This window comes from Lepus europaeus, chromosome 3, assembly GCF_033115175.1.
Source record: "Lepus europaeus isolate LE1 chromosome 3, mLepTim1.pri, whole genome shotgun sequence".
NCBI classification, from domain to species: domain Eukaryota; kingdom Metazoa; phylum Chordata; class Mammalia; order Lagomorpha; family Leporidae; genus Lepus; species Lepus europaeus.
In genome coordinates, this window is record NC_084829.1 from 76,519,330 (window position 1) to 76,591,418 (window position 72,089).

General features: G+C 39.2%; 1 protein-coding gene across 1 annotated transcript; it reads right to left on the reverse strand.

Moving 5' to 3' along the window:
- Positions 1-17,386: 17,386 nt before the first annotated feature.
- On the reverse strand, positions 17,387-57,901 carry LCA5 (lebercilin LCA5). The gene is made up of 9 exons (XM_062186402.1): positions 57,766-57,901; positions 56,332-56,653; positions 51,092-51,621; positions 30,420-30,557; positions 28,172-28,268; positions 27,325-27,467; positions 22,725-22,857; positions 18,915-19,802; positions 17,387-17,852 (listed from the first exon to the last, which is right to left on the reverse strand). Exons 2-8 carry the CDS (start codon positions 56,528-56,530, stop codon positions 18,943-18,945), a joined length of 2,100 nt encoding a protein of 699 aa, XP_062042386.1. The 5' UTR covers positions 56,531-56,653; positions 57,766-57,901; the 3' UTR covers positions 17,387-17,852; positions 18,915-18,942.
- Positions 57,902-72,089: the final 14,188 nt, after the last annotated feature.

Genomic DNA, 72,089 nt, shown 5'->3' on the forward strand with positions numbered 1-72,089 from the left:
TGACCCCAAATATAACTTCCAGCTGCTGCAGGAGTTGCAGGAGCCAGACTTTGGGCTCCAGTGCCCAGCACTTGTGGGGATGATGGCTTTCTAACTCAGGCTTTTGGTTCCCTGAATGGTAGCTGTGATGACTCACTCCTAAGGGCAGGCAGCCTCCTGATGGTGGCAGAGGAAGTAGTTCCCCTAGTGGTTCAATCAGCAGCCAGTGTTCTGGGAATTATTCCTTGAGCCCATTTATAGGCATATCTAGACTAGGGTCTGTTTCATACACTAATCTCTGGCTACACATAGAGTATCAGGAAAAATGAAAGAGACCTATCTAAACATATCCTAAAAGAGATCATATCTAAACATATTTTTATTTGGGTTATTAAGAAATAAAACCTAGGCAAAGAAGTTACTAAGGGGAGGAAATCTGAATTAGAGTAATAATTCTTCTCTGTAACTCTAATACCAAGAGAACGGGAGTGGTATCAAATTGGGAAATGATGCGCATCTCTGCGGTTCATAATCTGTATTTGCGATATGAAAACTCAGAAGCTGGTAATAAAGCACACTTAATTTTCTTTACTCTATTGTTTCCAAAATTCACTTCAGAATGACAGTCACTATTTGGGAAATGCTAGTTTACTAAATTTGAGGGACAAGGTAGTATCAAAAATAAATTATTAAGGAAACATTTGAGACATCAAAAACAAAAGATTCAAATTTTAGGAAGTGAAGACATGATACTAAGAAGAAATCAGTAAGCAGTAAAACCAATACAGCGAAGTCTAAACATTAATACAATTATTAAATTTAGTATGCATTTAAGTAAAAGTCTTGAAAGGAAAGAAAAGCTAAGTAGTACTCTGACTTTAAAATCTTATAGGGGCCAGCATTGTGGCATAGTGGGTTAAGCTGACCCCTGCAACCAGAATCCCATATGGGCCAGCTTCCCATATGGGTGCTGGCTGAAATCCCAGTGGCTCAACTTCTCATCCAGCTCCCTGTTAATGGCCTAGGAAAAAACAGTGGAGGATGAACCAAGTACTTGGGCCCCTGTAACCACATGAGAGACCTGAAGAAGCTCCCAGCTGCTGGCTTCAGCCTGACCCAACCCTGGCCATTGTAGCCATTTGGAGGTAAACCAGCAAATGGAAGATCTCTCTGACTCAAATAAATAAATCTTTTTAAAAAATAAATCTTGGGGCCAGCGCTGTGGTGTAGTGGATGAAGCCATCGCCTATATTGCCAGCATCCCATATGGGCACTGGTTCACATCCTGGCTGCTCCACTGCCAATCCAGCTCTCTGCTATGAACTGGGAAAGCAGCAGAAGATGGCCCAAGTGCTTGGACCCCTGCACCCCCATCGGAGACCTGGAGGAAGCTCCTGGCTTTGGATCAGCCCAGCTCCGCCATTGTGGAGTTCACTTGGGGAGTGAACCAACGGATGGAAGATCGCTCTCTCTCGCTCTCGCTCTCAGAGGCTCCCCCGCCCCGCCTCTGCCTCTCTGTAACTGTGACTTTCAGATAAATAAATAAATAAATCTTTAAAAATAATAAAATAAAATAAATCTTGTAGGGGCTGGTGCTGTGGCACAGTAGGTTAAGCCTCCGCCTGTGGCGACACCATCCTATATGGGCACTGGTGCAAGTCCCGGCTGCTCCACCTTCCCTCCAGTTCCTTGCTGAAGGTCTGGGAAAACAGTGGAACATAGCCCAAGTGCTTGGGCTCCTGTACCCATGTGGGAGACCTGGAAGAAGCTCCTGCCTCCTGGCTTTGGATTGACCCAGCTCCAGATGTTGCGCCCATTTGGGGAGTGAACCAGCAGATGGAAGACCTCTCTCTGTGTCTCTCCCTCTCTCTTTGTAACTCTGCCTCTCAAATAAATAAATAAATCTTAAAAAAAAAAGTGCTGGAACCAAATACAATGGAAGTGAGAGAACTCCCATGTGGGACTCCAGTGACTATTGGTCAGTAAAAAAAAAAAAAAAAAAAAAAAAAAGCCAACATTTTAAAAATTTTATCATATTTCAATAAAAATTAAGAATTAGGAAAGAGATTGAAGAAATTATGCTAATTTTTATCTTACACTGATATGATTAATAGCTTTTAGTTTATCCATGAGCCTAATAGAGAAATATAGAAAATAAATGAATGAATAAAGAAATAAGTATTTAATGCTAAGGTAGTATAAAAGTGGTAGATTAATCTTTCAAATCAGTAGAGAGAAAGAAAAAGAAAACTCAATAGAGGAGAAAAATTCAGAAATTCTAATGTTAAATACCTAATGTTAAACAAAGCCCACTTGTGACAACTCTAAGTGTAAAGGGCAGAAACAATTCTATGGCTTTGACAGAAGCTCAACTATGGACTCTGCTTAAGCAACCCACGAAAAACAAAACCAAACAGAAAGCATAAAATACATCATTGAGAATGACAAAAAAATACAAGAAATAGAAACTAAAGAGAAAAAGGTGATCTTGATATCAACATCAAAATACAATTCAAGAGAAAAGAAATGGTGTGCAGAGTTTTATGTGGCTAAAATGCACGCAGCAGTAACAAAGGTGGGTGCATCTTCTCCCTCCCTGAAGGCCCATCCCTGGACGTGCCTCCCCTAGCCTCTCACTTGTTCCCACCACAGGGATGACTTTTTGATCAGTGAAATCAGATCCTCTCTCTGGCATACTTAGAGCTACCCACTTGAAGACAGCATAAGCTCCATGTGCAAACCTCCCTGGATGACAGAGTAGTAAACTTAACATCCGGCCTTGGAGGGAGTCAGCCCCTCCCCCACAGGCCACTCAATAATGAGCAGGCAAAGGGTGAGCTAGTCGTGCAGAGACACACTCCCTGATCATGTTCTTCCTACCACGTTGCTGCCACGCAGACATTCTGGGGCTGCTGCCTTTTCCATTTATGACTGAAGAGACCAAGTGTGTGGCCAGCCGACTGTCTACTTTAACTGGAGCTCCAAGTTAAATCCTCTGATTCAGTTTAGCATGTAACAAAGCTCACGTTTCATCCCCCTCTGATTTCTGAATATCTTTCTCAATTAGTTTATAAACTGGAGAGGAGAGCACTGTGGGCAATTAACACCCTCAAACCTTCCAAAATGGGGCCATTAGCTTTAATGAAAATACATTAAAGCAATATATAAGAAGAAGTCATCAAAATCACATTTGAACAGGGAGACTCAAACACTCTCTCTCTATCCTTGACTGGGCAAAGGGACAAAGAGGAGAAGAGAAAGAAGATTTGAACAAATACTAGAATCTGAATGAAAAACATCAAAATTTGTGTCTCACAAACAGAGAATACTAATTCTTTTTCATGTATTCATGTAAAAATCTGAACAAGTTGATCATATACTAAGATATAAACAGAATCTTAATTCCAAAAAGGAACAATTCTACCTGCCAAATTCTCTGACTGGAAAACAAAATAAAAAATCAGCAATATAAAACAATACTAAGATAAAACTTAAAATGAATTAGAAATAATCAAATACTTCTTTTTTAAAAAATAAACTTTTTTTATTTTGTTCATTGAAAGGCAGAGAGAGAAAGAGGTAGAGAAAGCTCCCATTCTCTGGTTTACTCCCCAGATGCCTGCAATGGCTGAAGCTGGATTAGGGCAAAGCCTGGAGCCAGAAGTTCAATCCAAAGCAAAGAATGGAAGCAACACAAATGTATATCAACCAAGGACTGGCAAATTAACTCTGGTATATCCATAAAAATGGATACCATAAAGTTATTTTTAAAAGTGAAGCTTTTAAAAAGCTATGCAATTATATGAAAAGATCACTGCAATAGGTTCTCTGTGTCTGCAGGTTCTGCATCAACCAACTACATATCAAAAATATTTTTAGGGACTGGTATTATGGAGTAGCGGGTAAAGCCGCCACCTGTGATGGCTGGATTAGGGCAAAGCCTGGAGCCAGAAGTTCAATCCAAAGCAAAGAATGGAAGCAACACAAATGTATATCAACCAAGGACTGGCAAATTAACTCTGGTATATCCATAAAAATGGATACCATAAAGTTATTTTTAAAAGTGAAGCTTTTAAAAAGCTATGCAATTATATGAAAAGATCACTGCAATAGGTTCTCTGTGTCTGCAGGTTCTGCATCAACCAACTACATATCAAAAATATTTTTAGGGACTGGTATTATGGAGTAGCGGGTAAAGCCGCCACCTGTGATGCTGGCATCCCAAAAGGGTGCCAATTTGTGTCCTGGCTGCTCCACTTCCCATCCAGCTCCTTGCTAATAACTTGGGAATGACAGCAGAAGATGGCCCAAGTGCTTGGGCCCCTGTCACCCACATAAGAGACCCAGATGAAGCTCCAGGCTCCTGGCTTCAGCCTGGCCCAATCCAGGCTGTTGCTGCCATCTGGGGACAGAACCAAATGGAAGGCCTTTCTCTCTCTCTCTCTCTCTCTCTGTGTGTGTGTGTTTGTGTGTGTGTATCTCCCTCTAATTCCAACTTTCAAATAAATATTTTTTAAAAAATTTTATGTATCTGTACTGTACACATACAGACTTTTCCCTTGTCATTATTCTCCAAAAAATACAATGTAATAACTATTTAACATTTGTATTTTATCAGGTATTAAAAGTAAACTGTGATTTAAACAATATAGGAGGATATAGGTTATTTGCAAATACTATGCCATTTTACATAAGGGGCTTGAACATCAGCAGGTGTTGGTATCTGATGGGGGTAGTCCCGAACCAACCTCCATGGATGTTGAGGGATGATGGCATTAGGTTTTCTAGAGCTGCTGTAACAAATTACTACAACATGGGTGGCTTTAAAGCAGTTATTCTTACAGTTCTGGAGACTAAAAGCTTCAAATCAAGCTGTTGGCTGGGCCACTACCCTCTAAAGGCCAAAGGAAGGATCTGTCCCCTGCTCCTCTTCTAGCTTCTGTGGTTGCTAGAAATCCTTGGTATTCTTTGGCTTGGAACATCACTCCAATCTCTGTCTCCCTGTGCACATGGCATTCTCCTCTTGATTAGTGTTTGATTAAATAACTGGGTATAACAACAGGTAGCAAAGCTGACTTATAAACTAACCTTCATAACAAGAACATTAAGTGAAAAATACATCAAGGTACAAAACAATATACAAAATATGCTACATTTTATTTACAAAAGGAGAAGAATGAGAATTCACATAGCTTTTATTTGCATACATTCTGGAAGGATCCTCAAGAAATCAATGAAAAGAGTCTAATTATATATGTGCATCTGTTAGCTTAGGGACAGAGAAAGGAAAAAAATTTACTATAGACTTTTTACTATTTACCTTTTTAGTTGATTTTGAGGACCATGGAATGTATTATCTACTTTTTGAAAAGGAGATAACAATAGTAAAATCTGTGGTATTGGTGCAGGAAAAGGAGGATTATTATAACAAGATGTAAAGTCCAGAAAAAGACACACACACACACACACACACGTACTTCAAAAGTGGCATTCCAAATGACTTTAGAACTATAGGTTAATTTTATGTTCTTTTGCTCATCTGTATTATTTCTTCAATGAACCTGGTTCTTCTATAACAATAGAAAAACAATTTGGGAGGTCTCTAATTCCTTTTGGAAAGCTTGGCAGAGGCAAAGAAACATCAAAGCCATTTGAGAATCAGAATTCCTCTTTGGAAAAATTTTTAAAAACTTTAGCCTCTTCTATTAAAAAAAAAGAGGTAGCCTTTTTTTATTTTGAAGGGTTTGAAGAGAGGCAGCAATGGAGAGAGACTTAGTAAATTCATTAATTGTACAATTCAGGTATTTATGAAACTCAGAATTACAAGTGAGAAATGATCTTATGGAAGCCAAAGTGGCAACTGTTTGACATGAGCACTTCTTTGTATTACTGACTTGTTTGTATTCCTGTTTTTTAGACAATGAGTAACTTTGTGCTGACCCATAGCTACAAATTCTGTAGACGTGTGAATGAGCCCCCAAATCGTATCTCTGGTGTAGTTCTTCCTTCTGCTTGCTGCACGTGACTCTATGAACGTCCCAAAACAAACTCAACACATTTACAATGGAACTACTCATTACCTCCTACCTCCCTTTTCTTTTCTCCCTATCTCAAACAGTCATCTCCTCAGTTGCTGGGGGCTTCTTCCATCTCCCTCTCTTCCATATCCCACTGGTTGGCAAGTACTGGTAGTCCTCTCATAGTTAACTCCATGATTCACTTATAAAGTATGTTCCCACCAACAATCATCCTTATTTTTGAATGATTCAATCCATCTTCCACATTAATTTAGAAGAGGCTGTTGCAAAATGAAAATCTCATGTCATAATGCTATATAAAAGTCCTCTTATGACTTTTAGTAAATTGTTTATATATAATAGGGAACTCCATAAACATTTGCTAAGTGAATGAATAAATGGACAGTTCCATAATGGGTGGTAATTAGGGTCAGAAACGGTTATTTTTATTCTTATTAGCTATAAAACAATCATTAAAGAAATGTCACCTGGTTAAAGCAATTTGCTAGTCTTTAACTCTGAAACAACTGTCCATATCAAATCAAACTACTATACAGGAAGATGTTTTTCTTTGTAAGCTTTTTGACTTTATTTTATTAAATCAACCAGGCACAATGGTTCCAATTTATATGAAACTTTGCAATTGAATACACACATAAATAATAATCAAAATAACCAAAATGGGATCTCTGCAGCACTAGACACAATGGAGACATATTTCCCAGCAGTGATTAGAAATTCAGAATTCTATCAGCTTCAAATCCATATACATTGACCCTCCCAAAGGCATGTTCTCCCAAAACTAAAGATGACTAATTCTCATCCACTAAATCGTTATTCAAAACACATTCTTTGTAAGTATACCTAAACATATTTCTGTAATACTAAAAGCATACAGAGATATATAGCACTCATCTTGCTATAAATTCAAATGTAATCCGGACCTGTATTTTTATGAATGAATAAAAATGTTCTTGGGAAATCTGGATTTTGCAGTTAATCAAGAGAATTGTGTCTTTAAGAGTATCCTAGCAACGCCTTAGCAGCTAAGGGAAAACCCATTGATGATGTACACCAATTTAATTATGCCACTGGCCTCCATCAAACTTTACAGTTAATCAAAAAGATAATTAACAGAGACGGAAATTTAGCTATAGCTAAAAATGAGAACTGCTGCTAAAGGGTAGAAAAGGAAGAATTTCACCACTAAATGTGGACTCTTTACTCTGGAGCATGTTTATGAATAAGCAGAGTCACAAGAAACATAAAATTATGATTCCAGTGGGAGTGTCAGCACCAATATATTAATTACTCTGACCGACTGCTAGTCCCTGGGCCAGAATTTACATTGGGATAATCACAGTATCATAGATATATTAAAAACTTGCAACGCCACACTTTTTCTTTTCCTTTTTATTTCAAAACAAGTACTTGAAAGGCAGAGAGACACACACAGAAAGATCTTCCAATTACTGGTTCACTCCTTGAAAGCCCTCAACAGCTAGAAGCCAGGGACCAGGAACTCAATCCAGGTCTCTTGCACAGGTGGCAGGAACCCAACAATTTGAGCCATCATCAGCTGCTACCTGTTATGTGAACTGGTAGACAGCTGGGATGGACAGCAGAGCCAGGACTGGAACCCAGGCACTCTGCTATGGGACTCAGCAACTAACTGCTTCACCAAATGCCAGCCTCTCCACTGCATTTCCATTGGCCTGTCCAAACATACCTTTTATGGGAGCAGAGCCCTGCAAAAATGTGCTTCTCTGAGGACACATTTGGAAATGCAGCTATTTTCCTTACCACCACCACCGTCCCAACAACAATACCATTTTTTAACAAGACCTGATGCTTAGCACTATATAAACAGACTTCACAGAAATAGGTCTATTCTAAATGAGGGGGGTTTTTGTTGCTTCTTGTTTGATTTGGTAATGGACACAAATCAAGGAAGGCAAAGAAAGCCTTATGAAGACTTTGTATAGCAATCAAAATTCAAATTCATAAAAACATGATCTACTTTGAAAATAAACACTTCCTCTGGATGCGGGCATTTGACCTAATAAGTAAAATGCCATGGGCAGGGCAAATATTGTGGCACAGCCATTTAAGCCATTGCTTGGGATGCCGGCACCACATATCTGAGTGTCTAGGATCAAATCATGCCTCTACTTCCCATCTAACTTCCTGCTAATATGCACTTGGGAGGTAGCAGATGATGGCTCAAGAACTTGGGTCCCTGGCCCCCATGTGGGAGACCTGGATGGAGTTTCTGGCTCCTATCTGATCCAGCCCTTACTGATGTGGGTGTTTGGGGAGTGAACCCGCAAAGGAAGATATCTGCTTCTCTAGCTCTCCCTTTTTCTCTGTCATTCTTTCAAATAAACAAATATTCAATACAAACATTCAAATAAACAAATATGTAAAATATATTTTACAACTAACCGAGCACCAAAAAGGAAACCTGTTGAAGTGAAATGGATGCCATGAGAAACAGTGACTTGATCAGCCCTTGTCCTGACTGTTGATGTACAACTTAATATTTTATCCCTTTTAGTATTTTTTTGTCCTACTTAATACTATTGATTGAACTCGGTAATTAACACACAATTATTCTTAGGTGTTTAAATTTGACTGTAAAGTGGTCTCTATTAAATATAAGAGTGGGAATAAGAGAGGGAGGAGATGTACAATTTGGGACATGCTCAATTGGACTTGCCCCAAACGGTAGAGTTACAAACCTGCCAGGGGATCCAATTCAATCCCATCAAGGTGGCATGTACCAATGCCATCTCACTGGTCCAAGTGATCAATTGCAGTTCACAATTGATCATAATGATAGGACCAAGAGTCAAAAAGATTACATAAACAAGACTAGTGTCTGCTAATACTATGTGATAGAGTTAAGAAGGAGAGAATGATCCAGCATGGGAAGCGGGATACACAGAAGACTCACAGAAGGGCAGATGCCCTAAATAGCACTCTGGCCTCAGAATCAGCCCTTAAGGCATTCAAATCTGGCTGAAGAGCCCATGAGAGTATTTTAGGCATGGAAAGCCAAGACACTCTGGCAAAAAGAAAAAAGAAAAGAAAAGAAAAGAAAAAAAAAAAAAACCTAAATGAAAGATCTCTGTGAGTGAGATCCCAGTAGAAATAACGGGCCATCAAAGAAGGAGGAGTGAACTTCCACTTTGACTATGACCTTGTCTAAATAAGTTCGGAGTTGGTGAACTCAATAGGCTTCCATATCCTTGGCAACTCATGACAAGAGCCTAGGGTAATTACTGACGCCATAAATAAGAGTGTCAATTGTTAAATCAACCACAGGAGTCATTGTGCACTTAGTCCCCATGTAGGATCTCTGTCCTTAATGTGTTGTACAATGTGAATTGATGCTATAACTAGTACTTAAACAGTACTTTACACTTTATATTTCTGTGTGAGTGCAACTGTTGAAATCTTTACTTAATGTATACTAAATTGATCTTCTGTAAATAAAGATAATTGAAAATGATTTTTGATGTGAATGGGATGGGAGATGGAGCAGGAGATGGGAGGGTTGCAGGTGGGAGGGAATTTATGGGGGGGAAGCCATTGTAATCCATAAACTGTACTTTGGAAATTTATATTTATTAAATAAAAGTTAAAAAAAGGGGTTTGCGCTGTGGCGCAGTAGGTTAACACCCTGGCCTGAAGCGCCAGCATCCCATATGTGTGCCAGTTTGAGACCTGGCTGCTCCACTTCCAATCCAGCTCTTTGCTATGGCCTGGGAAAGCAGTAGAAGATGGCCCAAGTCTTTGGGCCCCTGCACCTGCGTTGGAGACCCGGAGGAATCTCCTGGCTCCTGGCTTTGGATCGACAGAGCTCTGGCCATTGAGGCCAATTGGGGAGTGAACCAGCGATTGAAAGACACACACACCCCGCCTCTCCTCTGTGTAACTCTGACTTGCAAATAAATAATCTTCAAAACATAAATAAAAAATAAAATATTTTTTTAAAAAGAGTCCATGCCCCTTATCAGAATGCCTGCATTGGATTCCTGGCTCCAGCTCCCTATTCCAGCTTCCTTCCAATGCAGACCCTGGAAGACAGTGGTGATGACTGAAGCCACTCACATTGGAGACCTGGATTGGTTCCTGGTTCCTGCCTCTGGCCCAGGTACTTGCACTTTGGAAGTGAACCAACACATATGAGTTCTGTCAGCCTCTGCCTCTTGAATAATTTATTTTAAAAAATATAAAACACTTCCCCTTGATGTATATAGGAATCCTTGTTTCTATATACCTGTCTTCACAGATGCTGAAGAATAAACACATGAGAAATCTGAGCACTTAATTCTTATTTTTCTATTTAAAATATTCCTGGGGTCGTTGTTATGGAACAGCAGGTTAAAGCTGTAACCTGTGGCACCCACTTCCCATATGGGTGCTGACTCAAGTCCTGGCTGCTCCACTTCAGATCCAGCTCCCTGATAGTGCACCTGGGAAAACAGCAGAAGATGGCCCAAGTTCTTGGGCCCCTGCACCTGCATGAGAGACCCAGAAAAAGCTCCTGGCTCCTGGCTTCAGACCAGCCCCACTTGGACTATTGCTGCCATTTGAGGAGTGAATCAACAGATCTAAGATCTCTCTCTCTTTCTCTGTTTCTCCTCTCTCTCAAACTCCACCTCTCAAATAAATAAATATTTAAAACAGTGTGATTTATAAAATATTCCCAGTATATAGGAATATTTAATAAAATTAAATCTTAAACCTCAGATAGAAGCTACCTGCCGGGATCACTAAGCATACACTCTCTCTCTCTCTCTCAAACTTTCAAAAACCTGTAATTTAAAGAAGCATTGCTATAACAAAATACACACTCACAAAGAACATCGAATCTAAATCACATTGGTTAATGCTTCTTGAAGGAATGCTATAAGAACATTCTGTGGGCCAGCATTATGGTGTAGTGGTTTAGGCCACGGCCTTTAGCATAGGCGTTCGAGTCCCGGTTACTCCACTTCTGATCCAGTGCCCTGTTATTGTACCTGGGAAAGTAGGAGAGGATGGTCAAAGTGCTTGGGCCCCTGCAACCCACATGGGAGACCCAGAGGAGGCTACTGGCTTTGGCCTGGCCCAGCCATTTTGAGAGGGAACCAGCAGATGAAAGATTTCTGTTCCTCCCTCTCTGTGACTCTGCCTTTCAAATAAATAAAATAAAATTTTTAAAGCATTCTGCAGGTTCATCTAAATGTGGGGATTAAAGGCTATAATGAAAGAATGCCCTATAAAGAAATGCCATATGGACTAACCAATCTTTATTGTGGATTATTCTAAGAGGACTCCTCTTTCCTGACTGGTTCATATTTTCTAATGTACTAACCTCAGAAAATAGACAGCTTCAGACAACTGTTTGCAACCATACAGACAGTATGCAGTATGAGAAGGCAAAGGTGAGTTCGTGTACTGCACATGTACTGTGACAAAAGCCCTAAGTACTACATTTAAACATGCAAAACCCTATAGGTTGCCATTTCTGTATATAAAGGGACACCCTCAAAATAGTGGTTCTCGGACCTGATATGCATCAGCTGCCCCCCCCCCCCGCCCCCACCCCCTGCACAGGGCTTGGTCAAATAGATTACTGGACCCCATGCCCAGGGTTTCTGATTCAGTAGGTCTAGAATGGAGCCTAAGAACTGGCATCTCTGAAAAGTTCCCAGACAGCACTGTTGCAGCTCTGAGGGAGACATACTTTAGGAACTACTACCTAAAGCATAAAGAACATTTGTCTATTTAAACGATGCTGATCTACTTGAAAGGAAATGAGTGGCATCATGCACAGAAACAGCACTACTTCCTATCTGGGACTAGAAACTGCATAGCATTTAGGGTTAGGATCAGACTTCAGAGTTGGGCTGCACTGCTCTGTGTTCTCAGCTCTGGTCATAATGTGTGAAGCAGTAACACTTAACAGGTTATCCTACATTACTTGGTTCTATTGAGTCTAGTTTTTTGTTGAAAATTATTTTAGAAGAATATGTGGGTTCATGTTGACCACTCAAAGGAGCTCTTGTGTAAATGCGTAGGAGTGTAAATATTACAGATATCACATAGATTAGAAGTAAGCAGTGAAGCTAGATTTAGGGTTTGCGGGGGAGAAATTCTTAGAAAAAAAAAAAAAACATACTTCGATAAATCTTAGTTTCCAAGTATACTCAGAGGTTTTCAGTATCCACAATTGCCTATGCGTGTTGATTCCCATGTACTTTATATTAGGATTTTAAAAAAATCAATGGTGTCCTGTATAGATGGTGTGAAAGTATGCCGAGCCAGGGTCAACATCAATCGGAACAGGAAATCTGAAATCTGATATTCAGGTCAGTTAAAGAGAGAAGACAGACAGAGGCCTTTGGCTATGCTATTCAGGGCATCCCCCCCACCGCACCCCCGACCGGTGCTGCGGGCAGGCTCTGGCGCTTCATCCTGAATTCTAATGCCCTGCCTTCAGACCAGTGTGGCCTCTTGATTTGTATCTATTATTCCTCCATGGAAACAGCCAGTGAAGCAAAACCATGTGTGTAAAACCGCTTCTCCCACAGCCTGCTTGTTGACAACAGCAGCAAAGTGCCTGCTCTGAAAAACGGTAACCTCTGCCTGGGTCTGTACACATGAGAGCAGCTTCGATCTAAGATGGCAGAGTATGGGGTAGGAAACATATGATTAGGGTTTAAAATTTCATACTGACAGGCTTCTGCTGTTTAAAAAGAAAACTCAAGGCGTTGATCCCTAGATTTTTTTTAATGTTGAGTAATGCTCTCCCCCACTGACATGGCTCAGTATATTACTTTGCTCCAAAATGCGTGATCTCATTGAACCCTCACAGCAACCTTGTAAAATATGATCAGCCGTGTTTCCCATCTGAAGAGTCTTAAAGAAAACTAAATTACTTCACCAATTCCTGACCCCAACATCTGTGTCTTTCTATCCTGCTATGGCTGTCCATTTTGTATTTTTAGATAGAAACAGGCCATGTTCATTTATTAATGGACATGTATTTCATAACTATAGCACTTAGTATGGGAAAATACATACTCGAGTCTGCAAGCCTTTTCTACAAACTCTAAAGTATCCTGTACACTCATCTGACCTACTGCTGAAATAGCTCACCATTTAATAACCAATGAATTTTGTTGTGCAATTCCACAGTTATATCTTATTACAGAAATGCCTTGTTTCTGTAAGTGTTGAATATGCCTTGTTTCTGGAGTGTTGAATAAGTAACTAATGCTTATCCCATTAAAAGCCTTTTAATGTTTATTCCAATAAGAGATATTAAATTTTAAATTGGAAAATACGGTTGACATGTTTCTTGTATGTCCAAAACTTCTTCATCAGGGAAATTGTGCTCCCTTTTCCACAGGAATCTTGTCCATTCCATAAACAGAGGTAAGAGCAGGAGAGTCCATCTTGCACCTCTACAAGGCTGCCAGCCCCAGTGATAGGTGCATAAACTGGGCCAATCAGATTTCTGGTTATGGAGGTACTGCCAGCTGAGGGATCATGTACGCTTGAGGCTGCCGACTACAACATGACCAAATATAAAATTTATCTGAAAATGAAACTCCAAAGGGAGAAAAGGAAGACAGAGTAAACACTATGATCTGAATCTCCACATCTAACCATACTTCAGCTTTTCAAGTCCAAGCCAGAAGTATTATCTGTGTAAGAGAATTTTGGGTTTCCATCACACACTTAGAAGAGTACTAACGCAAAACTTTTGCTAAAATATCTCTTTAGGGGCCGGCGCTGTGGCACAGCGGGTTAAAGCCCTGGCCTGCAGCGCTGGCATCCCATATAAGTGCCAGTTCAAGTCCTGGCTGCTCCACTTCCAATTCCACTCCCTGCGCCTGGGAAAGTAGCAGAAGATGGCCCAAGTCTTTGGGCCTCTGCACCCACATGGGAGATCCGGAAGAAGCTCCTGGCTCCTGGCTCCAGATTGGCTTTGGCCATTGTGGCCATTGGGGGAGTGAACCAGCGGATGGAAGACCTCTTTCTCTCTCTGTCTCTACCTCTATGTGTAACTCTTTCAAATAAATAAAATAAACCTTTAAAAAAAAAATCTCTTCTGACTTCTTCTGTTGGGACTACTAAATGTAAATACTACCTGTATAACCTAACATGTAATCTACCACTTACATGTTACATTCTATTAGCCTCAACTGTAAAACTGCAACAATAAGGTACCCACTTAGAAAAAGCTTTGTTAGGAAAAATGAGCACATAAAAACACCAGCTTTCACATCTGCCACTCAACAAACAACTGCTCTCCACTTTTCTCCACTTTCAGTCAATAACAGCCAACATTTCAGCACTCTTGCTTCCAAGTATTTCTCATGGATTAACTCGTTCTCGTTCAGTATATGCAACCACCACGAGGTAGGTATCCTCCTTAGCCCCTCCCACAGAGGAGGAAGAAGAGGTGCAGAGAGGTTTTGTAACTTATCAAAGAATACACAGATAGTGTGGGAGAGCTGAGATATGAATGATCACATTACACACAGTCCTGGTTTTTTGGATAGTGTCCTCTGTGCTGACAGGCTAATTCTCAGCTCTCCTTATGTCACTGGACTTGTCTTCAGAAAACCCTTCCAAAGTTTAGTTTTTCTACTCTTATGTGTATTAAGAAACGGGTTTATGAATCTTGCTACAAATGAACTGAATGTTAGGAAAGTGCTAAGGGCAGACCTAGGAAGCACAATATATTTAGTAGAGATGCTGTATGATAGTTTGTAAGTTTAGATGCATTTTCTTGTTAGTCTTATGCAAAACAAAATGTCAATGTACCAAAGTACTTCAAAACCTTCATAGAAGGGGGAGCATTTTGTATAGCAATAAAGATGCACTCAGAATGCCTACATCCTATATTGGAATGCCTGAATCTGAAATTACTGCTTTGATCCTGATTCCAGCTTCCTGCTAATTTGTACCCTGCGAAGCAGCAGGTGATAGCTCCAGAACTTGGCTCCCACATGTGGGAGGCCTGGATTGAGTTCCTGGCTCTTGACTTCCACCTGGCCCAGCCCCAGCTGTTGCAGGCATCTGGGGGTGTGAAACAACAGACCGGAGATCTCTGTAGCTGTCTGTGAGTCTTTCACATTTTTTTAAAAAGTACATTCAAAATTGAATTAAAACATAAGTTTACTTTGGCATAAAAAATCTTAAATCCATGCATGCAAGGGAGTCTTCAAAAAGGCCATGAACAATGCTTATTAATCAAAAATACATGGGATTTCAAGGGGTTTTTTGCACCAAAATAAACATTTTTAAAGATGCATTTATTTATTTGAAAAGCAGAGTTACAGAGAGAGAGGGAGAGACAGAGAGAGATCTTCCATCTGCTGGCTTACTCCCTAAATACCTATAATGACCCGGGCCTGGGCCAGGCCAAACCCAGGAGCCAGGAGATTTTTCCAGGTCACCCATGTATGTGTGCAGGGCCTAAGCATTTGGGCCACCTTCCACTGCTTTCCCAGGCACATCTGCAGGCAGCTGGATCAGAAGTGGAGCAGCCAGGACTTGAACCGGTGCTCATATGGGATGCCTGCATCGCAGGTGGAGGCTTAATCTGCTATGCCACGACATCAGCCCCACCAAAACAAACATCTTTAAATCTCATTTGTCAAAAAATGTTTTGAAGTTCCCTCATATTATAGCTACATATCTATGCTCTATTTTTTTCAGGTGCTTCCTAAAAGGTAACTGGTATCAGACTTGATAATAGCAGCTAATGTTTACTGAGTGTTTTTAATGTGCCAGGTACCCTGCCAAGCATTAAGGTACATATTTCATTTACTCACCACCACAAGAAGTACTAGAAAAGACCAGTGAGGCTACAGGAGTTCACACACACGGAGTGGTGAGGCTGGGATGGAACCCTATGCAGTGGCTCACCAACAAGCTCTTCATCCACTCTGAGAGGACAGGACCCTGTCCAGCTGACTCCCCATGCACTACACTCCTGCCACCTTACATGAGTGCAGAGCACCCAGGAAGTACCCAGATGTTTAAAGAAAAAAAAATGCTCCAGGGGCCAACACTGTGGCGTAGAGGGTAAGGCCACTGCCTGCAGTTCAGGCATCCGATATGGGCTCCAGTTCAAGTTCCAGCTGGTCCACTTCTGATCCAGCTCCCTGCTAATGTGCCTAGGAAAGCAGCAGAAGATGGCCCAAGTCCTTGGGCTCCTGCACTCACATGGGAGACCTGGAAGGAGTTCCTGGATCCTGGCTTTGTATAGGCCCAGCTCCGGCCATTAAGGCCACTTGGGGAGTGAACCAGCGGATGGAAAACATCTTTCTCTCTCTCTGCTTCTGTCTCTCTGTAACTCTACCTCTCAAATAAATAAATCTTAAGAAAAAAAAAGTATAATTATCTGATAAGATTAGAATTCTGTTTAACCTGATTTAAGGCAAATTCATCTACTTTAACTAAAAATATTGGATGAGGGGAAAAAAGGTGAATAATAAAATAAAAATTAACCCTGCAGGTCCTGTTTTCTATCAAATATTTTCTTTTCTTTAAGATTTAGTTCATTTATTTGAAAGGCACAGATACACACAGAGAGAGAAGAGAGACATATCTTCCATCTGCAAGAGAGATCTTCCATCTGCTGGTTTACTTCCCAAATGGCCACAATAGCCAGGAATAGGCCAGACCAAAGCCAGGAGCAAGGAGCTTCTTCAGGGTCTCCAATGTGGGTGGCATGGGCCCAAGCACTTGAGCCATCTTTCACTGCCCTCCCAGACGCATTAGCAGGATGCAGCCAGGACTCAAATCAGCACCCATATGGGATGCCAGCACTGCAGGTGGTGGCTTAACTTTCTCCACCATAGTGTCTGGCCTCATCTAGCACATATTTTCATATATATCATGTATTTTCTAAATGAGCTAAGTTATCATTAAAATAAAGAGTCACAGTGCGTTTTTAAACTTTTATTAATGAAGAGTTCTAAGTACAAATAAATTTAACTTGACATCTAGAAAAAAATTCACTCTAAGCTTTTTTTGGTAAAGAAAAACCTGCTCTATACATTTCAATATAAGTAAGTTTAATGCTTAACATCATAATGCTTTTTAGTCTACAACTTAATTTGAGGTTTAATTTTAATAATTCTTGGCCCATCTGGTTAGAGACCATTAGATAGAAAAAAGCAAGAAACTGATTAAAATTACTTGAATATAAAATTTACTAAAGTTTTTTCTTTTAAAAAAAACCTTTAAATAAGACAAAAGCTAGAATACTTTTGACAGAAAAATGAGCAGCTATGAACAAAAGTAATATTGCACAATATTTTATCAAGAACTTTATTACAAATATTGTGTTTTACACAGAATGATTTGTAGCATAGTAAATGCTTATTTATATCAGACATAAAAATCTCTTTATTAAGAAAATATTTTAATAGTTTAGCACTTTTGAAAGATTATGTTCCAAATAAATAACAGGAACACAACTTAAAGGATAACAGGGTGTACATCTTTCAATTAGAGACCTAACCAGGTGAGTCTTATCAAATAGTCATGAAATGATATTCAATAATAAACATTTGTAAGAACCCAATACACAACAATAACTCTTTCTCATCAGCACATATGCTTGGCCTCAGCAATCATACTATGAGCAATTACATAGTGACTTCTTCAAAAACACAGCTCACTTTGCAGTAAGTGCCAATCTAAATGTTTTATTCTTCCCACAGACTATTTCGGCCACTCTTCATTTTAGGAGTGTTTTCTCCTTGGTTGGTGGTGTATTACTGCTTCTTAAAGATCAATCACACTCAGCATAATCCAAGGTCATCAATTCCTTTGCAGCTGAAGTGAAGGACAAACAGCCATAAGAAGACCAACGCATTTCAACAGAGAACTATGCACCCTACAAATCCCAGAGAAGCCCCTACACATAGATGCCCCATCTCTAAAAAAAAATGTTTAGGCAAGGTTGCTTTAAAATTAGTCTTAGAAACCCAGTAGTATGTATTATTGTTGTCTCCTTGGTTTAAGGGTAAGCTCAAATCTTATAAATTACACATTAAAAATTTTACATTAATATCAGTCTGGGAACATAATTTATGAGTTGAAAATTTTCCTATAAGGATAAAAATTCTTCTATCCCTTGTATTTGGTATGAAATCTTATATCTAGCCAGTGAGATACAAAGAGTGTAGAAAAACAAAGAAGAGGAATTAAACAGTACCCAAGTCAAGGGCAGACATGACAGAGGACTGTCCATGTAGAGAGAAATGTTTTCTTAACTTCACCTAACATGCTAGCAGAGTTGTACCTAAGTGATTTCAGGAGATGGTGTTTGGAAATTGACTCATGTTTAACTGTGGGTACTTTCAGAGGCGTGGGAAACTTCAATGTCATCATTGTTTTATCACTGAAGAGTACTTCAGCCTTGCCATGTAGACAGGGACCTGGGCCTCTACTCATAAAGGGCAGGACTACCAAGTAGCACTGGTTCTCCATCACCTGGGAGTTATATTTCCAATTACAGAGCTTTTCACCCTTAATTATCATTCAACAACCAGTATGAAGACTGTGAGGATATGATCAAAAATCAATCAATAAATAAATATGGATCAAAGTAGGAAATGAATACAACTTCCAGTGAAGTAAGATTCCCCATAGAGCTGACTTAGGTAAAAGCTATCTGTAAGCAAAAAGTCAAAAGGAAGCAAGACATATCTCTAGTTTTCATTTCACTCAAAGGAGCCTCCTTCATTCTTGGCAAACTATGTGGTATAGAGATATCATCTGCTTCTTTTTAACTGTACTGTATTTAGCTATTAAAATAATTCCTTAAATAGGATTTTTAACATTAAGATCTAAATGTTTATAATAAATACTGTATGAAAATATTTTGATATTTACAATTGGAAAAAATGTATACTCTAGTCAGTCATCTCAGTACTACTTCTTCAATTTCATCTTCTACAGAATCAACTGCTTTTACTGCTGGTTTATGGTTTGCATTTTTTAATCGGCGTCTACTTGGATTAACATTTTTTGCCTCATTGAAGAAAAAGTCTTCATCTTCATCATGTTCTCTACCTCGGCTGCTTTTATCCCCAGAGAGAAAACTGAGAGGTTCAAAGTCTCCTGTGCTGCCAGCCAGAGAGTTTGGGTCACTGCTTTTAGAGGAAAGGGTACTGCTGCCACTGGCACCAAACAGCTGTTCCATCAGATTAGCTTTTTTCTCTTTTCGTGTAATTAAATCTAGATTATCCTTACTTGGAGTTTCCATACAGTTTCTTTGGAAATCCAAGAGGCCACTCTTTTGGCCAAATGGGTTTGACTTCCGTGTCGTTTTGGCAAAGGAAGGCACATAGCTACCAAATGCAAACTCATGTGGAGAGGCGGGACTTCCAGGATTTCCTGGATTCTGACCCTCTTTTGGTGTTAAACAACTGATATCTTGCAAATGATGTCCATTAAGAAATCTCTCTGAGGATTCAGGGAACATGTATGATTTACAGCTTCTATCTGGAGAGTACAGTTTTGATTTTAAATCAGGTAACAACGGCAAAGGAGGACATTTTAGATTCCTAGAATCTTGGAGTTCTCTGTTGATTTCATTCAGTTTAGCAAGCAGCATTTCTCTCTTTAATCTTTCTTCTTCCTCTTCTTCCAATGCATCAATATTTTGAACTTGATACATTTCCATTTGGTACCTTCCAGTTTCCAACTCTGGCACTTCTTTTCTCTCCAGTAAAGATGTCTTTGCTTTTTGCTTTTTATCAAGTTCTTCTCTTTCCCATTCTGTATGAAATCAAATTTTAAAAATGGGATTTTATAGCGGTCCATATTTTTAAATAGAAAATTCAACTACCATCTTTTACAAAATAGCCATCTTTATCTAATTTGAGTATTTTAAACACAGTAAGGGTATACGTTATCAATTTCATTTCTATATTTGTTATTCTTGGAGTAGAAAGTAATATATATAGTGTGTATTGCATTTAAGATACAATTTGGGACATGCTCAATCGGACTTTCCCCAAATGGTGGAGTTAGAAACGTGCCAGGGGATTCCAATACAATCCCATCAAGGTTGTATGTACCAATGCCATCTCACTAGTCCAAGTGATCAATTTCAATTCACAATTGATCACACTGATAGGTCTAAGAGTCAAAGGGATCACACAAACAAGACTAGTGTCTGCTAATATTAACTGATAGAATCAAAAAGGGAGAGAACGATCCAACATGGGAAGTGGGATACACAGCAGACTCATAGAATGGCAGATGTCCTAAACAGTACTCTAGCCTCAGAATCAGCCCTTAAGGCATTCAAATCTGGCTGAAGAGCCCATGAGAATATTTTAGGCATGGAAAGCCTAGACACTCTGGCAAAAAAATAAAATAAAATAAAATAAAATAAAATAAAATAAAAAGAAGACCTAAATGAAGGATCTCAGCGAGTGTGATCCCAGTGGAAAGAATGGGGCCATCAAGGTAGGAGGTACCTCTCTCTGAAGGGAGGAGAGAACTTCCACTTTGACTATGACCTTGTCTAAATAAGATCGAAGTCAGCGAACTCAAGAGGCTTCCATAGCCTTGGAAACTCATGACTAGAGCCTAGGGAGATTTCTGACACCCTTAAACAAGAGTGTCAAATTATTAAGTCAACAACAGGAGTCACTGTGTACTTACTCCTTATGTGGGATCTCTGTCCTTAATGGGTTGTCCAATGTGAATTAATGCTATAACTAGTACTCAAACAGTATTTTACACTTTATGTTCTGTGTGGGTGCAAACTGATGAAATCTTTACTTAATATATACTAAATTGATCTTCTGTATATAAAGATAATTGAAAATGAATCTTGATGTGAATGGAATGGGAGAGGGAGCGGGAGATGGGAGGGGTGTGGGTGGGAGGGAAGTTATGGGGGGGGGGGAAGCCATTGTAATCCATAAACTGTACTTTCGAAAATTATATTTACTAAATAAAAGTTTTTAAAAAAGATTCACTTTTATAAAAAAAATTCATTCTTCAAAGTAAGGGTAGAGAAGAAGTTCTCTGCCTTCATATACATACAGTGTAGTACTACAAACCAAATGGTAGGTGGTAGGATGGGTGGAGCAAAAACTTTTAAACTTAAAAATAAATTAAACATTTGGATGCCATATCCTGAGAAGGACATGACATCATTTAATGTGGTATTCTGACAGAAGATGAATTAAACTAAATCTAATTAAAACAAAACTTCAGCCAAGCTCCAAATGAGGAACATTTTGTTTTTAAAAATGGGTCTGTATTCAAAATTATCAAAATCAAAATTATCAAAAATGTTTCGCTCCCTTTTCCCTTCAACCACCTCCCTTCGTCCCTCTCTCTCTCTCTCTCGCACATACACATACACAAACCAAGAAACTGCTCCAGATTAAAGGAGACCAAGAGATGTGAAAAGAAAAGGCCATAAAGAACAATATTGTGCCAACTAACACCACTGTAATATGGATAGTAGCTTAGGTAAACATGTTTTATTCACATGAAACTTCCTGAAGCTGAAAACAACGTTGAAATAGTGTAAGAGAATGTCCTTGTTTTGGGGAAATATTTAAGGGTATAGGATGAGGTATACAATTCACAAATAGTTACTTGACTATTCTTGTCACTTTTTTGATAACTTTGAAATTATCTCCAAATTAAAAACCATTGAAAATATGTAAGAATACTCTAAATCTGGTAACTTGAATAATTACCATGTATTCTTACTGATAAGAGATCATTCCATATAGACTGTAAGAAAAATATCAGTTAAAAGGACAAAATGACAACTTTAACTACTTTTATTCCTATTTTACCTTGACAGTTATCCATAATGCCTAATATTCTATTCTGTTCTTTATTATATGAAAGTAGCCTGTTCTGGGCATTAGCCAACAATATGAACACAACTTCTATTTGAACTGTAAGTGTTTACACAGTATACACGCATATACACACATACTCGTACACACACATACATATGTTAATTGAAGAAATAATTGGGTTGTGAATTTATATCCCACTTTCTTCAGCTCAAGAGAAAAACAGATTTCTCTGTGAGTAGCTACTAAACTGAAGAACACTTCAAAAGATTAGAGACTGAGATCACTCTTGCACCTATCTTTACAGCATTGATATCCAGATGGAAATGAATATGTTCCTAAAGTTCATTTCCAGTTTCTGAAACTTTGTGAAAAGGTTCATCAAATTTCCACACTAATGGCTGAACACATTAAAGATTTACATTACACATTAAAATCAAAGTTATAGGAATATATTCCAGATCACACATCATTGATTTTTATGTGTAAACTAATCTGTGGACTAGAGTCTCAAGACCAAAGCTACAAAGAGTTCTCTCAGTGGCCTCTTCCTCAAGCTTTAATTAATACCCAAAGAAATTTTTTCCTTTACCTGAATTATACTTGATCTGAACTTTCTTAAGATAGTTTGCTGATATTACCTAACCCAAAATAGTGATAACTAACAGTCTGATTTTTTCTTTCCTTAATAACTCCGTACAAATGTGACTCCTTATATATATATATACTCTCCCCATCACTGCACCAAACTTTTCTTGTTCTGTAAAACCAATTCACAGTTCAGCTGGAAGATATTAGGGGATGCTAACCCTTTCCTTCTCAAGGGATGCAGACTTATCAGTTGCTTAAACAAACTTTTTCTTACCATCCTCCAGCTTCTCAATCTCCTGTTTTACAACATGGAGTCCTTGATCTTTAATGAATTTTTCTTCTCTTTCCACAACTGGGCTTAGAATCCCTGTTTCTTCATGCTCATCTTGCACTTGGGATGGCAGGTCCTAATATGTATACATTTTTTTAAAATGCAAAGTTGCATATAGAAAAGGAGGGGAGATTTAAGCATCATAGATTCATCCTTCCATTAGACATGATTACCAACTAAGTTAAAAATAAAACAAATTTTCAAATAATAAATCAGTAAGTTATAAGTAAGATGCCATCGCTTGAAAGATGTTTTAAAAGCTTACTATATTATTTCTTAATTAAAATTTTAAAGAAATATTTATAAAACATATCAGAACCAATATATCATAAGTAAAGACAATACCTTATATAAAATTCTGAAAAGACAAGTTTCAGAAGTTTCTTTACTTTATACACTTTCACAACAAAATTTGATTAATTCAGTTCATCAAAATGGTTATTAACCAACTATGATGGCCAACTGAGATACTGAATAACACAGGTAGCGACAATTGCACTGAATTGCATTTCAGGTTTATACTATGTCCAAAGTCTCCAATTAATAAATTTTATAAAAGTTAAATCAAATAAACTGTTACAAACTTACAAACTGTTGTTTCTTATGGCCCCTTTGAATAAGTGTATGTATAATTGTTGTTTTAGAAAAGTACAACATCTATTATTAAAGACTGTCTGGTAGAGAATTGTGCCATAGTGTCCCTTTCTACATTCTTCCATTTACTAACAGAATCTCCTATCTTTCAGCAGGGCACAGGGTTACTAGCTACGACTACATTTGCTAGCCTCCTTCGCAGCTAGAAAGGAACGACGGAAGGTAGGTAAGTGAAGAATGTGTGCAACTTCTGATTACATCAAAAGAAAAGCTGCTTGCTCTCTATTTCCTTAGTTCTTCTTTCCCACAGTGCTGGTGAGCCAATTCCAACAACACAAAAGAGAACTATGGGCCGGCGCCTTGGCACACTAGGTTAATCCTCCGCCCGTTGCGCCAGCATCCCATACGGGCGCCAGTTCTAGTCCCGGCTGCCCCTCTTCCAGTCCAGCTCTCTGCTGTGGCCTGGGAAAGCAGTGGAAGATGGCCCAAATCCTTGGGCCCCTGCACCCAGGTAGGAGACCCGGAGGAGGCTCCTGGCTCCGGATTGGCAAAGCTCTGGCCATTGTGGCCATTTGGAGAGTGAACCAATGGAAGGAAGACCTTCTCTTTGTCTCTCTCTCTGTCTGTAACTCTGTCAAATAAATAGATAAAATCTTTTTTTTTATTTTTTAATTTTTATTTTTTTTTATTTTTGACAGGCAGAGTGGACAGAGAGAGACAGACAGAGAGAAAGGTTTTCCTTTTGCCGTTGGTTCACCCTCCAATGGCCACCGCGGTCGGCGCGCTGCGGCCAGCGCACCGCGCTGATACGAAGCCAGGAGCCAGGTACTTAACCTGGTCTCCCATGGGGTGCAGGCCCCAAGTACTTGGGCCATCCTCCACTGCACTCCCTGGCCATAGCAGAGAGCTGGCCTGGAAGAGGGGCAACTGGGACAAGTTCCGGCGCCCCGACCGGGACTAGAACCTGGTGTGCCGGCGCCGCTAGGCGGAGGATTAGCCTGTTGAGCCACGGCGCCGGCCCTAGATAAAATCTTAAAAAAAAAAAAGAAAAAAAAGAGAGAGAGAGAGAACTATGCTTCAAAATGGAAGATCAACAAGACAGATAACTACAACAGAACGAGAGTGTCTACCAATCCGGGCTACCTATTCCTAGACTACCTATCATAAGAAAAAGAAACCTTCATTATAATTGACCCACCATATTGAGTCTTTTTCCAGGAGCAACTCAGCCTGTGTTCTAAAGAAGCCACAACTTGCTGAGGCCCTTTACATTAGCAGACTCAGTCTCAAGAGCTTTCTCAACGTTATAATCAGTCATTATCACAACCCTGAAAAGTAAGCCACCCCCATTATATAGATGAAGAAATGGAGGCTCCAACAAGTCACCCATTTATCTAAAGAGCAGAGCTAACTCTTCTCAATAAATCATGCTGCTGCTGCTTCTGTTGAATCTTAAGACCATTTTTATCCTTTTAAGCAGTTATTCTTTGTTATTCCACATTTCATCATTTCTAAGGGAAAAATCAACATGATCTAGTGTCGATGGTAGTACAAATACAAGAAACAAACTCAGCAGATGCAACTAACTTGCCTAAATTGAAAAACAAAACTGAAATAGAAATTAACAAATAAAAAACTAGAGCACACAGAGGCACCAAATTAGTCCACCCTTTCTGCTTTATACTATCAGAGGTTGTCTCTGGGAAGCTTATCAAGTAAAAAATAAACCACTATATATATGACTTATTCTTGATCCCTGGAGCTTTGTTTTCTTTGGAGTTTGAATTGAAAACACTAAAGATAAAACCTTTTGGCGCAGGCATTGTGGCATAGCAGCAGCATCCCATATGGGTGCTGGTTGAGTCCCAGCTGCTCCACTTCTGTTCCAGGTCCCTGCTCATGCACCTGGGAAAGCAGCGGAGGATGGCCCAAATGCTTAGAATCCTGTACCCACATGGGAGACCTGGATGGAGCTCCTGGCCCAGCTTCAGACTGGCCCAGCCCCTGTAGTTGTGGCAATTTGGGGAGTGAACCAGTGGATGGAAGATTTCTCTTTCCCTCTCTGTAACTCTGTCTTTCAAATAAATAAAGACATCTTTAAAAAAAAAAAAAAAGATACAACTTTTTAGAATAAAAGGACTTTCCAGAAACTCAGCAGAGTTTCTTTAAATGAACATAGACTCTGTGATTTCAACTCTGAATTGCTTTAACATTCAGTTAACATGTAAAATTCTTCCAAAAATTAAATCTAGTCAAATTCTTACAAATCATTGAAAAACTACTACAATTTGCTATTAAACATAAAATCTTGGGGCCAGCACTGGCGCAGTGGGGTAACACCCTGGCCTGAAATGCTGGCATCCCATATGTGCACCGGTTTGGGTCCCAGCTGCTCCACTTCCAATCCACCTCTCTGCTATGGCCTGGGAAAGCAGTGGAAGATGGCCCAAGTCCTTGGACCCCTGCACCCATGTGGGAGACCCGGAAGAAGCTCCTGGCTCCTGGCTTCGGATCGGCACAGCTCCAGCCGTTGCGGCCATCTGGGGAGTGAACCAGCGGATGGAGGACCTCTCTGTCTCTACCTTTCTCTGTAACTCTTTCAAATAAATAAAATAAATATTTTTTTTTATTTGACAGGTAGAGTTATAGACAGTGAGAGAGAGACAGAGAGAAAGGTCTTCCTTCCGTTGGTTCACTCCCCAAATGGCCGCTACGGCCGGCGCTGCGTCAATCGGAAGCCAGGAGCTGGGGGCTTCCTCCCGGTCTCCCATGTGGGTGCATGGACCCAAGCACTTGGGCCATCCTCCACGGCCCTCCTGGGTCACAGCAGAGAGCTGGACTGGAAGAGGAGCAACCGGGACCAGAACTCAGGGTGCCGGCGCCACAGGCGGAAGATTAGCCAAGTGAGCCATGGCGCCAGCCAATAAAATAAATCTTTTAAAAAAAAAAACATAAAATCTTTCCAGGCTGTTTTTTGAAACTCTTTAAAAAAATTTTATTTATTTACTTGAAAGGCAGAATAAGACAGAAAGAGAGAGAGAGATCTTTCATCTGCTGGTTCACTCCCCAAATGGCCACAATGGCCCGAGCTGGGTCAATCAAAGCCAGGAGCCAGGAGCTTCTTCCAGGTCTCCCACGTGGGTGCAAAGGCCTCTGGACTTGGGCCATCGTCTGCTGCATTTTCCAATCACATTAGCAGGGAGCTGGATCTGAAGTAGAGCAGCTGGGACTTGAACCGGTGCCCATATAGAATGCTGGTGTTACAGGTGCTACTACTGCATCACAGTGGCAGCCCCAACGTAATCTGCTGTGCCACATCACTGGCTACCACTTTCAGGGTTTTCTAAGACTATCTGGGTAGATTAAAGGTAATAAGCTTAGAAAGCAAATTTTTTCTTTAAGGAGTCTCCACCAGAAGAAATACTCAATCTTTCTGAAGCACCTGAAGAATGCAACTTAAACTGGTGCTAGTACTGTGGCTCAGCACGTTAAGCCACAGCTTAGGACGCCTGCATCCCATACTGGAGTGACTGGGATCAAGTCCCAGCCCCTCTAGTTCTGATAGATTCCTGTTCATGTCCCTGAGAGGCAGCAGATGATGACCAGGCTCATGGGGTTGGGTTCCTGCCAACCACATGGGACAACCAGATGGCATTCTTGGCTCCTGGCTTCAGCCAGCCCCAATGTTGTGGGCATTTGAGAGGTGAAATCAGTGGATAAAAGATCTCTCTCTTTCAAATAAGTAAGTAAACTTATTTAAAAATGCAATGGAAACAAAAAGAGTCAATCCAAAGAATTTAACAAAATGCACAGATGTTCTCTCTAAAATCTAGTTGTACTTTCATACAGATATAGCACTAGCTTCACTGCTGAAATTTTAAAATGCTTGATACTGTGTTTTTAGGAATAACTTCAAACCTACTGCATGTAATCATATTGCTAAACTCACCAAAGGAAGATGTTCTGGCTCCTCCCATTTTTTTTCATAACACATAATTGTTTGTGGTGTTATAGGAAATTCTTCCAGCTTAAAGTCTTCAGTGGTTTGCACTCCTTTTGTACATAGGTCTGTAAAATCACTCTGGCAGGCAGCTATAATGAAAAGCATAAAATAATTTTCCAAATTATTGAACAATGCTAAAATATATACAATTCAACTGGAATATACTCACTAGCTAAATGAGATAATGTGTAAGTTTTGCTTAGCTCAGTGAATATTATTATTGCTGCTAGGATTTTTTTTTTTAATATGTGGGCCATTTTGACTGCAAATGCTAATAAGCTTTTATAAAATTTATGTTTTAACACATTTGCAAATCACAGAAGGAAATTATAATTTTGTTAAAGAACAAAAGTAAAGTTATACATAACAATATTTATGAGTGAAATGAAATGACATGGATTTTTTCTTAAAATATTCTAGGAAAAATAGTTGAAATAAAATTAGTAAAAGTTGCAACTGTTAAAGCTAGGTGATATATAGATGATAAAGTTCACTATAGTATTCTCTATTTTAGGGTATGTTTATGAATGAATCTTCATAAAAGTTTTAAAATTTCAACAAAAAAATTTCAAAACATTAAGTAAAGCACAATTTTAATGAACTCTCTCCTTATGGGAGAAAAACTAAGAAAGTTGGAAAGATTTTTAAAATTTAACCAAAAGAAAGTAAATTATAAAAAATATTTAAATATATTTCAATGAAGTTCTTTCCCTTCCTTTCCTTGAACTTCAGAATTATCTTATTATTAACAATATCTAACCTATCACTTTTTCAACAGTAATAACAACCATACCACTTTTTCTTGATGTAGGTTCTTTTTCTTTCTTTGGAGAGGACTTTGGCAGACGATTAGAATATATGTTTTTTATATCCAGTTCTCTCTCTTTTTCCTAAAAACAAACCCAACAGAATTAAGGAAGCAGAATCTCAGTTTTCTCTGCTTTGAGGTAACTAATATATAGAATACAAAAATATATATGATTTTTATGAGTGAAATTAACATCTTGAGATTTGATTGTTGTTTATAGCTCTTGTCTATACTTCTGAAGAACAGTGGTCTTTTTACTTACTTCTTTTTTTTTTTTTTAATTTTTTTTTTTTTTTTTAATTTTTTGACAGGCAGAGTGGACAGTGAGAGAGAGAGACAGAGAGAAAGGTCTTCCTTTGCTGTTGGTTCACCCTCCAATGGCCGCCGCGGTAGGCGCGCTGCGGCCGGCGCACCGCGCTGATCCGATGGCAGGAGCCAGGTGCTCATCCTGGTCTCCCATGGGGTGCAGGGCCCAAGCACTTGGGCCATCCTCCACTGCACTCCCTGGCCACAGCAGAGAGCTGGCCTGGAAGAGGGGCAACCGGGACAGAATCCGGCGCCCCAACCGGGACTAGAACCCGGTGTGCCGGCGCCGCAAGGCGGAGGATTAGCCTGTTGAGCCACGGCGCCGGCCTTTACTTACTTCTTGTTGAATTCTTTATTTAGTGGAGTATTAAGTTTGTGATTATAAAGCATGCCATTACAAAAATTAAAAGAAAAAAGAAAGGAAGGAGGTGGGCGATGGAAGGAAGGGAATGAGGGAGGATAGGAAGTATCATTATGCTCTTAAAACTGTATATATGAAACTTATTCCCTTTATAGAAATAAATTTATTTTAAAAAACCGTACTTTTTCAGCCTGTATTTTCCTTATGAAATTGAAATATACTTGGTTAAGCTTCTCTTTTAAATATCAAACTAGAGGAAGCAATGTCTCTAGCATCTTTAGGTTAGGGAACAGCAATGATTTTTCCAGTGTCCAACATGGGGGCAAATGTTTAGCCTAGTGGTTAACACATCAGTTGAAATATCCACTTTCCACACCTGAGTGCCTGGGCTCAACTCTTGGCTCCACCTTCCTCCTAATACAGAATCTGAAGGGTAGTGGTGATGACTCAAGTAATTGAGTTCCTGTCACCCATGTAAGAGATGTGAATTGAGTAAGAGACGTGGATTGAGTTTCTGGCTCCCATGGCAGCTGCAGGCATTTGGGGAGTGAACCAGCAATGGATGCTCAGGCAGTTGTGTGTATGTATATGTGTGTGTATACTTTTTTTTCTGAGTTACTGATGAGTTAAAAATGAGACCACTCTTAAACAGAGGTGTTCTTGTTCATCAGAGGACTACAGATTTTTTTTTGAGATGTTAATTAACAAAGAGAAAACTGTGAGAGAATACACAGTTTTGTACTATTATACACAAAATTTCAACCCACCAATGAATGACTTCTAGAAAAAATTATACCTGATTAACAAAAATGAATACTTTGAATTGAGTACATCCTCTAAGCACTGTGAAATGAAAGGTATTATTTGAAACTTTAAAAATATTCAGTCACAGGGTTAGCCTGCAGAAGAACATGTGATTATTTGGACATGCAATATAGAAAATACTAGTTCCCGTAATTTCTTCTAAGATCTTATCATTTATTTCTGTTACATCATTCTTGTGAATGTATTCAGTGCTTTATGGTGTTAGAGAGATTAAATCTACAGGTCTTTTCCAAGTGCCAACTATTAAAATTTTGTAATTATATTATACCAACTTATAAATATGAATACAAATTAATGTTTTAAATATTTTGTTTTCAGAGTCAGTACTGTGGTGCAGTGGCTTAAGTTGCCACCTGCAATGCCACCATCTCATATGAGCGCCAGTTCAAGAACCAGCTGCTTCACTTTTGATCCAGTTCCCTGCTAATGTGCCTGGTAAAGCAGCAGCAGATGCGCCAGGTGCTTAGGCCTCACCACTTACATGGAGGCTCTGGATGGAGTTCCTGACTCATGGCTTCTGTTTGCCTGACCCTGGGTGTTGGGGCTATTTGAGGAGTGAACCAGCAGATGGAAGGGGAATCCCCCTGTGTCTCCCCTCACTGCACCCCACCCCACTGCACCCCACCCCACAATTGCCTTTGGAAGAAAGAAAGAAATCTTAAAAAAACTATACACATACATAATATATATTTGGTTTTCATCTAACAGAGGGAAGAACACAACTGAAAAGAACCCGCTCACCTTTAATTTGTGATACAGTCTTTGTACCTCCTTTTGAAGAACTTTATTTTCATCATGAGCCTCAAATGCCCTTTTCCTTTCAGCAAGCAGCTGTCGCTGGAAACTGTTAGTACTTAGCTCAAGGTTTTTTGATAGTTCCTATGTGTACAAACACATTTTTTTAAAAAAGAGCATTTTTAGAAAAATCCAACAGTAAAACACAGCACTTGGCAGTGTCAAAATGTTATTTTTGGTAGTACTGTACAAGACATACAAATCAGACTGGGCTGAGTGTCCATGAACATAAACTGGGAAATAAAGCTACCAACAATTTAATAAGATACCTTACTATTCCTTTCCTTGTTTTTCATAATGATTGTAAATAAACTCTTTAGCATCTATCAGATACGCACACAGTTGTTTAAGTTACGAGCAAAAGACAGGCAACGGTTCTGAGGGGAAACAGGCTTTTGGCAATGAGGCGAGGCTGGGGTAGGTAACTAGATATCAAGACAGCTAAAATTACACAGCACTACTCCAGGTGCAGAGAATGCCTCCTAAAGCATCTCTAGCTAAAAACAATAGCCATTTTCATGGTCTTCAAATACATTCTATGTAATGTATGAAAGAATTTAAATTAAGATCGTTTCCTTCAGGGTAGGCTTTGTGGCTTAGGACATTGGCATCCCATTTCAGAGTGCCTGGTGTGAGTCTTATCTCTACCTTCTGATCCAGTTGCCTGCTAAAATTCCTGGGAGGCTGCAGGTGATGGCTGAAATACTTAGGTCCCTGCCACCTTTGTGACAGACCAGGATAGAATTGCTGGCTTCTGGCATTGGCCTGGCCCAGTTCTGGCTGTTGTAGATATTTGGGGCATGAGCCAGCAGACAGAAGATCTGTCTCTGTCTCTCTCCTCTGTCACCATGCTTTTCATATAAATAATAACTTTAAAATAAGATAAAATATTTTCTTTTAAAATAGCAAGTTGTCAAGATACCATTCCTAACCTCTGTATGAAAAAAATGTGTTTTTTTTAACTTTTATTTAATGAATATAAATTTCCAATGTACAGCTTATGGATTACAATGGCTTCCCCCTCCCATAACTTCCCTCCCACCCGCAACCCTTCCCTCTCCTGTTCCCTCTCCCCTTCCATTCACATCAAGATTCATTTTCAATTCTCTTTATATAGAGAAGATCAATTTAGTACACATTAAGTAAAGATTTCAACAGTTTGCACCCACATAGAAACACAAAGTGAAATATACTGTTTGAGTACTAGTTATAGCATTAAATGAAAATGTACAGCACATTAAGGACAGAGATCCCACATGAGGAGCAAGTGCACAGTGACTCCTGTTGTTGACCCAACAAATTGACACTCTAGTTTATGGCACCAGTAACCACCCTAGGCTGTCGTCATGAGTTGCCAAGGCTATGGAAGCCTTCTAAGTTCGCCGACTCTGATCATATTTAGACAAGGTCATAAAAGACAGGGTGAGGATAGTAACCAATGATCCTAAGAAAAAATGTTTTTATGAATAAAAATGTATTATAAGTATAATAAATATTCATAAAATTTAAAAAGCAGTTCTAATCTCACTGCCTTGGGATAAGCACTGCCAATATTTCGGCATACCAAAGTGGAGACTTTATATGTTTCCAAATAAATAATATCATAAGTGCTTTTCTAAGCCTATAATATAGTTCTTTATTTTATTTATTTGAAAGAGAGAGAAGAGTGAGAGATCACCCATCCACTGGTTCCCTTCCCGAATAGCCACAACAAGCCAGGGCTGGGCCACACAGAAGTCAGGACCCAGGAAGTCCAACTGGGTCTCCCACATTGGTGCAAGGGCCTAACCATTTGAGACATCTCCTGCTGCTTTCCCCAGTGCATTAGCAACGAGCTGGAAGAGAAGCAGAGCAACCAGGACTGAAGTCAGTGCTCCAGAAAAGGATGCTGGCCTGATCAATATACTTTAATATCACAACCTTTTAAAGCAGAAAAATACTACAGATTATCATAACTCATTTAACCAAACTTGCTGTTCAACATTAAGGTGCTTCCAATTTCTCCTATGGTGAACAACCCAGTATATGTAACATTCAGCATATGTTTATTATTACCCTATGTAATTAAGAAATAAAGTTTCTTGGACATTATCAATATAAGAACTCCTGCTCTCTTAAATAAACTACGAAAAGAATGAAAATATTGATCACAGTCTGGGGAGACTATGTGCAAATCATCTATTTGCTAAAGGACTTACATAAGAAAGAAAAACACAGACACACACACATATACACATCTCCCCTTAAATTCAGTAATAAATCAAACAGCTCAGTAGACAATGGAGGAAATATCTGAACAAATAGTTCACAAGAGACACAGAAACCAATAAGTATAAAGAATGATACTTCAATATTATTAGTCATAAAAGAAAAACGAATAAAGCCACAAGTAAACAATGCTATATACCTATTAGAATGTCTAAAACTAGAAAACCTGAGCATACAAAATGCTAACAAGGATAAGCAGCAACCAGAACTCTCGTGTACTTTTGATGGGAATGAAAATGGCACAATTTTGCAAATAGCTGGACAATAAACATCTATTATAAGAGGATAATTCAAAAAGCTCATGGAAAATAGAATTGAAAGATAAATTTATTTTGGACAAAGATTTCTCATCACACATTTTAACTGTTTAATTGACTTAAAAGGCAGAGAGATAAGAGTCACATAGAAATAGATCTCTCATCTGCTGGTTTACTTCCCAAATGCCTGCAACAGCTAATGCTGAGCCAGGCTGAAGCTAGGAGCCTGGAACTCAATGTGGGTCTTCCATGTGGGTGACAACCATCCCCTGCTGAGCCACAGTGCACATGAGCAGGAAGGTGGAATCAAGAGTAGAGCAGACTGGCGCCGCGGCTCAATAGGCTAATCCTTAGCCTGCGGCGCCAACACCCTGGGTTCTAGTCCCAGTCGGGGCGCCGGATTCTGTCCCAGTTGCTCCTCTTCGAGTCCAGCTCTCTGCTGTGGCCCAGGAGTGCAGTGGAAGATGGCCCAGGTCCTTGGGCCCTGCACCCGCATGAGAGACCAGGAGAACCACCTGGCTCCTGGCTTCATATCAGCGCGGTGTGCAGCCTGCAGCGGCCATTGGAGGGTGAACCAACAGAAAAGGAAGACCTTTCTCTCTGTCTCTCTCTCACTGTCCACTCTGCCTGTCAAAAAAAAAGAGTAGAGCAAAGACTGGAACCTAGGCCCTCCAATATGGAATGTGAGCATCCCAAGCAACACCTTAAGGATGCCAAATGCCCAACCCCATAATACACATTTTTCACAAACTTTTTGAAGGGGTCTTGTATAACACAGTCATTATTACACTTAGGTCTTTACCCACAAGAATGAAAGCCTCTGCCTATATAAAACTTGTAGATAAATGTTCATAGCAGCTTAACTTGTACTAGACAAAAACTGGAAGCAATTCAAATGTCCATCAAAAAGCTTAATGGCTAAACAGAATGTGGTATATATCTATATAATAAGTATATTTACTACTCAACAACAACAAAGAATGAACAATTAATAATGCAACAACCTGTTTAAATCTAAAAATAATTTTGCTGATTGAAAGAAGCCAGGCATAAAAGAATACTATATGACTCAACTTCTATAAAATTCTTAGAAACACACACTAATTTACAGGGACAAAACACAGATCAGCTGAGGACTGACAGGCAGGAACTCACAAGAGGGAGGGAATAAAATGGGTCTGTAGAGACATTTTATACATCAACAAAGGTAGTAAAAATCAAAGTCTGTAAGTTAAAAAAGATGAAGCTTCTAGGATGACAGACATTGTACAATTTTTAGGTTCTTGAAAGCATTGCCAAAAGGCTGTAGCAATTTACATTCTTTTTGAAAGTCTAGGAGGCTTTATTTCACTATACTCATATAATAACTGAATACTGTAATTCTTTATCTGATTGACCAAAAACAAAAAAGCACACCCAGAAAAAAATTGTTTTAATTTTATATTCTTTGGATTACAGAATTATTTCAATTTTATACTCCTTTGCTTATGACTGAATTTAATTTTCATGTTTATTGCCCACACATAATCTCTACAAGCTTATTTTTCATAATGCAAAAGGAATCTAAAAGATATTGAAAAATGGAAGAAAAGCAAACCGAAACACAAAAAGGCTAAGAATTACTCAGTATTGAAGATATGAACAGAAAGACAAAATGAATCAGGGGACTCATGCTATGGCATAGTGGGTAAAGCCGCCACCTGTAGTGCCAGCATCCCATATAGGTGCCAGTTTGAGTCTCGCCTACTCTACTTCCAATCCAGGTCCCTGTTATGGCCTAGGAAAGCAGTAGAAGATGACTCAAGTCCTTGGGTCCCTACACCCACATGGGAGACCAGGATAAAGTTCCTGACTCCTGACACTGGCCTGAACTAGCCCAGCCCTGGCCATTGAGGTCATTCAGGGAGTGAGCCAGTGGATGGAAGACTCTCTCTCTCTCTCTCTCTCTGTCTGCCTCTGCCTCTGCTTCTCTGTAACGTTGACTTTCAAATACATAAATAAATAAATCTTTAAAAAAAAGAATCAGGAAAGAATTATCCATGGATGTGAGGAACCAGTTACTTCACATATCCGGTGCAGAAGGCAGAGATCTCCTTCTCCCCCCTAGTTCTTATGTAGGCTCTTCGCCTCGATCTAGGAGCCAAAGTAACCCAAGAGCTGATGAAGTATAAAGGTTTTAAATGTAAATGTACATGGGGATTTTTCAAATATGACATCTGAGGAAATGACCAAAGCATGATGCTTTTATGCTTTTTTAGACAAAGAACAATTTGTGAAGAAATGACAGAACAAATGGATCTCAGGACCAGGGCAGTAAATTCTAGGGATTTTACCAAGAAATATACAAGCATGGGGAGACGGATGTAAAGTTTTATTCAGATTCACTGCAGCCCCAACTACCAGTCTCTTGTGCTCAACCTTGCTGTGTGAAGGACATCCCTCCCAAAAGAATCTTCGTGGCTTACTGCATGTAGGGAAAGACAAGCCAAATGGTCCTTTCCAAAGTTCTAGCCCCTCCAAAGATTTCAGCTTGGAACAATAAATACACCAATTTGGCATATTTTGTCTTAACTCCTTCACTCCCTATCAACTGCTTATTGATTTGACTGGAAGATAAATACTTCTAATTCTTTAAAAGAGAAGTCTTTAAGAGAAATAAATGATTAATATAATTAAACAATTTTGGTAAACAAATCCAAGTGATAACTGATTTTACCTTTGTTTACACAGCATTTGTTAGTCTATAAATGTCAGTTGTTTTCATCTTTATTCAGTGTTGTTTGTAACCCAATTCAGAAGACTTAGACTGTCGTGTAAGCAAGGGCCCTGACAGTCATCTCATTTGTACAACTTAAAGGCATGCTTCCTACAGCATTCCTACAATACGGAAACTCAGCAACTCTGCACGGACTTCTAGCGGCAGAAAGCCCAGCGATTCAACCAATTTTATCATCAGCCAATTCCAATTACTGAGAAGCTCTTCCTCACGAGTGAACAGAAACCAGTTTTCCAGTAATATCCACCCTCAGGAATATCCAAAAGCCAATCTATTTCTCCTCTTTCATGTAATAGCTCTTTAAATAATGAAATATGTACATCTTCCCTTAATTTTATCCATGGTTCCACATCTTTTTCACTGTTCTTATGTGCTCATTTTTTGATTCTCTGGTTATCCTGTCTGCTCTCTACCTATCATTTCGTTATCTAAAATTTGGTACCTATTAGATGGGATCTGATCAGTAAAGTAAGTTATTGTTACTTCCTAGGACTAGGGCAGCACCAACATATTTGGTTAATTGTCTTTCCCTTCTGTTAATGTTTTTAACAGCAATATGATTACAGGTTGACAAATTAAAACTTAAGACTTAGGGGCCAGCATTGTGGTAGAGTGAGTTAAGTTGCCACCCATGATGCCAGCATCCCATATGAGTGCCAGTTCAAGTACTGGCTGCTCCACTTCCAATCCAGCTCTCTGCTAATGTGCCTGGGAAAGCAGTGAATATGTCCCAAGGATTTGGGCACCTGCCAACTATATGGGAGAACAGGATGGATTTCCAGGCTCCTGGCTTCAGCCTAGACCAGCCCTGGATATTACAGTTTTTGGGGGAGTGAACTAGTAGATGACAGATCTCTCTCTGCTGTTTCTTCTCCCTCTGTAATTCTGTCTTTAATATAAAACAAATAATCCTTAAAAAAAAATAGAATCCTAGATTAAAACTTAAATTTTTATCTTGATCACTTTAAGCCTAGAGAGATCAATTCAATCTTGATCCTATCATCCATCAGATCAGCTGCCTATGTATTTCTGAACCTGTGGTATGCCATAATACATCCATCTATTACTTAAGAAATACTAATTCAGGGGCTAGCACTGTGGTGTAGTGGTAAAGCTGCCTCCTGCAGTGCTGGCATCCCATATGGATGCTGGTTCAAGACCCAGCTGCTCCACTTCCAATCCAGCTCTCTGCTATGGCTTGGGAAAGCAGTAGAAAATGGCCCAAGTCTTGGGCCCCGTACCCAATTGGGAGACCCAGAGAAAGCTCCTGGCTTCATATCGGCACAGCTCTGGCCATTGCAGCCATCTGGGGAGTGAACCAGCGGATAGAAGACCTCTCTCTCTCTCTCTCTCTCTCTCTCTCTCTCTCTGCCTCGCCTTCTCTCTCTGTGTAACTCTTTCAAGTAAATAAATAAATCTTACGAAAAAAAAAAAAAGAAATACTAATTCTGTCCCAGACAGTGTGTCAAATACTACAAATACAAAATCAAGAAAGACTTCTTTGTGCCTTTATGGATTCTGCCCAAATTCACTGATAAACATGCCAAAATGGCTAACATCTAAGATGGCATGTCAAAGTACACACCCATAAAACCTTTCTCTAAATTGACAGCTGTTATACCTTTTGGGTACAGTTACAAATACAACTGTAAAGCTTACTAACATTATTTCCAACTAGTCCACATTTTTCCATTAAGAAACAAATTTGGGGGCTGGCGCCATGGCTTAGTAGGCTAAGCTTCCACCTATGGTGCCAGCATCCCATATGGAGGCCACAGTTCCCAGCTGCTCCTCTTCCGATCCAAGCCTCTCTTAAGACCTGGGAAAGCAGTAGAAGATGGCCCAAGTGCATGGGCCCCTGCACCCACATGGGAGACCTAGAAGCTACCAGCACCTGGCTTCAGATCGGCTCAGCGCCAGCCACTGCGGCCATATGGGGAGTGAAGTAGCAGATTGAAGCCCTTTCTCTCTCTCTCTCTCTCTCTCTCTCTTTCTGTCTCTCTCTAACTCTGTCAAGTAAATAAAATCTTTTTAAAAAATGAGTTAATGTAGGCCAGTGCCGCGGCTCACTAGGCTAATCCTCCGCCTTGTGGCGCCGGCACACCGGGTTCTAGTCCCGGTCGGGGCACCGGATTCTGTCCCAGTTGCCCCTCTTCCAGGCCAGCTCTCTGCTGTGGCCAGGGAGTGCAGTGGAGGATGGCCCAAGTGCTTGGGTCCTGCACCCCATGGGAGACCAGGAGAAGCACCTGGCTCCTGCCATCGGATCAGCGCGGTGCACCGGCCGCAACGCACCAACCGCGGCGGCCATTGGAGGGTGAACCAACGGCAAAAGGAAGACCTCTCTCTCTCTCTCTCTCTCTCTCACTGTCCACTCTGCCTGTCAAAAAAAAAATTAAAAAAATTTTAAAAAAATGAGTTAATGTATTTACTATATCCTATATCAATAAGACTTTTATATCTACCAGATTACAGTATATAGTTATAGAATGCAGATTTATATAGTGTATATATGTGGTCTCATAATAGTATAGAATATAGATGTATATAGAGTATGTAAACAGGAGAATATAGGTAGATAGAATACCAATGCAGTAATATTAACAGGACAAAAAGTAATGATAGGGTGGTCACTTGGCCTAGTGGTTAAGCTGCCAATTGGAACACCTGCATCCCATTTTACAGTGTCTGGGTTTGCATCTTTGCTCTTCATCATATTCCACCTCCCTATGAATGTGTATCCTGAGAGGCAGGAGGTAATGGTCTCTGCTGTTCACATGGGAGACCTGAACTGAGTTTCTGACTTCAATCTTGGGTCTGGTATCACTCCAGCTATTGCAGGCATTTGGGAAATGAACCAGCACACGGGAGTATCCCATCTTTCAAGTAAATAGAATAAATGCTTTTTAAATAATAAATAATTTAAAAAGGATAGTTCTGAATGAGCAAAATTTTCTATAACATATTAAAAAATTGGTAGAGATTGGCATCTAGCTTACTGATTGATAATTTCTAGTAATTTCTGCATATCTTGTCTTTTCCCACTTTCATACTTCTCCAACTCTTCCTAACTCCCTAAGACATACTCTCACGCACACTGACAAAGACTCAGAAGTAACATTTACAGCCGGCGCCGTGGCTCAGTAGGCTAATCCTCCGCCTTGCGGCGCCAGCACACCGGGTTCTAGTCCCGGTCGGGGTGCTGGATTCTATCCCGGTTGCCCCTCTTCCAGGCCAGCTCTCTGCTGTGGCCAGGGAGTGCAGTGGAGGATGGCCCAAGTGCTTGGGTCCTGCACCCCATGGGAGACCAGGAGAAGCACCTGGCTCCTGCCATCGGATCAGCGCGGTGCGCCGGCCGCAGCGCGCCAACCGCGGCGGCCATTGGAGGGTGAACCAACAGCAAAAGGAAGACCTTTCTCTCTGTCTCTCTCTCACTGTCCACTCTGCCTGTCCAAAAAAAAAAAAAAAAAGAAGTAACATTTACAAGGTTCTTCAGTCATCTGAATGTGGAGATTGAGCTTTTAAAGGAATTGTCTAACTCATTTCTTCTTCTGCTTTGGGCTAGACAAGATGGAAGCAAATCTGTAATCCAATAGTTATGCTTCCTTGTGTACAACATAAACTATGCTAAATATTTAGCATCCTTGCTCTATGAAATCTGTTTTCCTTAGAAAAGAAAAAAAATCGTAGGGTAGGACTTTAGTCCCACACTGGAAAATCTGGATTTCATTATCGGCTCCTGGGCCCAGCTTTGTGCCAGTGCAGACCCCGAGAAGCAGCAGTGGTGACTCAAGTAATGGAGTTCTCACTACCCATGTGATAATCTGGATGGTGCTCCCAACTCCCAGCTTTGGCCTCAGCCCAGGCCCAGATGTTATGGGCATTTGAGGAAATTGTTTTTCCTGTATCTGCAAGCTTTTCCTTATTCTAAGCTTTTGTTGCCTTACATAGTTAGATTTTATTCCACAGTATATAATACAATTAGCATAAAAAATAAAACAAGTTTCAGAAGTGCTTCCTGCTCAACAAATCACATATACAGAATTAGCATGATATGAAAGATGTTTTTTAAAACACTATTTGTATGAAGTTTGTAGATTTCATCATCATAAGATGCTAACAGCCATAATACCATAATTCATGTTTTTAAAATTATGAAAAAAAAAACACAAAATATACTGCTATAAGAGGTCTCTATTACTAGGGTTTTAAATATTTGATAAATTTTCACATATTTTACTAAAATGTTAATAGAACAATAGCAAATACAACAGAATGGGAGACAGAAAACTACAATTCTCATGCCAGACATCTGGTTTTATTGGCCTATACAAGTCGATGTGACCTACAAGAAGGCAAATTCCTTCTCTCTGCCTCAGTTAAATCAGTGGGTTAACTGTTCCAGTCAGACTAAACTATAAAGGTTCTCATGGGCAGGGCAGGGTGGGGGGTTTCACAGGCTGCTTGCTTCAGGCTGCTGGGCAGGTGAGCTTCTGACTCACCAGTCACCACTACAGAACAGTTCCCTCTTTATCTGGTTGCCTGTAAAGAACTGTCAACACCTGAAAAACCAGTAAACCAAATCACTGGTTTTACACCTTAAAAGGAAAAAAATAGAAGCCTGAGCTTTATATGAAACCCAATGTACTAAACCATTTCCATAGTCCTTTTCTAATTCTAGAATGCTATAATGCTATGATGTTTTTACTTTAATTAATATACTTTTCTTTTATTCTCTTTTTTAAAAAATTTATATATTCATATGTTAAGTGCCTGATAAGTACCAGGCACAAAGCCAGACTCATAAACTCTATCTCTAAAACTGTTTATTACCACCTGCAAAGTTTCACAGAGTAGAAAGGAAGACTCAGATAATCTAAGGGGTATGTCACATCATAAAGCTAGCATGGTACAGAAGCAGAATTTGAATCTTTTTTGTTTATATAATATGTGTATATATGTATGTGCACATAAAACCTGAGTTCCATTAGGAACTTACTAGATTAAGGAGTATTAGTTAACAACTGAACTATAAACTAAATACATTTTTATTTGGCCTTGAATTCTAAGCCAATAATTTCTGATTCAACTCAGTTGGCAAAGCCTGCTGTATCTACATTAAAGATGCTTTCATAAAAATTTAAATACTTTAACCACAAGGTACTTTATTCTCTCCCAAATAGAAAATTTTCACTACTTTAAAAAAAAAAACTATTATCCAGTAACATTCTTCAGAGATCTTTTAGTAACAAGTAGCCAAAACTCATTTTAAAATGCTTTACTGACCCAGGGGCTTCCTCTTTCAGGAATTTTCTATCAGTAAATTAGTATACTAACAATGCATGTGAATACCTAGTTTGTACAGAGACTTAAGCTTAATGTCATGTATCTCTTATACTATTCCGAAACAAGAAATATGTATATGGGTAGAAAGGAAGGGTTTCATCATATTGTGACACATTTATACAATAGTGTGCAGTCTTTAAAACACATGGGAGTGATTTGAGTGCATGCAAATATGTAATTGTGTGTGTATATAATACATATATACAATATGTAAAGAGCACCAAAATATACTTTTCAGTGAAAAAGTAAATTGAGCAGTGTATATATTACTCCCATCTGTGTTAGGAGGATGAAAAAAGGACATTAATATACAGATAAAAGGTTGCAATATCTTAACAGTGGCTATTTCTCGGGAAGGTACCTATAAGCATAGCATTGTATACTTTGCTATATTATTTGAAATTTTAAGCCATTTGTTACTGTTTCCTATTACTTTTTCAACAAAAATTATTTGAAATATTAAGATAAAATTGCTTTTAAATTGGTAATTTCTAAAAAGTATACTAAATTCATTCTCTTTTGATTCTCAAACTCTACCCTTCAATCACACATTTCATAGTTTCACTGTAAATCTTTTCCTTCCAGAAATGAGAAAATATATATAAATAAAATCTAACCAATACTTCAATTATACAATTAAAAATAAGTAGGAATGGATTATATTTATTTTACAAGCAATTACTTTTTCAACACTAGGAATTTTTCAACTCTCTACCATCCAGTAACAGACATAATAAGGACTTAGTGGAGTGCAAGAGGATGAACATGGAATGCTTAGAAGTATGAGTTTGCATTCATCAGAATTCAGCACTGAAAGGCATCTCAGAAATTATTACATTCAATTCCTCAAATGAAGCAACTGAAATCTCAGGATTAAGAGAACTGTGCAAAGAGTAGAATAGGAACAAAGCTAAACTTAGGGTGTGACCTCCCTTAGCTGTCATAATTAGCTTTAATTGTTAGAAATAACACAGAATAGCTAGGTGAGGCAAAGACAGCGCTTCTGCATCTCAGCTTCTCAGGGATGAAAGGGCAGAAAGACTTGTAGAGCAGAGACCTAGTTACTGGAGTAAAGCATGGCAGGGAAGGGAGAGAGAAAACAGGTGTGTGAGGCCCAGACCAGAGTCCCATTCCAGCTCTGAATAAACCAGAAGAGCAAAATGAAGAGATTGCTGCATCAATTCTTTCCTTTGAAAAGAGTTTGCAGTGAAGAACAATATTATTTTATCAAGACGAAACACTTAAATACCTACTTGAGGGCAGGCCTGGGTCATTAAAATGTGAATATCAGTTTCTTATAGGAAAATCTATCAAAAGAGAAAGAAGTCTATTCAAACTAACTCTACGATATTCAAACCGCTCTCAAAATCTTTAGAAATTTATAAAAAAGGAGATAAATTCTTGACAGTTTCCATTATGTCTAACAAAGCAATTTACTCTGTTCCAATCTGACATTAAAGAGAATTGGATCTTTTATGTACTAAAATTGTATCCTCAAGTTTGCTGAAGTCCTTTTAGTTATGTGTGCACTATTAGATTTATGATCTTTTCATAAATCTTAGAACATAATTTCCCATTTCACTATTACAGGTTCTTATGATAGTAACAATTCATGATATTTGCTTTAGGACACACTGTTAGTAACAGCTATGATTAATCTACTGTATTCTTGGTCAGAAATACAGCCCCAACTGTAAGTCTTAGGAGGGGTTAGGACAGGCTTGGTACATTTGCCTTCAGCCTGTATCTGAGGCCAGTTCAACATTTGGAAAATCTGTACAACTCGATGAACCCGTATTTTTCAACTGACCGATGCATCCACTCAAACAAGAAGAAACACCAATGGGTTTTAGTGTGACTAACTACAGAAAGTTCACTGATACAGTTTCATATTCCACATTATAACTGACCTCTAAGAAACATCAAAGTTTTAATGTACTTAGGAAATTAAACTGGCAAATAAAAGAGCTATCTGCACCTCAATGTTTATTGCAGCTCAATTCCCAATAGCTAAGACATTGAATCAACCTAAAAGTCCATCAACAGAAGAATGGATAAAGAAATTATGGGATATGTACTCTATGGATACTATACAGCAGTAAAAAAAAAAAAAAAATTAAATCCAGTCATTTGCAACAAAATAGAGGAATCTGGAAAACATCATGCTGAGTGAAATAAGCCAGTCCCAAAGGGACAAATTTATGTTCTCCCTGATCTGTGACAACTAAGCCTGTAAAAGGAAACCTGTAGAAGTGGAACGGACACTATGAGAAACAATGACTTGATCAGCCCTTGCCATGGCTGTCGAGGAACAATTTACTATTTTATTCCTTTTAGTATTTTTTTTGTTCTACTTAATACTATTGGTTGAACTCTTTAATTAACACACAATTATTCTTAGGTGTTTAAATTTAACTGAAAAGTGATCCCTATTAAATATAAGAGTGAGAATAAGAGAGGGAGGAGATATACAGTCTGGCACATGCTCACTCGGACTTACCCCAAATGGAGGAGCTAGAAACATGCCAGGGGATTAGAAATCAATCCCATCAAGGTGGCATGTACCAAAGCCATCTTACTAGTCAAAGTGATCAGTTTAAGTTCATAATTGATCATAACGATAGGATTAAGTGTCAAAGGTATCACATAAACAAGACTAGTGTCTGCTAATAATAACTGATAGAATTAAAAAGGAGAGAATGATCCAACATGGGAAGCAGGATACACAGCAAATTCATAGAATGGCAGATGCCCTAAACAGCACTCTGGCCTCAGAATCAGCCCTGAAGGCATTCGGATCTGGCTAAAAAGCCCATGAGAGTTTCTCAGGTATGGAAAGCCAAGACACTGTGGCAAAAAAAAATTTAAAAAAATTAAAAAAATAATGACCTAAATGAAAGATCTCTGTGAGTGAGATCCCAGCGGAAAGAATGGGGCATCAAAGAAGGAGGTACCTTTCTCTGAAGGGAGGAGAGAACTTCCACTTTGACTATGGCCTTGCCTAAATGAGAACAGAGTCTGTGAACTCAAGAAGCTTCCATAGCCTTAGAAGCTCATGAAAAGAGCCTCGGGTGATTACTGACATCATAAACAAGAGTGTCAACTGTTAAATTAACAACGGGAGTCACTGTGCACCTACTCCCTATGTAGGATCTCTGTCCTTGGTGTTTTGTACTATGTGAATTAACGGTAAAACTACTACTCAAACAGTACTTTATACTTTGTGTGTCTGTGTGGGTGCAAACTGTTGAAACCTTTACTTAGTACATACTAGGTTGATCTTCTGTATATAAAGATAATTGAAAATGAATCTTGATGAGAAATGGGATGGGAGGAGTGGGAGATGGTATGGTTGCAGGTAGGAGGGAAGTTATGGGGGAAAAAGCCACTATAATCCAAAAATTGTACTTTCAAAATTTATATTTATTAAAAAGCAGTTTTAATGTACCATCAAATAATAATTATCTGAAAAGGCTATTACAGTACTCCCCATTTTTTAACCAATACAGGCATCTGTGTGAGGCTGAATTTTCTGTATATTTATCAACTACAAAAAAATTATAAGAGACAGAATACAAAAGCAGCTATGAAGACCCAGCTGTCCCTTATAAAGCCACACATTAAAGAAATTTGCAAATATACAAAATGATGCCACTTTTACCCTTTTAGTTTAAAAATTAGGTATTTTTCATTAAGATTTTATAACATGTAATGAGTTTATCAGTTACATGAATTAAGAAATATTTTTAAATCTTCTCAACTTTAATTTCTAATGTAGTAAACACCAACAGATCCACATAAATAAAAGCTTTAGAAGGGAAGGGTTATCAATTATTTTTATGGGGTATAAAAGCATCCTAAGAGCAAAAACTGAAAACTACTGCCTTCTGTGAATACAAAATGAGATTTTTTTTTTGCTATAAAAGTTAGACTTTGCACATGTTGCAGTTTATTTAAATTTCAAATATTAATGTGTTACCACTGTATTAAAATAAATAAAATGGGGCCACTACTTCAATTCTATTTACTTATTTATTTGAGTGACAGAGAAAGAGATCCCATCCACTTGTATACTCCCCAAAGGGCGGCAATGGCAGGGGCTTAGCCTGGGCCAAAACTAGATGCTGGAATGTAACACAGATCTACCACATGGCTGATGGAAACCCAGTTACTTGAAACATCACCACTGCCTCCCCAGGCTTGCATTGGCAGGAAGCTGTAGTCAACAATCAGAGGTGTGAATCTAATCCAAATGATCTACCACTAGGCTATCTGCCTACATTGATGCTACTTTGACATGATGCTACTCAACAAATTTATTACATAAAAGACAAAGTAAAGATATAAATTCAATTCTAAATAAGGGATAAAATATAGTCTAATTAAAATAGTAGTCTAATGTAACTGTCTGCCATTTGTACAGAACTCAGTAAGTTTTACCCCATCAAGCAGTCCTCCAGCCCTATTATACAGCTGAGAATCAGAGCAATCCATATCACACAAGGTAGGCTGATTTCTGAAGGAAGACAGAACTGTTTCAGTGGTTGTCTCTACTGATATTTTCGACTTATTAGTCTTTTTATCACATATCTATTTCTAAACTACTACTCCTAAACTGCTGAAATTCTATGCATTGTCATTTTTGTCAATCAACAAAATAAGCCTGCACCCAACATAGAGTTTTGTGTAGAGGGACAGTTTTCCCCGGCTCAACTAGTTGTAAGCACCCTTAAAGAATGCTTCATTCCCTTAAGAAGGAAGCACAACTAACAAGAGGAAAAAAAAAAAAAGTTGTAGCCTTAATTCCTTCCTGAAATGAGATAAGCTATAAACAAACAAAGCCACCTGTCACAATTCCAGCTAAGGACTTAAAAGGTTAAGCAAAAAGAAAAACCAAAAGCCAACAGCATCAGACAGCTATCTAGAAAGGAACAGCACAAAAGTTAAACACAGCACTACTAGGATATTACTGCTAAGTCAAGGGATATCCAGGTCTTTCTTGGGTTTTAGTTAATTTGCAAAATGGAACACCTCAATCATACTCTTAGCTTTCTTCCTTATCCAGTAAGTCTTACTCACTATAACCCTGAGTTAGAAGAATAAATATTAACTTAATGGTGAATGACATTTGAAAACTTGAATGAGACACAAAAACAAAAGCTAAATTTCATATGAAAATTAGAAATTGGCTAGTGAATATTTCAAATTCTGAAGTTAGGAGGTGAGTGTTTGTCACGGTAGTTAAGGCATCCTTTGAAACATATCCAAGAGCCTGGACTGAGTCTCAGCTCTGTTTCCTATTCTGCTTCTAATGTACGTCTTGGGAGGCAGCAGGTGATGGCTCCAGTACTTGCAATCCCTGCCATGGATGGGGAGCCCAGACTGAGTTCCAGGCTCCTGGCTTCAGCCTTGCCCAGCTCTCTCTGTTCCCAGCATTTAGGGAGTTAATCAGCAATGGAAAAACTGTCTATGTCTCCATCTATGTCTTGTCTGCCTTTCAAATAAATGAAAATATTCTTTCAAAAATTCTATATTGATTACTGAGATTATGAGTTGGATAAAAGCCAAAGGCTTTAAGCAGTATGAAAGGTAAGCTGATGAATGGATAATAATTATCCTCAGCTAGGATACAGGCACTACCCCATTCAAAAGACAGCGAGTATGGCTTGACAGCTCAAGTGACAGTATGGATAAAGACATGGCAGTTCGTAACATATAGTTTGAATCACAGAGGCAATGAAACCATTGAGATCTACCAATCAAAGCACTGAGTTTATAAACTCAAAACTCCTAACAAATGAGTAAATTTCTAAAACCAAATCCTTTCTTTGTGTGTATAACACAGTTCATAATACCTTGTGAAAATAATTTTAAAACAATAAGCTCTAAAACATGAAAATAAAAATTAAAAAGTAATCTTCTAATGCAGCAAGAAATAGAGTCATTTAGAAGCAAAGAAAACGGGGTCGGTGCTTCAGCGTAGCAAGTAAAGCTGCCGCCTACAGTGCTGGCATCCCATATGGGTCAGTTTGAGACCCAGCTGCTCTACTTCCAATCCAGATGTCTACTATGGCCTGGGAAAGCAGTAGATGCAATGACTTTGAACAGCCTTTGTCTGGACTGCTGAACAAGTTGGGTTTTTTTCATACAATTTGTATGTGTATAAAGTTAACTGAAAATAGATCTTAGTAAAAAATAAGAATGGGAATAGGAGAGGGAGGAAGAAGAGGGGTGGGAGTGTGGGTAGGAGGGCAGGTACAGTGGGAGGAATCACTATATTCCTAAAGTTGTATTTATAAAAAGCATGAAGTCTGTATTCCTTAAATAAAATGATTCTGGGGAAAAAAAAGTGCAGGTACAAATACACACATACACACATACACACAAACACACACACAGAGAGACAGAGAGTGAGAGAAATAGAATAACAAATCCTTAAATAAATCCACAAAAAAATATGCCCAAATGACTTTTGACAAAGATGCCAAAGTCATTCAGTGGAGGAAAGACAGCATTTCCAGCAAATGGTGCTGGAACGACTGGGCATTCACAGGCAAAGGAAGGAAGGACTGGGGGGGGGGGGGGGAGGACAGAGAGAGGGAGGAAGGGAAGAAACTCATTCTATGCTTCAAACTCCTTACAAATATCACCTGAAAATGAGTCATGAACATAAAGTATAAAACAGAAAACCATAAAATGTTCACTAAACATCAACTTACAAACCTTTAAATATATAATTTTTATTTGTTGGTTATATCTCAATACAGCCAGGAAAAAAAACTTTTGAAAAGAGCACAGGAGAAAGTATTTGAGGCAAAGGGCAATAAGGATAGGCCAAGAGTTGTTAGACTTGACATAAAAGCAAAATCAATAAAAGAAAAATTTGATAGGCTGGACCATAATGAAATTTAAAATTTTTCCTCTGAAAGAGCCTGAAAGGAGGATGACAAGACAAACTGGAGACTAAGAAAAAATATTTGTAAGCCACATACCTGACAAAAGACTTTAATATCAAGACTATATAAAGAACTCTCAACAAAAAAAAATGCACAAATAAGCCATGCAGAAAATGAAGCATAAAACATGAACAGAATGAACAATTCTACAGATGGTGACTAAGTATATGTTAAGATGCTCAATATCATTAGCCATTGCAAAAATGTGAATTAAAACCACAATGAGGGGCCGGCATTGTGGTGCAGCAGGTAAAGCAGTCGCCCACAGTGCTGGCATCCCATATGGGTGCCAGTTTGAGTCCTGGCTGCTCCATTTCCAATCCAGCTCTCTGCTATAGGTTGAGAAAGCAGTAGATGATAGCTCAACTCCTTGGGCCTCTGTACCCATGTGAGAGACCAGGAAGAAGCTCCTGGTTCCTGGATTTGGATCAGCACAGCTCCATCCATTTCAGTGAACCAGCAGACAGAAGATCTTTCTCTCTCTGCCTCTGCTTCTCTGTAACTGTCTCTCAAATAAATAAATCTTAAAAAACATAGAATTAAAATAGGGGACATATGATCCTTTATGTAACTGTCTTCAAGTTGCATGTCCACCTACAATGAATTCAAAATAAAATTTTTTGAAACCTTTTTAAAGTCTAATGTGTAGGGTCCAGCGCTGTGGCGCAGCAGGTTAACGCCCTGGCCTGAAGCACCAGCATCCCATATGGGCACCGGTTCTAGTCCCGGTTGCTCCTCTTCCAGTCCAGCTCTCTACTGTGGCCTGGGAAAGCAGTAGAAGATGGCCCAAGACCTTGGACCCCTGCACCCGCATGGGAGACCTGGAGGAGGCTCCTGGCTCCTGGCTTCAGATCTGCGCAGCTCTGGCTGTTGCGGCCATCTGGGGAGTGAACCATCAGATGGAAGACCTCTCTCTCTCTGCCTCTCCTCTCTCTGTGTAACTCTTTCAAATAAATAAATAAACCTTTAAAAAAAAAAAAAGTCTAATGTGGAAAAAAAAAAACTGATGATACTATACAATTATGTAAAAGACTTATCATTACAGATGCTCTCAGGAGAGAATTCATATAATTTATCTTGATCTACAACTCTGAATCCACAGAGTTATGAATCCATGCCATGTTTTCTTCATTTTCTTCTTTCCCCCACCATTTGTCAACAGCCTTCACAACTGGCTGTAAGATAGAAATACTGGGGCTGGCACTGTGGCACAGTGGGTTAAGCCACTTGCAATACCAGCAGCCCATATCATTGTGCAGGTTCGAATCCCGGTTGCTCTGCTTCCAATCCTACTCTACTAAAGTGCCTTGGAAAGCAGTGGAAGATGGCCCAAGTACTTGGGCTTTTGCTACCCACGTGGATGACACTGATGGAGTTCCAGGTTCACAGCTTCAGCCTAGCCAGTCCTGGCCTTTGTGGCTATCTGGAAAGTAAATCAGTGGATGGAAGAGCCCTATCTCCCTCTTTCTCTATGTCACTCTGCCTTTCAAATAATTAAAGTAAGCTTTAAAAAAAATATAGAAATATAGTATATAAGTACGTAGATGTGTTTGCTCTTGCAGTTTCATGTTCTTCCTGTTTTACGCATATCCAGTTATATATCATATTGATTAATTAGGAGTCCAAGTCCTGGCTCTTCTGCTTCAGATCTAGCTTCTTACTAATACATACTCTGGAAGGCAGCAGATGATGGCTCAAGTACCTGGGTCTCTGCAACCCACATGAGAATTGGACTGAGACATAGGACTCCAAGCTTTCGCCTGGCCCAGCTCTGGCTGTTGGCAGGCATTTGGGAAGTAAACAAGTGGATGAAGATCTCTGTCTCTGTCTCTCTGCCTTTCAAACAAAGTGAAAATAAATTAAAATTGAAAAAAAAATCCACCTAATTAATATACTGTAGAACCCTAATTTATACATCAGAGTTTCCTTTGCTCAAAGAGTTTTCACTGGAGGCATTACTCTCTTATTTTTTTCCTACCTCTGCTTTCCAAATTACTTGTCAATTCTAAGCAAAAAACTTGATTCAGGGCTTCTGTTTCAAACATATATAGCAGAAGGCATATAATAAACATTCCCTGTATAAACACTTTTCCTCTCTCTCTATACAAGAAATATTTTTAAAAAGATCTGCTGGTGACCAGAACTGAGGCGATGTGGGTAAAGCCACCATCTGCAGTGCCAACATCCCACATGGATGCTGGTTTGAGTTCCAGCTGCTCCACTTCTGATCCAGCTCTCTGCTATGGCCTGGGAAACCAGCAGAAGATGGCCCAAGTCCTTGGGCCCCTGCACCCAAGTGGGAGACAAAGAAGAAGCTCCTGGCTCCTAGCTTCAGATCGGCCCAGCTCCGGCCATTGTAGCCACTTGGGGAGTGAATCAGCAGATGGAAGACACCTCTCTCTCTCTACCTCTGCCTCTCTATAACTCTACCTTTCAAATATATATATAGACCTTAAAAACAAACAAACAAACAAACAAACAAAAAACCAAAAAACAAAAAACAAGATCTGCTGTATTCTCAGACTAGTTACTCAATATTCTCCCATCTACCCTCCCACTGGTTCTTACTTTGAGGAGTAGAGGCACACCCGGCCCCCAAAAGATGTACTATAATTAGTCTTTCACAGAATGTACAAAGAAATAAAATAAGAAAACCTCATTCACATGGCCTTGGCCTCAAAACTTCAATTTTATATACCATGGCTATTATAGTATCATTTTCAACTTTAGAGAAACAAACAGATTAAAAATAGAATATTTTCTCAAAATGACCAAGATCCATTAAGTTAAATACTCATCCATCAACCTGTGGATCTGTAACAGACACAGTCTCTCCCATCTTGCTCTTAAATACATAATCTTAAATATCCCCTAATCTCTTAGGCAGAAAGATAACATTACTAAGTTTCTGTTTCTAAGCAAATGCCAAAGTTCAATAAGTGGCTTAATAAACAAAGCATTTCAAATATCCAATGAGAAACACCCCAACAGCACCAGCAGAAGTTGTACAAATTTTACCTTAATTCTTCTCTCAGTGTCATCTAATTTTAACTCTGCTGAAACTAGTTTCTTTGACAAATCATCCCGTTCAGGTAGATGTCTAGCTTCAGAGATCTTTTTCAGTTTCTCTAAGGAAAATTTTGTCCTAACTAGTTCACCTTCTGTATCTTTCATTCTCTTCTCAGTTGCCCGTTCTTTCTCCTGAGACTTTCTTAAGCGTTCTTTGAGTGATGTAATTTCATTGTTGTGACGAACTATAAGTTGTGAGATTTCATTTTCTGTATCTTCAAACTTATTCAGGGCTTTCTCTTGTCTGTACTGAAGCCTTTTTAAAGTCTTATTTTCTTTCAGCAACTCAGTTAACTTGACCTGAAGCTCAGATATTTCATTCTGCAACTCATTGATTTTTAGCAGTCTGTTAGAAAGTATCCGTTTTGTAACAAGATCGGGATCTTTCCGAACCGGCTCTCTATTGAGGCTCTGAGAACGAAATCCTACTCGGACTCCCTTTCTGTTTGGTACACCCTTAGGGCTTCGTTTCATAGGGGCTGAAAAAGAAATAGTGATAACATAAAATAAAAGCTGTACATAATATAGTATTATTTATGCCAATGCTAGAGGGCTTACAACATTCTTCACTTTTGTCCTTAAAAAAGGATTTTATAATTCTTGAATATTAGGTTTTATTTAATGTTCTTACTTTGAGTTTATTAAGAAAGGGTAGTAATCTGTTAAGAAAAATCAAGAATATTCTGATCCATCAAAAATGATATCCCAACAGTATATAGGGATTATCTTACATTGCTTTAAAAGATAGTAAGATAAGCCGTTAGCCATTTTTAACTTAATAAGATAGCAAGTCAGAATTCATATTTGGTCATCAACGGCATTAGCATGGTGCACAACAAATATGGCACAAAACATTGTAATACTGGAGTCATGTGTGCCAATATATTTTAGAACACTTTTAGAAACATGAAAATGTATATTTCCTTTAAACTAATTACAACTCTTTTCCTTAATTTCAGGAAACACAATGACAGTGTATTGTACTGTGAGAAGATTTGGAACTCAGAATTACAACTTATTATTCCTTGGGCAATTCAACTAAATCTTTCCACACCTATTTTCCCAATCCATAGTACAAGGATAACGCCGCCTACATAACTGGGCTGTTAAGAAAGTTAAATGAATTATGTATGAAAAAGAAAAACTTCTGGCTGGTGCCACAGCTCACTTGGCTACTCCTCTACCTGCAGCGCCGGCACCCTGCGGTTCTAGTCCCGGTTGCTCCTCTTCCAGTCCAGCTCTCTGCTGTGACCCAGGAAGGCAGTGGAGGATGGCCCAAGTGCTTGGGCCCTGCACCCACATGGGAGACCAGGAGGAAGCACCTGGCTCCTGGCTTCAGATCAGCACAGCGTGCCGGCCATAGTGGCCATTTGGGGGGTGAACCAACTGAAGAAAAACCTTTCTCTCTGTCTCTCTCTAACTCTGCCTGTTAAAAGGAAAAAAAAAAAAACTTCTACATGGAAGTTTCTGTTAGTAATAAGAACTCACAACCCATTTATCAGTGACTGAATAGAAAACAGCAGTACAGTTGTGTTTCTACAGACTTTCTCAGGGGATTTCTTTTGTGTAATGTTCAAATAATAAATATCTGATATAAATTGAGAGCAAGATAAAAAAAATCACATCTTTAAATGATAAGCATATGAAATCTTTAAAGTATATATATATTTCTCAAAAAATTTATGTTTTTACTTTTACCAAAAATTCACCAAACTTAAGTTCAATATTCAAACACTCACTCTTTAAAAGCAGCACCTGAAAGACTGCCACAGTTTATAATAATGAATTTTAATTTACAAGGTGTCTGCACTTTTTTAAAGAAGGAAATGCATTCCAGAGTTTAAAAGAAATTATGAGGAAAGGTATCTCACTCGCAGAGATCTTTCATTTAGGATTTAGGTCCTCCTTTTTTTTTTGCCAGAGTGTCTTTGCTTTCCATGCCTAAAATACTCTCATAGGCTCTTCAGCCAGATTCGAATGCTTTAAGGGCTGATTCTGAGGCCAGAGTGCTGTTTAGGACATCTGCCATTCTGTGAGTCTGCTGCGTATCCTGCTTCCCATGTTGGATCGTTCTCTCCCTTTTTTTAACTTCCACTTTGATTATGACCTTGTCTAGATAAGATAGATGTCCGCGAACTCAAAAGGCTTCCATAGCCTTAGCAACTCATGACAAGAGCCTAGGGAGAATACTGATGCCATAAACAAGAGTGCCAATTTGTTAAGTCAACAACAGGAGTCACTGTGCACTTACTCCCCATGTAGGATCTCCGTCCTTGATGTGTTGTTCAATGTGAATTAATGCTATAACTAGTACTCAAACAGTATTTTACACTTTATGTTCTGTGTGGGTGCAAACTGATGAAATCTTTACATAATATATACTAAATTGATCTTCTGTATATAAAGATAATTGAAAATGAATCTTGATGTGAATGGAATGGGAGAGGGAGTGGGAGTTGGGAGGGGTGTGGGTGGGAGGGAAGTTATGGGGGGAAAAAGCCATTGTAATCCATAAGCTGTACTTTGGAAATGCATATTTACTAAATAAAAGTTTAAAAAAAATGAGGAAAAACTAGAAGATCCAACCTTTCTTGCTCCATTTTGCCAGCCATGGATACTGGATTCTATTTTGTAAACTAGTAAAGGACATGTAATTTTTACAATTTAACCTTATAAAGTTTCATTAAAAAGATGGAGGATTTTCTAGAAAACTATTTTGAATGTGTACAGACTTAGAATTCCAGCTCTATAAATGCCTGAATTCATGAAAAAAGTGGTAATTAAAAGAAATGAGGGAATACCTAATTGGCTCTTTGAAACTATACTCTCTAATATGGAAGCCACTAACTACATGTGGCTACCGCAAATCTGAAATGAGCATAATCCAAACTGAGCTAGGTTGTAACTGGGAGATACAAATAGAATGTTGAACAGTTATTAAAAAAAAAATTGGGGGAAGGATACATTGGATGTTTAAGTGCTTAAGACACCAGTCAAGATAGTCACATATCCAGCTCTGGCTCCTGTCTTTAGCGTCCTGCTAATGCAGACCTTGGGAAGCTGTGGTGATAACTCAAGTTAACTGGCTTTCTGTGTGTCACATAGGAGACCTGGATTATGTGCCAACTCCCAGTTTTGGCCTCTGTCTGGGACCACTGCAGGCATTTGGGGAGTGAATCAGCAGATGCAAGCCCTTTCTTTCAAATAAATAAAAATGTTTAAAAATGCAAAAGGCTTTCATAATGCTTTTTACTGAGTAAATGTATAAATGATAATAAACAGGGTCTTCAAAAAGTTCGTGGAAAAATGTATTATGAAAAACTATGCCCAGATTTGAAAAAAATTTTACATCAAAAAAATTTATCTTTTAATTCCATGTTTCCATAAACTTTCTGGGTACTCTTGTATTTGAATATGTTGGGTTAAATAAAGTATGAGGAAAAACTAGAAGATCCAACCTTTCCTGCTCCATTTTGCCAGCCATGGATACCTGATTCTATTATGTAAACTAGTAAAGGACATGTAATTTTTACAATTTAACCTTATAAAATTTCATTAAAAAGATGGAAAAATTACTATAACCAATTTCACTTACTTTTCTTTTTGTAACGTGATTAGAAAATATAAAATTACATGTGTGGCTTGCACTGTGACTTGAATTAAGATTTCCACTGCCCAGCATTTCTTTGAGATGTAATTTCAAATTTGAAGTATCTATCATCTCAATTTTCTTTCTTTCCTAACATACAGAACTAACAGAATTTTGTTATGTATGCTACACTGGTATGTATATTTAGGTTTTCAAATGACAGAGAACTGCATATAAAAATGATTTAGATATCAATTGTGCCAAATTTCTGATGTTTATGTGTAAAAACAAGATTGATATAAAGCTCACTTGGCATATTTGAAAAGTTAAGCTTAAATAAGGATCTTGATAGATTTTTTCACTAATGTTTATTTCAATTATCTCATCGAATACAAACGGGCTTCCACAACCAACTTTTTGACATTTAAAAAATTTTGAACATTTATTTTTAGCATTTCTTAATTTGACTACAAACTGTTCAGTAAACTGAGTTCAAAAATATTTCCCAGCTTTCAGTTATATTTTATATCTTAAATAGCTTTTGTATTTTTAATAGTTGCTTTTTAAACTATTGAGACGAAAATATAGGTGCCAACTGGAATGAGAAGAATTAAGATAATCTGATACTGGGTAAGACATTTTCATCTCCTACTTAAGTCAACATCAAAAATATGACTCATTTTAAAAAGCAGTAAAAATAAACTATGCATCTATCAAAAAAATCAAGGTAAAGTTAGATTACTGGTAAAATAAGAAAAGGAGTAAGATACACAAATAGGTATAACTAAAACTGTTACTAAATTTTATCATTATACATGCATATTCTGATAGAACACCAATTTTATTTTTTTAATGTTAACAATTCAAAAGGAAGAAGAATAGGCCATCAAACATGCAAATCCACAAATTGGAGTGTTTAAGATGCTGTTTCATTCACATTTATTTTTTTCTGTGCTTTAGTCTATACTGGTGATTGCAAATTAAACCCAGAGAAATTAACTTGGTGTTTAAGGAAAGGTAGCAGTTCCTTCCTGTTCTTTGGTCTAAAATAGACAAATTATCACAGATTTTAATTCAAAACACAGTGCAAAGCAGAACAGTAGAAGCTAGTATAAAGACAATTACTGAAATTTTCTGGTTGATGATGATAGTGTTTTGCACAACTTCTCAATTCTCTTCTCAAATAAGGTAAGCTTTACAAAGTTCTGACTCCTAAGTGGCCTCTAAGTTGCTTCTGGGGAAACAGGAAAACCTAAAGTAATCCTTATCAATAATACCCTAGGTATACAAGTATAAATGTTTGGTATGGGCTTTACAGTACTGTAGAAACATTAAGACAAGCATTTATTTAGGAAGAAGAGAAAACGAAGCCTTAACTCTGTTACCTTCTTCTATATATTGTATGACTTTGAATATAACAAATGGTAACACTGCACCATAAGCAACACATATATATTTATACAAATATCCTATTCAAAATGCAAGTCAGCCTGCTTTCATGTATGTAATAATCAGTATAACAGTTTCACTCACACATATTTTCCTTAAATACTCAAGATGAGTCTTGTATGTCCACTGGATTCTTTTAGAGAATACATACCTTGTTGATGCACTTGGCTATCTGAAATCTGTCTTTTAGGACTCTTCCCCTTAATACTTGCAGGTGAAGAAGCATTGACTGGTGATGACTGGCAAGAAGACTGTGGTGTAGTTCCAAAATCAGATGAATAATAGGAGGAATGGTGTTTGCCTGCCTTTCTTTCTTGATCAGTATCTGGACTTCCTGCTCTTTCCCCCATTCTTTTGAAAAATGGTCTCTATTCACATATCACAAATTCCCAACAACGAAGAGCATTTTCATAGTCTTCTCCACAACATGTCTGTAGTTGCAATTCACATTAACAGAACATAAGCTTTATTCCCTACAATTAAGGAAGGGGAAGCAAGATCATCATATAGTCATGAAATAGAGTTCTACAGTTAATTACAATTAAAAATACTAAAAGCAAGATATATAGCTTACTTTTTTATTTTTGCCTGTTTATTTTCATTTTATTTGAAATGCAAAGAGACAGAGACAGAAATCTAACTTCTGCTAGTTCACTCCCCACATATATGCAACAACTCAAAGCCAGGAAACAACTATTTCCTGGAAAGCAGTGGAAGATGTTCCAAGTGCTTAGGCCCCTGATGCCTGGCCCAGCCCTGGTAATTGCACTCATTTGGGGAGTAAACCAGTAGATGGAGAATCAATCAATCAATCACTCCCTCTCTCCGTGTGTGTGTGTGTGTGTGTGTTTCTCTCTCCCCCATGACTCTTTCAGATAAATCTAAAGAAAAAAAGAAGTACAGTAAACACAAATGGTGAATTTGAAAAGGACAATAATGATCAAACTGTCAGTGTTTTTAATCTAGCTTTTTTTTCTTTGGTGAAGGATAGAGGTGGTGGTGGTGATAAAGAACCTGATAACAAAAACCAAAAAAGCTAAGATCCACTACAAAAATGTAAAACTAAAGTATATTTTAAAAAATTAAAAGAAAAACATCTGATGACACACAGTTGTAAACATGACAGAAAATGGTTACAATTTTTAACACATAAATACTTATAAGGAAAATATGAAGTTAAAAGTTAAATGGGATAGATACATAGTAACTTCCCAAATAGGCAATTCAAATTACACATAAAATTATTCAACCTCAAGCTATCAAATGATCAAAAAAATATTTTTCAAAACAGTATTAGCCAATGCTACCAGAGTTGCTATCAGTTAAAGATCCATAGTTTCTTAGGGAAAAAAAAAAAGTTGTAAGATATATGAAGACTTCAATTAACCTTTGATCCAATACATTCATTTCTGAATTCCAAGAAAATGACAAGGGGAAAATCACACACACACATATTTAACCAATAAAGTGCAATTAAAAAAAAAACAAGTGAAAGCAATTTAAATATCCAACCATTAACAAATTAAGAAAAGTATCATGGGGCAGGCATTAAATTCAGTGATGCCTGCATCCCGTATTGGATTACCTGGGTTTCAGTCCCAGTAGTTTCCAATTCGAACTTCCTACTAATGTGCACCGTGAGAGGCAGCAGGCAGTGACCCAAAAAGTTGGGTCCTCACCATTCACATGGGAGATCTGATTGAGTCCCCAGCTCCCTGCTTCAGCCTGGTCAAGCCCAGGGCTTTTGGCACATTTAGGGAGTGAACCAGTGGATAGGAGCTTTCTTTTCTTTTCTCTCCTTCCTCCCTCCCACCCTTCCTCCTTTCCTTCTTTCCTTCTTCTAACTTAAAAACAAAAAAAGAACAATAAAAATCATAAAAAGCACAGTATCACAAATCTGCTGGAACTGTTTACAAAAATGTCTGTGTTCGGGGCAGCGCCATGGCTCACTTGGCTAATCCTCCACCTGCGGCGCCGGCATCCTATATGGGCGCTGGGTTCTAGTCCCGGTTGCCCCTCTTCCAGTCCAGCTCTCTGCTGTGGCCCGGGAGGGCAGTGGAGGATGGCCCAAGTGCTTGGGCGCCTGCACCCAGGTGGGAGACCAGGAGAAAGCACCTGGCTCCTGGCTTCAGATCAGCACAGCACTGGCCGTAGCGGCCATTTGGGGGTTGAACCAACGGAAGGAAGACCTTTCTCTCTCTTTCTCACTGGCTAACTCTATCAAAAAAAAAAAAAAAAATCTGTGTTCAAGGACAATATTTAGGCTACTTTGGTAAAGAAAAAATTCAAACTAGCACATACAGTATCTTCTCAACAATAAATATTCATTGAAAAACTACTGAATTATTGAATATTCTTCCTATCTGATCTCAGGATCTGAAAACAATTGGAAAGCAAGGCATACATGAACACCAAAATAATGTCTGCCTGAGTCTAGCTAAGGCACACTCAGGAGACAGTGGTGACAGCTCAAATAAGTGGGCTCCTGCCACCCACATATGAGATCTGGATTGTGTTAAACCCCACCCCCCATCTCCTGCTCCCTGGCCGTCTGGGGTATAATCTAGCAGATGGGGTTCCCTCTGTATCTATTTTTTTTTAAATTTTCTGCCTTTTTAGGAGTTTACATTCTAGTTATGCTCATCTGACTCTCATTCCTTTACAAGTTATCTGTTTTTCCCCTTTTCTTCCACCCTAAGAGCTGTTAAGATGTTCCCTCCTGTTATTGTGAAATTTCACAGTATGAATAGGTCATCGGTCTTGATTATTGCATTGGACTCATTCCACCCATCCTCCTATTACCCAACTCCCTCCCCCTCCACACACGTACTTTTTTTTTAACTTTTATTTAGTAAATATAAATTTCCAAAGTACAGTTTATGGATTACAATGGCTTCCCCCCCCCCCCATAACTTCCCTCCCACCCATCACATACTTCTTACAATCTGGAAAGCCGTATCCTTTTGCACTAGAGATTTTCTTCTATTACTTCTATGATAATTGATCTCCATTTTCTCTTTTAGAAACTTTCACTGGTCAAATTACAATCCAGCTCTTCTTTGTTGCTGTTCTATTTTCAATGATTTATTCAATCTTTATTCTACACTATCATTTATAAAAAATTATGCCAACATATTCATTTCTCAGAACTTTCTCACTCTGATTTCTAAAATAATTATTCTGTTCCTGCTTTATTGAGGCATTATACTTTCATTTATCTTGAGAATAAGAGACATCTGTTTAAAGTCTCTTCTGATTGAAAAATTTGTTTCACGTGATGTTAGGGTTTTTTTTTTTTTTTTTTTTTTTTTTTGCTTTATACATTGCTAATTTTATTTTTTGAAGATAATTTTTGGTTGACCATGAATAATTTTTAAAAGAATGTTATTGGAAATCCGTTACATTTGAGTAGAGATTCCTGACAGGCAAGGCACTTTAGTATGAAAAGCACAGAATCAGTCATTAGACTCATACAGAGGACTCCCTAAAAGCTAAAATCAAGAAGGCTTATTTCCAGATACAAAAGTCCAGCGTGGCAATGTTATTTTTCCTTTAGTGTTGTCTTTATTTTCAGAAGAAATAATCTCTTTATTTTGATGGGAAAAGAGGAAAGAATTAAGAGGCAGGGAGTATTTTTTTTTCTTTTTTCTTTTTTTTTTTTTTTTAATTTTTGACAGGCAGAGTGGACAGTGAGAGAGAAACAGAGAGAAAGGTCTTCCTTTTGCCGTTGGTTCACCCTCCAATGGCCGCCGCGGTTGGCGCGCTGCGGCCAGCGCACCGCGCTGTTCCGATGGCAGGAGCCAGGTGCTTCTCCTGGTCTCCCCTGGGGTGCAGAGCCCAAGCACTTGGGCCATCCTCCACTGCACTCCCTGGCCACAGCAGAGAGCTGGCCTGGAAGGGGGGCAACCGGGACAGGATCGGTGCCCCGACCGGGACTAGAACCCGGTGTGCCGGCGCCGCAAGGCGGAGGATTAGCCTACTGAGCCACGGCGCCGGCCAAGAGGCAGGGAGTATTAACAGTCACTGGGCACAGGCTTGGGTGGGAAGGGAGGCACAACTATTCCATAGACAGTTTTTCAATTATTCCTCTTTCCCAACCATTTTCAACCACATTTTTTCCTCTGATCTTTTTAAATCACCAGATTCTCTGAGAGTCTATTGCATACATCTGAATCTTCCTTTGATGCAGATCCTTTGAATAGTTTGGAGTTTTCCTTTATCTTAATCTGTTTTTATCCATTGTCATTATTTCTCCTCTTTCAGAAACACTGCCATCTTTAATCTGCAGAGAGTTACCCCTTCAATGTTACAGGTTAACTCTCTTTTCTCTTATTTTTCTTTAGTATTATTTTAATGTTGTCTCCAATAAAAGGATACAAACATGTATAATCATAGCTATGTCTTTAACAATAAATATATGTCATTTTAAGCACAAGCTAATTACTTCTAACAATTATTCTCACCTTTTTAGACAACTTGGTAAAAACAATTCCCCAAAACCCATGAAGCTACTATTCATGCAATCAACAAAGATTACTGAATATCCAGATGCCATCTTAAGACAATGAGGAGATCAAGAAGAGCAAGGATATACTACAGGTTCTTTTAAGTTAGGATCTGCTTCTTCCATGGAAGAGATAAAATTTAAAAATAAAAAACCACAACACATAATGTACATATTTTTTATGTTCCCGCAAAATAGTTCTATGGGAATTCTTCAAAAAGTTCAGAAAAAATGTAATTAAAAGATTATTTTGGTGCAAAAATTTTTTGAAACTTGTGCAGTGCTTTCATAATACCCATTTTTCATGAACTTTCTTTTTTTATTTTTATTTATTTATTTTCATCTTATTTGAAAGGCAAAGACACAGAGAGATTTCTTCCATCCACTGGATCATTCCCCAAATGTCTCCAACAGCCAGAGACAGACCAGGCCAAAGCCAGAAGCCCAGAACTCAATCTGGGTCTCCTACATGAGTGTCAGTAATACAAGTATTTGAGACATCACCTGCTGCTAGCCAGAGTACACATTAGCACAAAGCTGAAGCAGAAGCAGAAAAGCTGGGACTCAAATCAAGCCCTCTGATGTGAGATACAGGCATCCCATGCGCTGTCTTAACTGCTGCACCATGTGCATACCCTGCATGAGCTTTCTGAAGAACCCTCTCAATAATACATGAAAATACCTTCTTAATGGTGATAATAAACTCAAGCATAGCCCCAAGAACTCCTGAGAATATTTTCTTATTTTTGCAAACTTATTACTTAGGTTCTATTTTGAAATAAGGTGATTACTTCTAATGTATAATGTACTTGCATTGTATCAAACTACGCTAAAACTGATCACAGTATCTAATAAGACAAGTATTTCTTAGAAAATATCCCATCAAGGTGGCATGTACCAATGCCATCTCACTAGTCCAAGGATCATCTTCAATTCACAATTGATCACACTGATAGGTCTAAGAGTCAAAGGGATCACACAAACAAGACTAGTGTCTGCGAATACTAACTGATAGAATCAAAAAGGGAGAGAAGGATCCAACATGGAAAGTGGAAGACACAGCAGACTCATAGAATGGCAGATGTCCTATATAACACTCTGGCCTCAGAATCAGCCATTAAGGCATTCGGATCTGGCTCAAGAGCCCATGAGAGTATTGTAGGCATGGAAAGCCAAGACACTCTGGCAAAAAGAAAAAAGAAAAGTAGACCTAAATGAAAGATCTCTGCGAGTGAGATCCCAGTGGAAAGAACGGGGCCATGAAAGAAGGAGGTACCTTTCTCTGAAGGGAGGCGAGAACTTCCACTTTGACTATGACCCTGTCGGAATAAGATCGAAGTCGGCGAACTCTAAAGGCTTCCATAGCCCTGACAACTCATGACTAGAGCCTAGGGAGATTACTGACGCCATAAACAAGAGTGTCAAATTGTTAAATCAACAACAGGAGTCACTGTGTACTTACGTCTCATGTGGGATCTGTCCTTAATGGGTTGTCCAATGTGAAGTAATGCTATAACTAGTATTGAAACAGTATTCCTATACCTTGTGTTTCTGTGTGGGTGCAAACTGATGAAATCTTTACTTAGTAGATACTGAATCGATATTCTGTATATAAAGATAATTGGAAATGAGAAAAAAAAACAAACAAACCTGGTGTTAAATTGGAAATTGCATAGAAAATTAATCATTTTTTTAAAAAAAATATCATGTAGGATCTCTGTCCTTAATGTGCTGTACATTGTGATTTAATGCTATAACTAATACTCCAACAGTATTTTTCACTTTGTGTTGCTATGTGAGGGCAAACTGTTGAAATCTTTACTTAATATATACTAAACTGATCTTCTGTATATAAAGAGAATTGAAAATGAATCTTGATGTGAATGGAAGGGGAGAGGGAGTGGGAAAGGGGAGGGTTGTGGGTGGGAGGGAAGTTATGGGGGGGGGCATTGTAATCCATAAGCTGTACTTTGGAAATTTATATTCATTAAATAAAAGTTTAAAAAAAACACAATTAATAAATGGTAGGATTTCCTGTCAAAAAAAAAATACAGCACCCCAAATAGCTAATATAGAAAAGAGAATGGAAATTTAGACACATGAGAAAATTCATTCTTTTTTATTTATTTATTTATTTGAAAGGCAAAGTTACAGAGAGACAGAGGCAGAAAGGGGTCTTGAATGCTAGGGTTCACTCCCCAAATGGTCGCAAAGGCTAGAGCTGAGCCAATCCAAAGCCAGGAGCCAGGAGCTTTTTCCAGGTCTCCCATGGGAGTTCAGGGACCCAAGAACTTGGGCCATCTTCTACTGCTTTCCCAGGCCATAGCAGAAAGCTAGATTGGAAGTGGAGAAGCCAAGACTCGAACTGGCACCCATATGCAATTCTGGCACTGCAAGTGGCGGCTTTACCCACCTTGCCACAGCATTGGTCCCAAGAGAAAATTCACTTTTAAAAAATTAGCCCTAGGGTTTGGCATTCTGGCATAGCAGACAAAGCCGCTGCCTGCAACAGATGGGATGCCAGTTTGTGTCCCAGTTGTTTCACTTCCAAAAATCCAGCTTCCTGTTAATGCCTGGAAAATGCAGAAGATGGCCCAACTCTTTGGGCCCCTGCCACCCACATGGGAGACCCAAATGAAGCTCCTGGTTCTTGGCTTTCACCTGGCCCAGTCCTGGCCATTGTGATCATCTAGGGAGGGAACCAGTGGAAGGAAGATCTCCCTCTCTGTCTGTCTTCCTCTCTCTCTGAAACTCTGACTTTTAAATAAGATTTTTTTAAAACTTTAAAAAATAATTTTTAAAAATCTTTAATATTACAAATTAGTTTTTATTTTTTATTCCTTGTAGTAACACCATCACTTGGCTATCTGTACTGTCAGAAAAACAGCTGCAACAAGCAAATAAAAGATAACTTGAAGAATAAAAATTAAAAATTAGAGGAAAAAAGAAGAGAAAAAAATAAAGATGAGATAAAACAACTATTACATCAATAATTACTAATTTTTCCTCTAAAGTATAAGGAAATATACTTAAGTATATAGTTTAAGAAAATTTTATAACAATTTGGCACTGGAAGGGACCCAGAGAATCACTCCTTTCTTTGCAAAGATTAAGGAAACAGGCCTGGAAAAACAGAATGATTTACTCAAAGTCACAAATAACTTATCTAAGATCACAAAACTCAGTAAAACTTCAAATAGACTCTAATTTTTCTCTTAGTTGAGTGACCTATTAAATATATCAATAGCAATAAACAGATGTTCTTTAAGTCATCACCTGCCCCTACATTTCTGGTTCTTCTCAAAGCAAAACCTTTCACCTGTTTTTTTTCCCCATACTCCTTCATATCGATGTCAGAGATGGTACTCCTGCAACTGTGCCCCCTCAACAAGATCATTCCCTTCAATAAAGAGGCTCTCATGAAGCTGATGCTGGACTCCATGTCCTACTGCACCTATAACCCAATTCCTCTATACAGATTTTCAAATTAAAAGAAACTGAATAACCATCTAACCTAATAACCTACAATGTTACCTCCACTTTTTTTCCATGCACTTTCTTGTGAACTCACACTGTTCACCTGCTAATTCAGACCACTCCACTGAAACAGCTTTTTTCAAGATTATGAATGACATATATCTTCCTAAATCCAACAGTCAATTTCCTATCCTATTCCTATTTGACCTCAAAGCAGTACTCAACATGACCTAAATATTCTTACTTAGTTGCCATAGCCATCTACTTTTCTGGTATTCTTACTATACCTTCCTGGCTGTCAGGTCTCAGTCCCCTTTGGTAAACCTACTTCCTCTTCTGGGGCCCTAGATGTTAGAATACAGAAGGCACCCCAAGCTGGCCCTCTTTTTTTAACCTGCACTTTCTCCTTAGGTGATCTGATATGTACCTATCTTATGCTGCCCTCCAGATCCATATATCCACCTCCCTATTTGACGAGTCCATTTGGATACCTAATAATCATTTTAAATTTTCATGTCCAAAACCAAAATTATCTGTTCCTTGTCCATCCAGATTGTTTACAGTCTTTCCAATATCATTAAATGTGCCTCCATCTACTAAATTTTCCATGTCACAAACCTAAAGATGATCCTGGATTTCTTCTTCCTTCCCATCCCACATCCAAATCATCTACAAAACCTGACTGGCTTAATTTCCAAAATATATTCCAGATCTGACCATTTCCTACCATTCCCATGACTACTGTCCTAGTTCAAGCCATCATCTTTTTTTACCTAGACTTCTATCACAGGCTCCTAGTGGTCACTCTGCCTTCATTCTTGCTTCCTTCACACAGCCATCAAAAAAGACAACTTGAAACAGAGATCAGACAGCACTGCTCCCTTTGCTTAACACACTGTAAGTGGTCATCAAATTCCTTAAAGCCTGCAAAAGTGTACAAGCACTAACCCTTCTTTATATTTCCCCATCCAATTCTCCATACCACTCTTCTCATCTGCTTCCTTAGGCAAACTCGGCTTCTCTGTGTCTCCATGAGCTGTTGCCAATTCATAGCCTTTGCCTTTGCTGCTCCCGTTACCTACAACTTCACAAAGGCGGCTCCATCACTTCTTCCTGCTCTCAATACACACATCATCTTCTCAAAGATGGCTGCCCCAACAGTGCTTTAAGTGAGCCCAATCACTATCCGCTCTTACCTTATCTTCACAGATCTTATTGGGAATAATCTTCCATTTATCACCTTTTCCCTCTTACTAAGTGTAAGACCCATGAGAACAGAAATCTTGTCTATCTACTTCAACATGGTAACCACACATCATTCATTAGTTAGTCATGGAATGTGTGATTATTCCTAGAAAATTTGCCTCTTTGTTTTAAAGAAAATGTTAAACCTTCCCTCTTTTCAAAATAATTGCATACGACATGCTTAAATCTCTAAAATTCCAAGAGGGAAAAATTAGCAAAATCAAAAAGTTTCACTCAGAGCCACTGCCATCATAAAATTGGAGTATTTTTTCTGGGATAATAATAAATACATGAGATGACCTACCAGAACTTCAGACAAAATAAATTTTACCTGATGTTACACCAATGATTTCCATTTGACTAATTTAAAAAAACTAATATAAGCCTAATCATAATACTAATGAAATTATTCTTTCTCTTAAAATAGTGACCTAAATTAACATTTAGAATATTGTAATTTATATTCCATGTATATAATTCAACTGATTTAAATAGTGAACACATTAACAACTGTATACATTTCTTCTAATCTGTGTGTTGGGGGAGGAGGGGTGGTTATTCTGTTAGCACTCTCTCAATGGTAATCAATGGTAGGCATGTCCAATAGCAGATAAGACAGACACTTGGGACTCCCACATCCCACATCAGAGTGCCTAAGTTCAAGTCCTGATTCTGCTCCCAATTCTGCCTTCCTGCAAATGTGCATCCTAGGAGGTAGTAGCAGTGACTCAAGGAATGAACTCCTTGGCATCTATGTGGGAGGCTGGAATTGAGTTTCCAGTGACTGCCTTTGGCCTGGCATAGCTCCAGCTATTCCCAGTATTTAGGGAGTGAATCAGCAGATGGGAGATCTCTATCAGTCTCTTTCTCTTTCTCTGTCTCCCTTTTATAAATAACAGAATTTTTTAAGAGAACAAGAAAAAAAGAAAATTATAAGTTTTGACCAATTTCAACTGCTAAGAAAGGCTTATTTTCTTAAAATGGCCAAGAATGCTACTATAGCAATGCTAGAAAACTATCAAATATAATAACTGTCATTTTTCATCCAAAAATAAATCCCTAAAATAAAGTGTCAAGCAACACAGGTTACACATAACAGATCAGAAACAAAGATTACCACAAGACCTTTCTAAGCTAGAATATGTCCTTTATATCCAGCTACAGATGAGTCAGAAAGTAAACAGAAGCTGTAGAGGCCACTGTATAAGAAATCATAATGATCATCTAAGATGTGACTCTAAAGAAGGCTCTTGGTTCTAAGGGAAAATTGTATAAAATCAGACCTGTCAACCTCCTGACACATCCCCGTGCTCAGCTTCTTTGTATACAACATTGCTGCCTGGCTACCGGTACTCCCAGTAAGAGAGGTCATACAGTAGACAACAAGGCAAGCGAAATGAAAACAAACTGAGAAAGACATAAATAAGGAGCTCTCTTCATAAAAGAAAATGCCTAAAGATATGATTAAAAAAATAAACAACTACACTGCTAAATTAAAACTACAACTGTGAGGCTAACACTGTGGCATAGTGGGTAAAGCTGCCACCTGCACTGCCAGCATCCTATAAGGGTGCCAGTTCAAGTCCCGGCTGTTCCACTTCTGATCCAGCTCTCTGCTACGGCCTGGGAAAGCAATAGAAGATGGCCCAAGTTCTTGTGCCCCTGCACCTGTATGGGAGACCCAGAAGAAGCTTCTGGCTCCTGGCTTTGAGTCAGTCCAGTTCCAGCCACTGTAGCCATTTGGCAAATGAACCAGTGGATGGAAGACCTCTCTCTCTACCTCTGCCTCTCTGTAACACTGCCTTTCAAATAAATAAATCTTTAAAAAAAAATTACAACTGCTCTTTCCTACAAAGGAGAAATGCTTAAGAAACAAAAACCAAGTTTTCTCACTCCTATTTACATGTTCCTGAATATTTCTAAAAATTTTTATGTCATGTATTTATTTGCCTAATACCTACTCTTACTTAAAAGTCAAACTGTGGGAGCTGCCATGTAGTACAGCAGGTTAAGCTGCCCCTTGGGAACCCTGTATCCCATATCAGAGTGTCTTTTGGAGTCCCAGCTACTCTATTTCCAAGTCTGCTTCCTGCTAATGTGCCTAGGAAGGCAGCAGATGATGGCCCAGGTACTAGGGACCCTGCTACGGATGAGGGAGACCCAGATGGAGTTTTGGGCTATTGGCTTCAGCCTAGCCTAGCCCTAACTGTTGTAGCCATTTGGGGAGACAACAAGCATATGAAAGCACTCTCTCTTTCTCTCTCCCTCTCTCCCCATCACTTTGCTTTTCAAATAAATAATTTAAAAAACCTGTGGTTAAAAATAAAATGTTTAAAACTATGTTTGGATTTTAAGTATAATTTTCAGTATGCTCAGTCAGATTATAATAAATGCTAGATTTTAAAATTTATGCCATAATCAGTTTTTTCTTCTACATTTTGAAACAATAGGTCAAATGAAAGCATTTTAATCACAGTGTATCAGCCCAAGGTTCAGTCAGCCAGGAGAAGACATCACATTCACTCATTCATTCAATTACTGAACACCTACTAATGTCAGTTTCTGAGCTATGGATGGAACTGGAGATATAAAAATAAGTTAAGGCACAAGTGAACTCCTACATTAAGAAACTAGAAGCCGAGGCTGGTGATGTGGCACAGCAGGTTAAAGCCCCATCCTACAGCACTGACATCCCATATGGGCGCCGATTCGAGTCCTGGCTGCTCCTCTTCCAATTCAGCTCTCTCTGTGGCCTGGGAAAGCAGTAGAAGATGGCCCAAGACCTTGGACCCCTGCACCCGCATGGGAGACCCGGAGGAGGCTCCTGGCTCCTGGCTTCAAATCGGCGCAGCTCCGGCCATTGCAGCCATTTGGGGAGTGAACCAGCGGATGAAAGACCTCTCTCTCTGTCTCTACCTCTCTCTGTCACTCTTTCAAATAAATAAAAATAAATCTTAAAAAAAGAAAAAAAGAATGCAATTGAACAAGCTACAATAGCATGTGGAAAAATGAAAGGCATAAGGTAAGCATGTAAGCCTGATATATAATCAAAATGCAATCCGTTTACGACTGGGTTGTCCACATAGTGGCTACTAAGCACCTGAAAAAAAAAAAAAAAAAAAAAAAGCTGGCTGGAAACAAAGATCTTCAGTAGAATTAAAAGGATCAGGTCTGACATTTGCGGAGATCCAACCCCAACCCAAGAACTGGAGGGCAATAAAACTAGAGGAAGAACAAGAGTTGGTCTTGAAGCCTCTGACAGATGATAACGGCTTGAACTAAGGTAGTATAGTTACAGAGCACAGAACTCATTCCAGAAATCTTCATCAAGTAGGATAAACTAGACTTGATGACAAATTAAATGTATAGTGTTAGAAGACAGAAAAATCTATTGAACTTGAAATTTGGGAGCTTGCACAATTGGGTGGCATAGTACCATTCAAGTAGGGCAGGTTTGGAAGGGAAAAGTGATGTGTTTAATGTCAGACACACTGAGTTTGGGATATATATGGGAAATCTATGTGAAATTACCAAAAAAATAAATAAATAGCTACATAATCTTGATGCTAACTCAAGAACAGAGATTAAAAATTGGGACTGTGTTAATAGATAGTGGAAGCCAAAGGAGAAGATGAACTCAGCCAACAAAGAACATGGAGTGAAAGGACAGACCACTAAATTATAAGGAGTAGCAATAATTAAATGGTGGGCAGAGGAAGAGGATCCCACAAAGGAGCTGAAGAAGGGCTAGCAAGATAAGAACCAGGAGAAAAGGTGGTATCTTTATTGTAATGGCTTCTACTGTGTCTTATACAATTACAACATTTTTCACAGAGTGATGCAACTTTGACAGAAGTCTGTTTTCCTAAGTCATCAATTATTTTTTATTTGAAATGACACTTTGTCAATTTAGTGAATCAAAACAAACTACTACTTCCTAATACATGTTTGGATAAACATACTAGTCAACATATTAAAAGTCACAAAGTGAAAGATTTAAAATAGTAATATAAAATTCAAATACAGAACTACAGCCAAAAAAATAGGAATAAAATAACAACCATGGAAAGGAAAGAGAGAGAACACAGATAATGAACTGGCACCTTATTGGTGGACCTTTTTTCCATAATGCATATAGTCCCTCCTAGGACCCACCCAAAAAGTCTCTTAAATGATGACTTTTGATCCCTACAAGATATTCAAGTCTACTTTCCTAGGGAAAGAAGGTAAACCTCCTTCAGGCTTTGGGAGACTGGGGATTCATGATAGAAAAGGTTAAGATCATCACCAACGCACCCTTCAATGAAGAGCTCTTGCAAACCAAAATCTACACACAAATGCACTTTAACAAAAACCATTCAATTGTTTTCATTTACCTAAAGGCTCAAATATCTTGTTACAATTCCCACAGCCAATCTACACCTATTCCCATTCTTTTAGATGATGCTATTGTCAACGCTGGGTGTTAGTAATATGTCCAAAGCAACAAAGGTAGGAGGAGAGGGGCTTAAATCCAGGTGAACCGGGACAGTGCTCTTCCCCACGGTTACACTATGCCCTGGTGGGCCAAAGGGAAAACCTCCAGGATCCGAGTACCTGCTGCAATTCACTCCCGGCAAGACAGCACATTTTTTGCTACCCTGACTTCCCCTCATCCCATCCCTGAGGCCCTGAAGCCTGCATGTCCGTCTGGACAAAAGTGCCTTTCCACTCTAATCACAACCGCAGTCTGATCATAAACCTTTTGTCTCAGAGCTACCCACACCTTCTGCCCAGCTGGGCCCCGTAAACTCCTGTCCCACCTGAGTCTCCACAGACCTCCAGGATTACATTTTGGTCCTAAATTATCCTTAACCCTTTTCGATCCGGGCGCACTGTGCTCCCTTCCTTCTCTTCCAGGTTCCCAACGAACAACCCTTTGCCAACTCCCCTCAGCTTCCCAATCCCCCACCTGCCAGTCAACCTGCCCTCCTCCCGTCCCCTTCCCGGCTGCCGCCGAGCTCCGCACTGATTTTCCAGGACTTTTCTGTCTCCCCTCGCCCCGCCCCCAAATCCTCCCCATCCTTAATCCTTCTCACACCCTCAGCTTCAACTCCCCGCACGCCGCAAACCACGAAGGCCCCACCAGCAGCTCCCCTCAACGCTTCCGCCCCAGTCTTCTCTCGCGACCCCGCAGTCTCCACGCCCACCCCGAAAACCACCCCCAACCCGCCCCGGCTCCCCCAGATCGCCCAAGCGGCGTCCCGCCTCCTTGCCTTCCCTCCCCGGACCGAACTCCCCGCCGGGGCCTCGGCGTCCGGCCGCCACAGAGCGGGTGCCTGGCTCCTGCGGAGGCTTGCGGGGCGGGTGCCGAGGTTGCCGGGGTGCGGGAAGTTTGAACACAGGGCTGTGACAGGGGCGGGGCAGCGGCTCCCGGGTGGCCGAGGCGCGGCGACCTCGACTCCAGGGTAACGGAGGCGGAGGCCCAGACTGCACTGCGAGGCTACCGCGGCCTATGATGCCCCTCCTCGAGCTCCCATTGGCTTCTGTATCCCGATGGCCCTTGCTGTTGGCTGCAGTGGAACTGGAAGGCGGGACAACGAATGCGGGCGACGGCGGCCGTTGGTCGACCGCTCTGGTTGTGGTGGCGCCTGCGAGCGGCGCAGTCTTTGCCGGCGAAGCCGCGCGGAGCGCGGAGCGCTGCGCGGTGCCGTGAGCTGTGCGGGGCGGCGGGCCGCAGCCGAGGGGTCCGGACCCTGTAGGATGGGGGAAAGGATGCGGGGAGACGGAGTCCGTGAAGTTGGGAACTGCGTAATTAAAAACGCTGAAAACTGTCTCGACTCCTTTTTGGAGATGTCGGTTGTAAATCATAAAGAAATCGTAAACCAGTCGTTGGTGAAACTGATTTTCAGGAGGATGTGGTTTTTGTCCTGGCCTTCGTGAATCACGAACGCGCCGTGAGTTCGGCTTGAAAGTGAGTTTTAGGTGTTGGAACGGGTTTGGGATGGAAACGCTGTTCAAACACATTTACACACAAATTTCTTTGTTGTTGAAAGTGGGCGTTCTAACGTGCATACCCCAGTCCTGCTAAGGGCGGCGTGCCGTGGGACGTTCTTCCCCTGTAAACACTGGCGGTTATTAAACAGCGTTAATTGGAAGAGGCAGAGGTTCTAAAAAAATCCTCTCTAAGCCTTCTGGTTTTCAAGATGGTTTAGCGTCGTCCTCTCCTGTTCTCCCGCTTGTTAATTTCTTGTTTTTCTAGCATTCCGCAGAGAAGCTAATTGTGGAAGGCAAATGCGTGCTAATCCATCTTCCGACCATGAAATAAATAGGGTCGTTCCTGTTTCTCGCTCGACCTCGTTTCTCCACTTCTCACTGTTTCAGCGCCTTCATTTTATCCTGTCAACACATTTTACTTCGCGTTACAGGCTCACCCGCCTCAACAGTTTTATAAGTACATAGAATTTTCTGCGTGCGCGGACCTGCAGGAAATGACAGTTACCTGTTTGTGAAAATGCTGTGTGTGATCCCTAACCTGCCCTGAAAAGCTTTCACCAAGTTGTTCATCTGTTTCCCCTAATACTCGGTGAAAATAGCTCACTGGCTAGTGTTGGCTCTATTAGACTCAATATGAAGTTTAATAAACGTATCTGTGCGTTGCCTTTTCAAAGATGTTGGTGGGAAGAGGCAAGAAACAGGCCGTA

Bases quoted from the DNA above. Each gene is read 5' to 3' on its own strand.
- LCA5 (XM_062186402.1), bottom strand. From the start codon at position 56,530: ATGGGGGAAAGAGCAGGAAGTCCAGATACTGATCAAGAAAGAAAGGCA. The intron at 30,558-51,091 runs GTAAAATTTGTA...TTGTACACATAG, and splicing joins ACACTGAGAGAAGAATTAAG to GAACTATCAAAAAACCTTGA. The intron at 22,858-27,324 runs GTGAGTTTAGCA...TATACATATTAG, and splicing joins AGCCAGAACATCTTCCTTTG to GACCTGCCATCCCAAGTGCA.